Below are 72,089 nucleotides of genomic sequence, written 5' to 3'. Positions count from 1 at the left end.
AATGGACACAGAGAGCAGACCATGGAGTAGGGGGAGAAATAAATAATTTGTCCATTTCCCTGTAGGCTGGATCTGGGGTTGCCTAGTTTAAATGTTTATACAAATCAACACCTGTTCTCTTCAGTCCTAGAGCCACCTGGAGCCTCAAAGGTGTTTCCATTTCCTCTGCATTCCCTGCAATTTTGTTCCTTAAGTTGGAGGTTTGGGCTGTCATCTGTAGGATCCCCGCAGTCAGATTACTTGGACAGGAGAGGAGACCACAGCCTGTCCTCTTTAGACATGGAGCCGGCTGAACCCACTGCTGCCCACAGGTGCCACCTGCCCTTCCCATTTTCCGTGTCAGTCTTACAGATGTTTTAGAAATAAAATTGGTTTTTTTTTCTTTTACATAATATATCTCTGCTCTGTAAATCAAGTATAGAGAAGCCATTGACTTATAGAATTGGAGACAGATGAAGCCGGGCTTAACTCTTTAAAGTTTCTGATGTCCCAGCTAATGGGGTAGCAGCAAAATAAATGAAACCTAAGTATGAAGCCTGACACATAAATATTAAAAATGTGTTTAGACTTTAAGGGATGGGAGCTCAAGATACAGTGGATCCAGGGAAAGGACTGATGGGGTGCCCAGGGTAAAAGTGGCCTGGGGAAGGAAATGGTAGATGGGGAGCCAACGGTGAAGAGGGCACTGGTGAGGGGAAGACATAGGTGGAGGCCCAAGACAGTGGGCCCAGGGAAGGGGACTCTGACTGTGGAATGGGCTGGACCATCACTAGTACACACAATAAAACACAAGTGGTATATGTACTGTTTTGAAGCTGGTGCCTTTTTTGCTTTTAAATAAGGTTTAGACAAATTACAGCTCACCTAGAGTGTGGGCTTGCATCAAGGCCCTAGGACCAGAGTGAACAAGAGAAGAAACCTCACCTCTGCTCTGTAAACAGTGAAATGCATATGTCTAAGATACAAAATATTCCTGGACAACTTGTCTTTTAAAAAGCACAGGATTGGACAACCAGCAAGATGGCAGCAGAGTAAGGAGCTCCGAGAGTCAGCTCCTGCTACAGTGCAGTTAGTAAACATCCAGAGCTCTCTGGAGCAGCTGTAGCACCTGCTTGGGGGCCCCAGGAGGCCAGAAGAGCATCTTGCAATGTCCTTAAAGGAATGGAAGGAGGAGATGCCCATCTGCAGAGAAGATTCGTAAGTAGAGCATTCCACACCATGGAGGCTGGTGCCCATCCTCCACTGGAGGAACAAGCCACCTCAGGAGCTATTCTGTGGCTGGAATTGAAAGCTCCACCTCCCAAAAATGGGGGAGGAAGAGACGGTTGGGCACCAACTTTAGGTACTGATGAGTAAATTCGGCAAGCTAAATATAATCCTAAGAACTGCTAAAGTTTGAGCCTGTCCAAGTCAGAAAGAGGCCGGAAGCCACCATCTTAACTCCACTCCTGGCATGAGGGGAAGCGGGGCAGACTGAGAATTCCAGTGTTGGTGGGGACTGGCTTCTTTCCATCCAGATCAGACTGCAGCTCTAGCCTAGGTCCCAGTGCCACCTCTGGAAGGGAAGAAGCTTGGGGGACCTGCGTCAGCCTCTCCAGAAAATAGTGGCCAAGCTGCAGAAGCTGGTGAATATCCTACTATGGCAGCACAAGCTGCCCCAAGAACTATTCTGTGGCTGGAATTGGAAGCTCCATTTTCCCAAAAACAGGAGGAAGAGATGGTTGGCCCCTGATGTTTGCTACTGATTAGCAAATTCAGCTTGCTAAAGTCTAACCCTAAGAACAGCTCAAGTATGAACCTGTCCAAATCAGAAAGAGGCTGGTAGCTGCCATTTTGACTTTGCCCCCAGCAGGAGGGGAAGCTGGGCTGACCAAAAATCACAGTGTCCATAGGGACCAGTTTCACTCAGATCACCTACAGCTCTATCCTAGGCTTCATCCCCACCTCTCGCAGGGAGGAAACTGGTGGGCCCTGCACAAGCCTGTCTAGGTAACTGCAGGTACCTTTGGCTGACACAGACTGAATAACAGAAGTCTATCAGGACAGCTGTGGCCATCTTGGACCTGCACTGCATAAACTGCTGCCCACACCTGCAGCTCCATCCCTGCCTCAGGCAGGGGAGAAAGGCATGTGAAATATCATCAGTATCTCTAGGTCTCCATGACTTGAATTACTGTACACAGCTGTGATTCTGTCCCTACCTCTAGCAAAGGAGAAAGTTGGGAGAAGCTTCATTGGTCCCTGGGGCAATGAGGGCAGCTTGAGCCTCCAAGCTTATAGCGCCAACTACATCCTTGACTCCTACTGCACAACCAGCAAGAGAGAAAGGGCAGGAAGCCCTAAACTAAAGAGAAAACCTGCAACCAGAATAAATACTCTAGTAAGCCAGATTCCAAGGCACAAAGGAAAAATTACAATCCATAACCAAGAAACAGGAAGATATGGCTCAGTTAAAGGATCAAGATAAGCCTCCAGATGACACAAAGGAGTTGAGACAACTAATCATAGAATTTCAAACAAATTTCCTTAACAAATTCAATGAAATGGATAAAGAGATTAGGGATAGTAAGAAGACACTGGATAAGCACAAAGAAGAATTTGAAAGCATACACAGAAAAATAGCAGATCTTATGGGAATGAAAGGTGCAATAAATGAAGTTAAAAAAAAACACTGGAATCATATAATAGCAGATTTGAGGAAGCAGAAGAAAGGATTGGTGAGTCTGAAGAAATGGCCTCTGAAAGTGAACATACAATAGAACAGATGAGGAAAAGAATGGAAAAAATTGAACAAGGAATTAGGGAACTAAATGACAGCAAATATTGCAAACATACATGTCATGGATGTCCCAGAAGGAGAAGAAAAGGGAAAAGGGGCAGAAGGAATATTTGAAGAAATAATGGTAGAAAATTTACCAACCCTATTGAAGGATATAGATATCTATGCCCAAGAAGCACAATGTACCCCCATCTGAACAAATCTGAACAGACCAACTCAGAGACACACACTAATCAGAATGTCAGATGTCAAAGACAAAGAGAATTCTGAGAGCAGCAAGAGAAAAGCAATGCATAATATAAGGGACATCCAATAAGATTAAGTGCTGATTTATCACCAGAAACCATGGAGGCAAGAAGACAGTGGTCTTATATATTTAAGATACTACAAGAGAAAATCTTCCAGCCAAGAATCTTATATCCAGCAAGACTGCCTTTCAAAAATGAGATTAGAATATTCACAGGTAAACAGAAACTAAAAGAATTTCTAAGCAAGAGACCAGATTTTCAGGAAATACTAAAGGGTGTGTTAGAGCCTGAAAAGAAAAGACAGGAGAGAGGGCCTGGAAGAAAGTCTAAAAAAGAAGATTATATCAATAAAAGTAACTAAAAGTATCAAAAGAGTGGTGGAAATAAAATATGACAGATGAAACTCAAATAGTCAGGAATAAACTTAACCAATGATGTAAAGCACTTGTATTAAAAAAAAACTGCAACTCAATGTTAAAAAATATCAAAAAAAGGCCTAAATAACTGAAAGAATATTCCATGCTCAGGTACTGGAAGACTAAATATCATTAAGATGTCAACTCTACTCAGATTGATATACAGATTCAATGCAATCCTGATAAAAATCCACCAGTATTTCTTTTAAAAATTGAAAACACAATTATCAAATTTATTTGGAAGGATAAGGGGTCCTGAATAGCCAGAAACATCTTAAAAAGGTAAAGCAAACACTCATTTCCAGACTTTAAATTATTTTACCTAGTTATAGTGGTAAAAAAAAAAAAAAAAAGCATGGTACTGGCATAAAGACAGACATGTAGACCAATGGAATAAATTTGATGGTTCAGAAACAGACCTTTGCATGTATGGTCAAGAAATAATTTTGACTAGCCTGACAAACCCACACAGCTGAAGCAGAACAGTCCATTCAATAAATGGTGTTGAAAGAACTGGATATCCATAGCCAAAAAATGGAAAGAGGACCCCTATCTCACAGCTTATCTAAAAATTAACTCAAAATGAATCAAAAAAACTTAAAAATAAAAGCAAGAACCCTAACATTTCTACAAGAAATTGTAGGAAAATATATTCAGGTCTTGGTGGTAGGTGGTGGATTCTTAAAGGAGATAAGAGGAGGACTGAGATGGACTGATGATGGTTAATGTATGTAGAAGTTTTAATTAGCTTTGCTGTAAAAGTATGGAAATGTATAGAGTGGATGGTAACACATAGTGAGTAAAAGCTAGTTTATAAATGGCAATGTGGCTGAAAATGGTAATCTAGATATGAAATGCCAATTGACAGAATGCTTGTGAATAATCTAGGAACTGAACAGCACAGTAAACAAGGAGGTGTATGAGAATTGTGTTTGATGGTACAGATGCAAGAGTGTCCTTTGTGAGCTAGAGCAAATGCATATTACTACTGCAAGGTGTTGGGAATGTGGAGAAGCCCCGAAAAAATACAACTGGAGTGACCTATAGACTGTGGTTAGCAGTAATAATATATTATTGCATCTATGCCAAAGATGTACTGTGTTGATAATGGGGCAGTATGGAAAATGTGTGCCAAATGTACACTATGGACATGGTAACAATCAGATACTATCCTGTCTATAACAAATGTTCAGATAGAGGGGTGTTGTTTGGGAATTCTGCACTCATGCATGATTGTTTTATAAGTTTACAATTTCTGCGATAAAAATATACTTAAAAAATAATAGGGAATGTAAGATAAGACTATAAGATTTTGACAATAATCTTTCATAATTGTAACAAACGTCTCATGAAAATGTAAAGTGTTGGTGGAAGGTTGATGGATGGGATCCCTGTATGACGTTACACATATTTGCTTTGTAAGTTCACAATTGAACGTTCATATATAAATGATAAAAAATAATAATAGGGTGGGTTGGGGGAAAAATACCTTGGTTAGCAGTAGCATTTTGACAATACTCTTTAATCATTAGTTTGAAACGCTTAACAACAGTTCAAGGTATTAGTGGAAGGGTGAGGTACAAGAGTCCTGTATGATACTATATATGTTTGCTTTGTAAATTCACAACTATTATTATATACTTACTGTTTATGTATGTTTATGTATGAGTGACATACTTCAATAAATTTTTAAAAAAAATTTTTTTAAAAACATGGGACCCACTGAGTCCATCACTCTCCTTTCTGAGGAATCCAGATGGAAGGAGGCTATTTGGGGAGTCAGGCAAGCTAAAATTATAGACTGAGAGAATGGATAATAAACACATGAGCCATCCATATGCTGCTTATAAGAGACCTACCTTAGACTCAGGGATACAAACCAGCTGAAAGTAAAAGGTTGGAAAAAGATACTCCATGCAAATAGTTAACCAAAAAAGAGCAGGGATAACTATACTATATTGGACAAAACAGACTTTAAGTGAAAAAAAGCTATGAGACAGAGAAGGCCATTATATAATAATAAAAAGGACAATCCACTAGGAAGATATATTTATGCACCTAACCAGGGTACCCCATAATACAAAAGACAAACTGGCAAAATTGAAGGGAGAAACAGACATCTGTACAATAATCACCGGAGTCTCTTAACACACCACTCACATCATGAAATAGAACAACTAGACAAAAGATCAACAAAGAAACAGAGAACTTAAAAAATAATAAATGAGTTGGACCTAACAGACACACAGAATGCTGCATCCAAATGCAGTCGGTTATACATTCTTCTCATGGGCCCATGGATCCTTCACCAGCATACACCACGTTCAGGGCATGATGTAGTGCATCAATAAATATAAAATGATTGAAATTATACAAAGCGCCTTCTTAGGTCATAATGGAATGAAACTGAACATCAATAATGGACAGGAAAAAGGTAAATTTGCGGTGGGTCGAAGAAGAAATTGCAAGTGAAATCAGTGAATGTATTGAGACAAATGAAAACGAGAATACAAATTACCAAAATTTATGGAAATGCCTATATTAAAAAAGAAAGAGCTAAACTCAAAGACTTAACTGAACACCTAGAGAAATAGAAAAAGGACAGCAAACCAATCCTCAAAGCAAGCAGAAGGAAAGAAATAATAAAGATTATAGCAGAAATAAATGAAATTGAGATCAACAACAAAAAAATAAGAGAAAATCAAAACCAAAAGTGGTTCTTTGAGAAGATGAGTAAAATTGACAAAACACTAGCAAGATTAACAATGGAGAAAAAAAGAAGCAAATAAACACAATCAGAAATGAAATGAAGGAACTAATGACTAACCCCACAGAAATTAAAAGAATCAAAAGAGGATATTATGAGGAACAATCTAGACAACCTAGAAATGGGCAAATTCCTAGAAATGCACAACCTACACTGAAATACAAGAACTACAAGAAATACAAGAACTTAAGAAACCAATCGCATTTAAAAAGACTGACTCCATCATCAAAAATCTCCCGAAAAGAAAAACTCAGGACCAGATGATTTCAGAGATGAATTCTACCAAGCATTTTGAAAAGAATTAACACCAATCCTGTTTAAACTCTTACAAAAGGATGAAGAGGGAAAATTACCCAACACTTTCTATGAAGCCAACATCACCCTAATACCAAAGCCAGATAAAGACACTACAAGGAAAGAAACCTATAGAACAATCTCTCTAATCAACATAGAGATGCAAAAATAGTCAACAAAATATTGGTAAATTGAATCCAGCAGCATTATCAAAGACTTATACACCAACATCACAACCAAGTGGGATTTATTCCTGGTATGCAAAGGTAGCTCAACATAAGAAAATCAATCAATGTAATACACCTCATTAACAAGTTGAAGGGGAAAAAACACACATTCATCACAATCAACACAGAAAAGGCATTTGACAAAATCCAGCATTCTTTCTTGATTTAAAAAAACCACTTCAAAAGATAAGAAAGAAGGAAAATTCTATAGTATGATAAAAGGCGTACATGAAAAACCCATACTGTACTCAGTGGGGAAATGTTGAAAGCTTTCCATCTAAGATCAGGAATAAGACAAGGATGCCTGCTATCACCATTGTTATTCAACATTGTACTAGAAGTTCTAGCTAGAGCAATTAGGGAGGGAAAAAAAAATTGAAGGCATCCAGATAGGAAAAGAGGAAGTAAAACTTACACTATTTGCAGATGACATGATCCTGTATTTAGAAATTTCTAAAAAGTCTAAAACAAAGCTACTTGAGCTAATAAATGAGTTCAGCAAAGCACAGAATACAAGATCAACATGCAGAAATCAGTGTTTTTGTACACTAGTACTGCGTAATCTGAGGAAAAATCAGGGGGAAAATTCTATTTACAATAGCAACAACATCAAATATGTAGGTATCAGTTTAAGCAAAGAAGTACAGGGCCTATATGGGGAAAAACTACAAACCAGTGGTAAAAGAAATTTAAAATGACCTAAACAAATGAAATAATTTTCCGTGTTCACATCCTGAAAGACTAAATATCGTGAAGATGTCAACCCAGCCTAAACTGATTTACAGACTCAATGGAACACCAGTCAAAATTCCAACAGCCTACTTTACAGAAATAGAAAAGGCAATTACCGAATTCATTTGGAAGGGAATGTGCACCTGAATAGCCAAAAGCATTCTAAAAAAGAAGAGCAAGATGGGAGGGATTTCATTGCCAGACCCTGAAACATATTACAAAACCACAGTGGTCAAAACAGCATGGCACTGGCATAAAGAGAGACTCATCGATCAGTGGAATAGAAGTTAGAGTCCAGAAATAAACCCTCACCTCTACAGCCAACTAGTTTTTGACACACCTAGCAAGTCCATGTTAACAGGAAAAAAGTCTCTTCAATAAATGGTGCTGGAAGAACTGGATATCTACAACCAAAAGAATGAAACAGGACCCCTATCTCACATACAATACAAGAATCAACTCAAAATGGATCAGAGACCTAAATATAAAAGTAAGGACCATAAAAACTACTTGAAGAAAATGTAAGGAAACATCTTAAACACCTTGTGCAACATGGTGGTTTCTTGGATCTTATACCCAAAGCACACAAAACAAAAGAAAAAATAAATGGGATCTGCTCAAAATTAAACACTTGTGCACCTCACAGGACTTTGTCAAAAGGGTGAAAAGGCAGCTGCCTCAGCAGAAGGAAATACTTGGAAATCATATGTCCTGTAAGGGTTTAATATCCATGACATATAAAAAGATGTTACAACTCAATAATAAAAAAGCAAATGACTCAATTTAAAAATGGGCAAGATATGAATATACATTTGTCCAAAGAAGAAACACAAATGGCAAGAAAACACATGAAAAAATTTTCAACATGAGTAATGATTAGAGAAATGCAAATCATAAGTATAATGAGATATCATTTCACACCTACCAGAATGGCCACTATTAAAAAGTCAGAGACCTACAAATGTTGGAGAGGATGTGGACAGACAGGAACACTTATTCACTCTTGATGGGAATATAGAATGGTGCGGCCACTGTGGAGGACTGCTGGGCAGTTCCTAAGGAAGTTGAATATAGATTTGCCAGTGACCCAACAATATCACTATTAGGCATACATACAGAAGAGCTGAAAGCAGTGGTACAAATAGACACCTGCACAACTATGTTCACAAGTGGTGCTACTTACAATTGTCAAAAGCTGGAAACAACCCAGGTGTCCATTAACTGATGAATGGATAAAGTGTGATACATTCCCATGATGGAATATTATGCAGCTGTAAGAAGAAATGAAGTCGTAAAACATTTGACAACAAGGATGAACCTGGACGACATTATGTTGAGTGAAGCAAGCCAGACACAAAAGGACAAATACTGTAAGACTGCTTCACTATGAACTAAATATATTGTATAACATACTGTATGATTCCACTTATATAAAATGTAAATACAAATCAATTTATAGAAGGGAAAAAAAAGTATTTGTGCAATAGCCAAAAATGGGAGCTATGAACTATCAGGGAAAACACAGAGGAGAGGTAATGGATTTTTATTATTACAATAATAAAAATGCTTTAACAATGATTAAGGTGATGAATGCACAACTATGTGCTGAATAACAATGATTGTTAAAAAAAACAACAATGATTGTGTACTCTGGATGAAAAGTAGGCTTTGTTGATATGTATCAATAAAATTGATTTCTTAAAAAAAAAATGACAAACAGCACTTAAAAACGGGAAAATATGTAAATACACTTTCACCAAAGAAGCAACATTCAATTCTCTACATCACTAGGAAAACACAAATTAAAATCGGCTATGAGTTATCATATACACATACTAAAATGGCTAAAATCAAAAAAGATAATACCAACTGTTAAAGAAGATGAGGAAAACCTGGAGCCCTCATACATTTCTGGTGAGAATGCCAAATGGTGCTGCCACTTTGGGAAACATTGTGTCGTTTCTTAAAAATATAAACCTACCATAATTGTTCCTAATTCCACTCCGAGAAATCTATCCAAGACAAATCAAATCAGCCAAAACTGGAAAAAAACACAAATGCCTATCAACTGGTGCTTGGGTAAGAAAAGGTTAGGGTACATCCAAAGTAGGTTTGCTGCTTTAACTATGTAATTTCATTACATTAATTTTCACAGAATAAACAAGTTATCCGTGCCTGGAAAAATGCCAAAGACTGAACCATGCCCTGAGGGCCCGCCACCCACGGGCCGCCCCCAAGGGCAGCCCTGCACCCCGCCTTGGCCCCAAACCGGGTAGGGGGGCGCAGGACGGGCGGCGGCGCCACGCACAGCACTGCGGAACCCCGGGCGCCCCCGCGCCCCGCAAGGAGCAGGAGCTCCCCCGGCGGCGCGTGCGGGGGCTCCTCGGGCAGCGCGGGGAGGGCCGCTCGCCCCTTTTCCGCGCCCCGCCCGCGCCCCCAGGGCCACCCGCGCTGCCCGCCTGCCCCTCCCGCCGCCAGGCTGGGTTCGCAGACGCCCTGGGCCGCGGAGCCGGGCGCAGGCGGGCGCAGGCGGGCGTCCGAGGTGCGGGACTGCGCGCGTGCTCCCCTCAGGGGCCTGGTCTCGACGTTCGCCGCCCACCCGCCTGCGCCGCGAGCCAGATAACACGCCCCTCCCCGCACGCGTGGGGCCGCGCGGCGTCTCCGCCGGGAACCAGCACCAGGTGAGCGCGGTCGGCGCCGGACACCAGAGCTCCGAGAGGGGGCGCCACCGCGCCGCGAGCGGGGCGGGGCCTGAGCGGCCGGGGGCGGGGCCGAGCGGCAGGGGCGGGGCGGGGCTCGGTCACGCCCCTGCCAGAAGCCCCGCCCCCGCCGCCGCTCCAAGGGGACCCGCTGTCACTCCCGCCCCTCCACGCTCCGGTCCAACGCGGGATCCAGCGGGGCCCCTACCTGCCCCCTCCAGGGGCCAAGCGTCCCCCCACCCTCAGACCTGGCCCGCGCCTGGCGGCCACGCGGATCCCCTTGGTAAGGACTGGGGACGCCTCCCAGGAAGGGCTGCTGGCTCCTCCGGTGTTTCTTTTTTTTAATTTTTAAAATGGTCTCTATTTTTTTTTTTAATGTTACATTTAAAAAAAACATTAGGTCCCCTTATACCCCCACCCCCCTTACCCCACTCCTCCCACCTCAACAACCTCTTTCATCATCATAGCACATTCATTGCATTTGGTGAATACGTTTTGGAGCACTGCTGCACCACATGTACAATGGTTTACGTTGTAATTTACACTCTCCCCCAGTCCACCCAGTGGGCCATGTCCAGCATCTGTCCCTGCAGCACCACCCAGGACAACTCCAAGTACTGAAAATGCCCCCACGTCATATCTCTTCTTCCCTCTCCCTCCCTCAGCAGCTACCATGGCCACTTTCTCCACATCGGTGCTACAATTTCTTCCATTACTAATCACAATAGATGCACAGTAGAATATCAGTAAGTCCACTCAATCCATCCTCTATTTCTCCATCCTGTGGACCCTGGGATGGTTATGTCCACTCCACCTCTTTGAGATAAATATTCTTCTATGTAATAGACTGAAGCTAAGATTGCAGAATGGCAAAGTGTAGTAGAAGGTGCTCTGGGTGGGGCAGAGTGGGGAGTCTCATTGTAAGCAGATGGTTACTGATTCCTTTTCAACTAACAGGTCATGATTCTAGGACCCAATATGATAAAAATAGTGAAATTGGATAGAATTATTGTAGTTTCTCGAAGTACACAGGAATTTTAAAGTGGAAATCTTAAAGGGAAATTAAGGCCTATGAAATGCTACGTTTATAAGTGGATTGACACTTGGAATATTTTAGTGCAATACTTGGAACAAACTGTCTGTAATTCATCTTTTAGGACTTGCGTAATCACTCCAAACAGATTATTCCTGTAGTGTCAGAAGCCTATCATAATTATAATTCTCTTTGGTGCTTGAAAGGAACAGGTTCTTTCTACTATATCTTTCATCTACAAAATTCTGAGATGTCACCTTCTGATGGTAGAGTTCCATGCCATCCAAAAGGAGAAGGTGTGCCTACAAAAGAATAAGCCACAAAAATCCTGACTGGTTCCTGTCCAAGAAATAGGTTTCTCTATTTCTAAATATGGCTAAAAGCTAGGGTATTAAGTTAAACAAGCATTTTCAACACAGACTTACTACAGTATGGTAGTCTTCATTACTAGAACCAGTGAAATCATTTTTCTTTTCTGCTCTAGTACAGAACCTACTCGGAGGGTTTTTCTCCTAGCTCACTTAAGCCTCCCCTCTTCTACTAGTGCCTTTGCAGGGTCCTCTCTGACCACATGAACCTTCCCTGCCATTCTTTATGTCCCATTTCTCCCCTCCTCCCTGCTCTAGGTGAACCACTACCACAGAATTTGCTCCACTCTGAACTGCTTCGGCCAACTGGTTGGCCTGCACTTGATCACCTCCAGCAGCAGGGAGCTCACTACCCCTCAGGTGGCCTTCTCCGTCTCTATCCAGGTCAGTGTATTTGGAATGCTTCTTTCACAATGAGCTGAAATCTCTTCTCTGTTTTATAACTCCCCAGCACTTGTCCCGCTTCTGCCTTGGGACTACCTAGAACTCGCCTAACTCCTCTTCCACATGAGCGGCCTTAAACTACCTGAGGACATGCTTGTGAATCTCCCCCGCTGCAGGCTGCGCACCCTCCAGGTGCGGTCACCCCTCGGGCTGAAGTGTGGTTTGCTGGCCTGGCAAGGGGCGGCGGCCGCGGTAGGCCTATTCCAAACCGCTGCCCCCATAATAGGGTGGTTGGTCGGGCCCACCACCACCCCTGAAGGAAGCTCAGCATGGGCACAGAGTGCCCTCGGGTCTCCCCTTCCCGGCAGCCATGCTTCCGCGGCCGCCCCTCCTCCCGGATGGCGCCAAACGATGCCTGTGGGGCAGCACCCTTCTTCTTCTTTCTCCCTGCACAGGCGTGGGCGGAAAAATCCAGTCTGCCCTTTTCCCTCCCCCCGACAGCAGCAACAGCCAGGCGTGGGCGGGAAACTCAAGTCTGCCCTCCACCCCAGCAACAGCAGCCACCAATCACTAAACCCTGCCCCTTCCCCCAGCAACAGCGACAGCCAATCCCTAACCACCACCCCTCCCCCGTCCAGCACCTCCCACTGACCTTTCGCTGGCAACCAATCAGAACAGGGCGTGGCTTCGACCAATCAGCCTTCCCCAGCCCCTATAAAACTGTTGCCTCTCCCTCAATAAAGTGGACTTGCGTGTTTACCTTGTCTCCGCGGTAGTTCTTCTGCCGTGCGCCCTCCAGTCCTGAGAGCCCCCGACAAGGGCCTGGCCTCCCTTGTCCCCAGTTCGTCGCCTGCTTCTCCAGGTGACCCCTTCGTCGCTGGCTTCGCCGGGCGACCCCGTCAGCCGAACCGCGCAACCCCTGTGAGACCGACCCCTCGTCTGCTGCCGGACCGACCCCTCGTCCCAAGCGGGACTGATCCCTCGTCCCGAGCAGGACCGACCCCTCGTCCTGAGCTGGACCGACCCTTCATCCGCAGCCAGACCCCACCTCTACCGACCGAGCAAGCCGCCGCATCCAGGGACCCAGAAGTCGGAGTTGGGTGGTGGTGTGGCCTCCTGCCTTGGGTCAGGGCTGCTGTGTGAAAAGTGCCACGGTCCTGTCACCCCAGCTCAGCGTCAGAGGCCCAGGCCCAGAGGCACCCGACATCCCCTATGTGGGGTGCTCTCAGTCACACCACTGCTTTGACCTCAGCTTTGTCTCCTGTCAAAAGGGGTAAAGACAGGTGGGAAGATGCTTTGGAAAGGTGAAAACACTGCACCAAAGAGCATGGGGGAACCAGCACCAGTGTCAGTAGATGAAGGAGTGGGCAAAGACGATGTGGTATGTCTAGACATACAATGGAATAGTAGCCTGCCACGAAAAGGAATGCAGTTCTGATGCACGGAACAAGATGAAGAACCTGGAAGACATTATGCTGAGTGAAATAGGCCAGACACAAAAGGACAAATATAGTGTGACATCACTTATAAGAAATAAGCAAATTCTTAGAAACAGAAAGCCTATCAGGGGTTACCAGGGACTGGGAAGGGGGAAATGGGGAGTGATTGTTGAATGGGCACAGAGATTCTGCTTGGGGAGATGGGAAAGTGCTGGTGACGGATGCTGGGGATGAGAACACAATATCGAGATGGTAATTAATGCCACTGAATTTTACACAGGAAAGTGGTTAAAATGGGAAATTTAGTGATGTACATATGTCAATGCAATAAAAATATATATTAAAAAAAAACAACAACAGTAGAAGGGATTGACCTCATCATGCCCACATTCGCCCTTCCCTCAGATCTGCTTTGTCACCAAGGGTTTCCACACTGAAGTAATTCTGCACATATCCTCATTGCCACCTATGACACATTGACTTTCTCCTAATTTGCCAGGAAGAGAAAGAGAGAGCAGCAAGCCCGATGCCCACTTTACAGGGGAGCAAACAGAGGCTCCGAGCCCACAGTTAAATCATCACAAGGCCAGAAGCTGAACCCAGATGATCTGGCTCCAAATTCAGGATGCATAGGGAAACGGACTTTGGCCCAGTGGTTAGGGCGTCCGTCTACCACATGGGAGGTCCGCGGTTCAAGCCCCGGGCCTCCTTGACCCGTGTGGAGCTGGTGTGGAGCTGGCCCATGCGCAGTGCTGATGCGCACAAGGAGTGCCCTGCCACACAGGGGTGTCCACCACATAGGGGAGCCACACGCGCAAGGAGTGCACCCATTAGGAGAGCCGCCCAGCACGAAGGAGGGAGCAGCCTGCGGAGGAATGGCGCTGCCCACACTTCCTGTGCTGCTGACGACAGCAGAAGTGGACAAAGAAACAAGACACAGCAAATAGACACAGAGAACAGACAACCAGGGGAGGGGAATTAAATAAATAAAAATAAATCTTTAAAAAAAAAAACAATTCAGGATGCGTAAATGCCAGGGCCCCAGCAACCCAGGGAGGTAGCAGCGGGAAGGGCGAGGAAAGCAGCTGTGCTGGGAAGTCCGAGGGTCGCGGGGGGCCCGAGGCCTGTAGCTCAGCTGACTTGAAGCTGACTGGTGGGTGGGCCGAGGGCACGTGGAGCAGGGTGACGGGGCCCATGCCCGGGCACCTGCTTCTCTCACCTGCCTGCTCTTTTGATTGGGGGCTGGTGGGTGCAAAGCTGGTGGGGTGTCCCCTCTCGATGCCTCTTTTCTCTTCTTCCTTGGAATCTGACCAGGGAAAGTCACCTGGGTTTCTGTTTCAATTTCTCTCAGGCACTGATGTTTCCTGGGGTGGTGGGATGTGGCCCGTGGGTACCTAGCGTCTGCGAGGCCTCGTTCCTGCAGTGGGCACCCCGGTACTTGCTCCCTGTTGCTTGTTTGTCCTCATCGCTCAATATCAGCCTCATTTTAGTGGCTGAGTCAGAGACTTGCCGCCTCTGAGGTGGAAGGCTTTTGCGTTTGCTGTTGAAACCAAGGCCCACATTGGGGAACAGAGGAGGGGTAGTGCCAGACCGGAAGGGGTCAGACCCCCCATCACTCAAACGTTCCCTCTCAGCCTCTCCCCAGCTCCCACCCAGCACTCAGCCCCTCAGCCCCTCAGCACATTCCCTGAGTGTTCCTTTGCCCCCTCTGTGACATCTTTTTCCTCCCCTCGCTTTTCTGCCTGATTCATTCTTCAACACTTGGCCCAGTGTCACCTGCTCCAGGAAGCCTTCCAGGATTGCCTCCCCATTCGGCCCCACTCCCTAAGCTGAGAGATGCTCCCCTCTTCTAAATTACTAGATGAGTGTGGCCTCTGGTGGAAAACTTGTTACTTTCACACCAGGACTCAGGCACTTGTCCTCGGCCAGCCCTAATCCCCCAGGCCGCCTCTCGCCCCCGCCAATGCTTCCTGGTGCTGCGGCCCTCATCACTCTGCTGGGGCATATCTGCTTCTTGGCCCTCCCTGACTTGTGAGCTCCTTAAAGGCTAAGCTGTTTTTAAAATTTTTATTTTATTTTTTAATTATCTTTTTTAAAAGTTAATAGACCACACAAAATGTTACATTAAAAAACCCAAGAGGTTCCCAGATACCCCACACCCCACCCCCACCCCATCATTTTTCTAATTGTATTTTTTGAGGATACATAGATCACAAAAAATGTTACATTAAAATGTAAGAGGTTCCCATCTACCACCCCCCACTCATCCCACATCAACAACCTCTTTCATCATTGTGGCACTTTCATTTAATTTGGTGAACACAATTTGGAGCACTGCTGCACCACATGGATCATAGTTTACATTGTAGTTTACACTCGCCCCCAGTCCATTCAGAGGCTTGTGGCAGGAAATATAATGTCCAGCATCTGTCCCTGCAATATCATTTAGGACAATTCCAGGTCCCAAAAATGCCCACACATCACATCTCTTCCTCCCTCTCTCTGCCCTCAGCAACTACCATGGCCACTTTTTCCACATCAATGCTACAATTTCTTCCATTACTAATCACAATAGTTCTATGGTAGAATATCAGTGAGTCCACTCTAATGAGGAATGTTTTAATGAGGAATATTTTATTCCTCCATCCTGTGGGCCCTGGGATGGTGATGGTCACTCCACCTCCATATTGAGAGGGGGCTTAGATTCCACATGGATGGTAGATGCAATTCTCCTGCTTGCAGTTGTAGGCACTCTCGGTTCCCTGGTGTGGTGTTGACCATTTTCACCTCCATTTTAGCTGACCTTGACAAGTCCAACAAACCAGAGAGTAGGAGTTGCAACTCTGCTGAGGCTCAGGGCCCAGCTGTCACATGGCCAGTCCAGAGATTCAGGTCTCCTGAGTATACACCAACCCTAGCACCAACCACACGTTCAGTAAAAGTAACAGAAGAGGCATGTGTAGAAAGTTCACATCTGAGTCCAACTCCATAACATTCAGGAACACAAATTCCAAAGCAGGGCCCACTGATACGGCACTGAACTCCAGAGCCATCTGCCACGACCATAGAACCTGTGGGTCTCCATAGTCCTTGGTGAACCAGTACCTGGGGTTGTGTCCACTTTGGCTGTCTCTGGTGTCCTGCTGAGGCACGCGTAAGCGCCATCCCTCTGATGACCTCCTGACTCTTTTTTGAAGACTCGTTGAATCTTAAACCTTTTCATTTTTTAACAGCCTTATTGAGCTATAATTCACCTACCATACAATTCTCCCATTTAAAGTGTACAATTTAACAGTTTTCATATATTTATCACAGCTTCAGAACATTTTCATCACCTCAGAAAGAAACTCTGTACCCATTAGCTATCACCCCCTGACTCTCCCAACTTCCCTTAGTCCCTGGCAGCCACAAATCTACTTTTTGTGTCTATAGATTTCCCTATTCTGGATTTTCATAACAATGGAATCATACGATATTTGTCCTTTTGTGTCTGGTTTCTTTCACCTGATGTAATATTTTCCACCCATGTCATGGCATGTATCAATTCTTCCTTCCTTTTTATGGACAAATAATATTCCATCATATGCCTATATCACATTTTGTTTATCCATCATCAGTTGATATACATTTGTGCTGTTTCTACCTCTTGACTATTGTGACTGAGGCTACTAGGAGCATTTGTTTTGTGTGGACACATAGTCTCATTTCTCTTGGGTAGATATGGAGGAGTGAATTGCTGGAGTGTATGGTAACTCTGTGTTGAATTGTTTGAGGAACCACCAAACTGTCTTCCAAAGCAGCTGCAGCATTTCACATTCCCACCAGCAGTGTATCAGGCTTCCAAGTTCTCCCCTTCCTTGCCAATACTCATCACCAGTCTTCTCTATTGTAGTCATCCTAGTGGGTGGCATGTGGCGAGCCTTAAACTTTCCATTTACTGGAAAGTGAAACCTGGTGGGGGAAGCTCGAGCCCCAAGGCAGACACAGGGCTGAAAGCCAAGTTCTTCCAGCCCTGCTCGGGGGACTTGGGGCAAGGTTTTATCACACTGCTCAGCCCTATCGTTCTCTTCAGTAGCATGCAGTAAGGGTAGGTGGTTTAAGAAAAACAAAAACAATAATAAAAACAAGAAAGAGTAGGTGGTTGACAAGTGCCCAACTGATGAATAGATAAACAAAATGTGGTATATACATACAATGGAATACTATGCTGCTGTAAGAAGAAATGAAATTGGGACACATGTGATAACATGGGTGAACCTTGAAGACATTATGCTGAGTGAAATAAGCCAGACACAAAAGGACAAATATTGTGTGGTCTTGCTAATATGAACTAAATATGAAGAACAAATGCATGGAGTTAAAACCTAGAGTATAGGTTATTAGGAGATATAAGGAGGGCTGAGAAGGTGTACTGATCCTTAATATATGTAGAAGTTTTAATTAACTTGACTGTAAAAGTGTGGAAATGGATAGAGTTGACGGTAACACATTACAGTGAGTAGAACTAATAACACAGCTGGTTTATAAATGGGCTTGTGGCTGAAAAGGGTAAGCTGGGGATGTAAATGTCAATTGAAAGAAAGCTAGAGAATAATCTGGGGACTGAATAATATACTGAACACAGAGGTGGATAATAGTGGTTAATAGTACAAATATAAGAATGTCCTTCTATGAACCAGAACAAATGTACACCACTATTGCAAGATGTGGAGAAGCAGTGGGAAAATACAATTAACGTAACCTATGGACTATAGTTAACAGCAATTCTGTAATATTCTTGCATCAATGTCAAAGATGTACTGTGCTACTAATAGGGGGGTATGGAAAAATATGCCAAATGTATGCCATAGACCATAGTTGGAGGTAATAGTCTGATATTATCTCATAATCTGTAACAAATATTCCACAACAATGCAGTGTGTTGGTGGAGGGGTGTTGTATGGGAATTCCACACATGTGCATGATTGCTTTGTAAGTGCACAACTTCTCTAATGAAACTATAGTTTTTAAAGAAAGAGTAGGTGGTTGAAATAATGGAGGAGAAAAGGCCCTAAAGGACATATGAAAATATTGGAATATAGACTGGAAGTTTTATATTGACGCTAAAGTTCTTGAACTTGATAAATCTGTACTTAAAGTGGTTACATAATCCTCCCTCTTAGGAACCATACATGGGAGTGTTATGTGTTCAGGAAACATGATGTAACAACCTCTCAAATATTTAGAAAATAAACAGATAGTTGGACTGATGATAGATAGCTAAATAGACCAATAAAGCGAATGAAACAAAATGTTAAAATTTGGCTCTGGATATGGGGTGGGGGGAAGGGGCAAATTGGAGTTCTCTGGATTGATTTTGTATTATTTTTGCAACTGTCTTCTTAGTTTGAAATTATGTCAAAATAAAAAGTTTAAGGGAGAACAAAAAAGAGTGAGTGGTTTTTGAGAGGTGGTGAACATGCAGTTCTTAGGACAGACGCTGGCATTCAGAGGGTGCTCATAAGCGCAGCTAACACCAGAGCTCCCACGATGACCGCAGCTCCACAGCCCGCGCAGGGCCATGGATCGAGGGGGTGGGGGTGCTGTGCCCCATGGGGGATGCGCCGGGGTCTGCGCTCAGGAGGCGGGGAGGGGGCCCCTGGCCAGAGCCCCTTCTAGAGGGATCTTGTCTCCTTTTTGAGACTCAGCATATGTGCGCCTCCTCTTGCTGGTTTGAATTAGAAGGCAGCTGGTGCCTTCTGGAACACCCAGGGAGAAAGGTCATTGTTGAAGGTCAGACTTCTTGCTGGCAGAGCCCCTGCCCTGGCCTGGCAATCCAGAGCACAACAGCCTGGCTGGCACAGTGGGAGCCTTCGCCTTGGGGTGTGCCCTCCGCCCGCCTCCTCCCCCTCCCCCTGTTGTCCCCTGGGCCTGGTGCACCCTGGATGGGAGCTGAGACAAGGAGCCTCTGGCTGTCTGAGCTCAGCGCGCAGCGGTGCATTGGTGGACCCAGGTCTGACGCAACTCCCAGCTGGCAGAGGCCCGGGTGCCTGGTGCAGTGCAGAGGGGGTACCCTCTGGAGAAGGGGGTGGGGAGGCACCGGGAAGGAAGGGGCCAGCAGGAAGGCGGCAACAAGTGGTGGGACACTGAACTTGGGCAAGAAGGGTGGGGTTACTGCTTTTTTTTTTTTTTTTTTGAGGTACCAGGAATTGATCTCAGACCTCGAACGTGGGAAGCCGACATTCAACCACTGAGCTATACCAGCTCCCCTGAGTTGGTTTTGTTTTTGTTTTTAGGAGGTACCTGGGATTGAACTCGGGACCTCGTACATGGGAGGCAGGCGCCCAACCACCCCAGCCACATCCGCTCGCCTGCTTTCATTTCACAGATGAGAAGCCCAGGTTGGCACCACCAGGAATGGGTGGCCTGAGGGCAGGAAGCCCAGGTTGGCTTGCTTCTCACGCTGCGGACGGGAGCGACAGTGCTTCAGGAGCTGACATTCAGGGCACCCACGGGAGAGGTTTAAATACCATTGTCGTCGCTGGTTTCCTCGCCAGGCCTTGCCCTTCCCCCCCTCCCTAACCCGAGCAGCCAGGGGAGGGCTTGGGCTGGGCCACCAGCAGTCAGGGCCTGGTGACTGACTCGAGGCCGGCAGGCGCGCGCCCGAGGCCCCCTCAGAGGGGCGGCGGCGGCTGTCAGGCCTGGGGTGCTGGGGCGCCCTAAGGCCTGTGCAGCTCCCAGCCCGCCCGAGGCGCTTCCTCTTCACTTTCCCTGACTGTGCGCGGCTTCTCAGCGCCTTCTGCCCCGCGAGGACCCCCCGGGTGGGCGCTGGGCGCAGCCGGCACCCACCCCACAACCAGCTGGCGTTTCCCGGGACCCACCGGGTGGGAGCCTCAGCCCCGTCACAGCAGTGCAGGGTGGGGGGGCTCGGGGACCGTCCTAAATGAGGCCACTCCTTGTTCGCCCCGAGGATTGTTGGGGAGATGAAGCGGGGCCGTGGTGGCGGGAGCAGGGCTGGCCCGAGGGGTGCGCTCGGAACCCCATTTTATTAGCTCCTTTCCCAGCTTGGCCGTGGCCCCCCTGGGCCGGAATCCCTTCTCTGTTCCTGTGGTCTTTCCAACCCCTGCCCCTCCTGTTAAAAAGAAAGCCGCACCTGTAACAAAACTAAAGTGACCCGAGTGTGGAGGAGAAAAGACTTTTATTAACCATCTTGCAAGAACGCGCGCAGACCTGGATAAAATGACCCACGCCCAAACAGCAAGAATGCTGAGGCTTATACCCCCCACCTAGCACCAGGGCCCTCCCTGCTCCCCACTGCCTGGGCCCTTCAGGGGTCCCGCCTCTCCGCGTGGTCTAACTAAGCTCCGCGTCCCGCCTCAGTCCCTGCTCCCGCCTCTCCACACCCGCGGGCTGGGCGCTCGGCGCCGCCTCCACTGCTGGCGGCTTTTCCAATTTGGCGCCGTCTTCACTACTGGCCCCGCCCCCTCGTCACCATTGGCCCTTCTCACCACTGGCCCCGCCCCCTCATCACCATTGGCCCTTCTCACCATTGGCCCCGCCCCCGACACTCACCATTGGCCCTTCTCGCCACTGGCCCCGCCCCTGACACTCACCATTGGTCCCCCTCATTTTGGCGCCACTTTTCAAATTCCCTGCGCGCTGAAGCCACCGGAAGCCCTTTCCCTCCCCCCTCAGCGCAGAGCGGCCCGGCTTCCGCTTTGAGGAGATTAAACGCCACCCTTTCCCACACTCCCCGAGGTCCATCCTGAACCCCACCTTCTCTCCAGAAGCCTGCCTGGACCTCCCCAGCCCCGGGAAGGCCCTGTGCAGTCATCTCTTAGGCACTTGGAATTTTTTTTGCCCCTTCGGAGGGTGAATTTTTTTCTTTTCTTTTAAAGACTGGAAGAAGAGACTCCCGCAGGATGACGAGGCTGCCTGGGGTGGTGAGTTACAGATGATGGGGGCTTTCATTTCCCACCGTGCGTGTGTACCCACCTTTCCTGCACGGTGCGTCATTAAAGTTAGCTGGAAGGGAATTCCAGGTAAATGCTGCTGTAAAGAGGAGGCTGCTGCGGCAAAGGCGGGAAAATGCTAAAAGCAGGTGGTGGGCCTGGGTGGGGGTATGTTGGAGTCCTGTGTGTGTGTGTGTGTGGGGGGGGGGGGTTGTATTGTTTTTGCCACAGTACGTAAGTTTGAAATTATTAAAAACAAAATGTTTAAGAAATTATATGCATCCAGTACATTAAAAAAAAAAGGTGCTAGAATGGAAACAATCTGCAGAGCCTGCTCCCCGCGCTGGCCGCGTTCCTCACGCTGGGCCGCCTGGGCCCCCCTGGCCTCATCCCGGGCTCCCCGGCTCCTCCTGCCCCGCGCCCACCACGTCCCTCCGCAGAGCTCCTCACCCCGACCCCGGGCTCACCGCTGCCTGTCGCCGGGGTCCAGCTGCTGTCCAGGCGCAGCCCTGTCCCCGCTCCCGGGGCCCCTGCCCGCAGGACGCCCCTTCTCCGCGGGGCTGCAGGGTCTCAGGGGAGGGAGGACTCAGAAACCCCGTTCTTGCTCCTCGGGAAGGCGCTTCGTCGTCGTCACGATGGCAGCCCCTGCCTTGAGCTCCCACCTGCTCAGCCCTTTACCTGGATGTGTCACGTGACACCCCAGCCCCCCAGAGCCAAGGCGCTGGGAAGTGCATCTTGCACGGGGGTGGGGGAGGCCGCCCGGACGAGGAGAGGCACGCCACCCCCCGCCTCAGTTTGCCCCTCTGTACAGGGGCTGGACACCTGCTCCCTCCAGGTAGTTGTAAGGATTAAACAAGACCATTGGGCATTTTGTCAAGTGCAAACAGCTGCTGGAATGGTGGGGCAGAATCACTGCTTGATGGAGGAGGGATCCAAGGCCATCTGGGGGCGGGACAGGGTCATGGGAATTTTAATAATTCCCTTTTGCACTTGCTCTCCAAGGATAAGAGGGAAGGAAAGAAGAGCGCGGTAGCCGCAGGTCCTACCCAGGCCGTGTCCTCTCCTTGGGGTGCTCTCTCACTCTGCCCGCCTCACTCCCACCCACTCTTCAGGCTTCTGCTGCAAGGTCAGCCCTGCAGGGCAGGCTCCCCGGCTCCCAGCCCAGGCTGGTGCCTGAGAGGCTGGCGGAGCCTTTGACCCTGCACATCGCACCCATGAAACAACTAACCCTGTAATTAGGGAGCTCCTGCCTGCCTCTCCTGCTGGGCCTCATCTTGCTCGGGCTGTCACCTCAGGGCCAGAGCTGGCAGGTGGGTCTCCTTGAAGGCTCCCTGACTGACCTCCACATTTCAGGTAGCCCTGATCCCTCACCCAAACTCACCCCACCTGTGCTGGCAGCCTCTCTGGGTCCAGCTGGGGATGCTAATTGTCCTGAAGTTTTAGTAGCATCTGGGGCTGGGCTTTAAGCCTGATGGAGTCCATGTCCCAGCAGTGCTGCCTTTTGGCTTGTGATGTTGGGAAAGTTACTTAACTGCTCTGTGCCTTGCTGTGAAAACAGATAATAATAGCTCCTTCCTCACTGGTGCCACTGGTGTGAGGACGACATGAATTAGAGATGATGAGGAGGATGATTGTAATTATTATTGCTGCAGGAATGACTGAAAGGGTTCTTCCTCCTAATTAACATCTTTGTCCTTCCAGCAGTGGCCAAGGTCTCACCTGGGTTGGAAAGGCCAGGCCAGGGAGCCAGGGACTCCATCTCCCCTGCTAAGCAGATGACTAACACTGGCAACAGTCATATTTCCTAATTTACTGCCTGACAGTGGTGTGGGAGAAGATCAAATCAAGGAATGAAGGCACAGCATTCACCCCACAAGTATTTATTGTGCACCTACCATATTCTGGGCCTCTAGGTGAGTCAAGCAAGAAGTAGGACCCATGTCGTGCAGGAATGCACAGCAAAGTCACAAAGTGTGCAAGTGTCTTGTAAACAAGCATTCTCCTCCGGGAGGTGAGTGTGTGGTGGCTGAGGCATTTCTGTGAGTCGAGCCTCTGTTGACATACTCCCTGGCCCACCTGCTCTGGAGAGGAGATTGGGTGCCTTCCTTCCCCTTGAAAGCATCCGAGTCTTGGTTTCTGAAATGGGATTTTAGCAGGGATTGAAGTATACCTTTTTTGCTTTTATCCCCCTCCTTCCACCCCCACCCCCATTTTTTGCTTGTGCTTGTTGTCTGCTCTCTGTTCATCGTCTTTTTAGGAGGCAGTGGGAACTGAACCCAGACATCCCAAGTGGGAGGGAGGCACCCAATCACTTGAGCCACCTGCTGTCCCTGCTTATGTCTTTCATTGTGTCTCTCATTTTGTTTCCTTTATCTCTTCATTGCATCAACTCCCTGCATCATCTTGTTGCATGAGCTTACCACACCTGCCCCTCACATCACATGCATACCTCACTCATCGTCTTCAGGAGGCATCAGGAATTGAACCCAGGACCTCCCATGTTGTAGGTGGGTACCTAGCTGCTTAAGCCACATCCACTTCTGACACCTTGTTAGGGCTGCTGCAAAGGTGTTTTGCGAAGAGAATCATTGAGGGTGGTAGCTGAATGTGAGCTCACTGCAGGAGGCAATAAAAAGTATTGAAATAGATTCAAGCAGAAATTTTTAAAAGGGCGCTGTAGCAGTTTGATATGGTTATGAATTCCAAAACTAGATATTGGATTATGTTTGTCATCTGGTCTGTACCTGGGCACGATTACGTTATGATTAGGGCTTTGACTGGGCTACATCATTAGGGCATTGGTGGGTGGGGACTCACAGATAAAAGGCATAGCAAAGGACAGAGTCGAAGGCTTCTTTATGTTGGAGTTTTGATGTTGGAATTTGATGCTGAAGCATTAAGCTGGAGCCCCATAAAGAGGAAAGAGAAGCCAGCCTCAGGAAGAAAGGAACCCTGAGTCCAGGAGGAAGCAAGCCCTGGGAAGAAAGGGAACTTGAACTCAGAGAAGCTAGACCCTGGAAGAAAGGTACCAGGAAGCTGAACACTCACAGCTGTCGGCAGCCGTCTTGCTCCAACATGTGAAAATAGACTTTGGTGAGGGAAGTAAACTTATGCTTTATGGCGTGGTATCTGTAATCTCCTACCCCAAATAAATACCTTTATAAAAGTCAACCAACTTCTGGTATTTTATGTCAGCACCCCTTTGGCTGACTAACACAGGCTCACAGTTTCCTCTTGTTCTGCTTGTGTGCTCCACACCTTCTGGTTGAGCCACCTAACTAGGTACACTTCCTGTCTATCCTCCTGGCAACCCTGGCACCCTAGCACCTACAATAACGTTTATCATGCACTAAGGTCTCAGATTCCAGTTGGGTCACACCTGACTTCCACCCAGACCCAAATTTAAATCCCCAACTTGACTCATTCAAAATAAGTGATGCAGTTCCACAGCAATGCACGGTGTTGCTGAAGGGGTGCTGTATGGGAAGTCTGCATGTTTTGTATGATTGTTTTGTAAGCTCGCAACTTCTCTAACGAAATGTATATTAAAAGTAAGTGGTGCAACAGGGAGGGTGTGTTGGTCACAGCCATTGGATATGTGGCATAGTGCCTCTTGATTGCTCTTAGCTTACTAACCAGTGCTCTCAGAAAACTAATACTATCTGGGAGGTTCCATGGCTTGGTGACTTAACATGTGTTCTGCTTTGTGCGGATGCTTGTTGTTTATGTTGGGTTTTGCCAAAACTCCCTAAATTGTGGCTTTTGCAAATCTGGGTTGTCCATGGGTTTTATAGACTGCTAGCCCTTGTATGTCAAGAGGGAAAACCTTGGTTTCCAGTTTTCCCCAGAATGGGCATGATTAGTCTGAGTCAAATGGGCTAATTTTATCCAAAAGTCATTGACCTAATGGAATTGGTATAGGGACAGGAGATGGGCAATCCCTGCCCTGGTGCTAGGGCTGCTGGGGCAGGTAGTGTATGGGAATTATGAGGCTTTGCCTGACAGTAACTGGGAGACTATCTGGGGACAAACACTGTGTCTGTGTACTGTGTCCCAGAGGCCAAATGCAGGGGTTCCACTGTGCAATAGGGGCACCCCCTTCACAGGGAGTATAACGTGGCAGCCCACAGGCAGTGGTGTTCCTGGGGCCTGTGGTTCCTTTGTGGCTATTGCTCTCTGCTCCTGTCACTCTCTGAACGCTGACTCCATGGATTACTGTGGATCCAATCCCTGGCAAGGTGGCTAAAGGGTTATGGGCAAGACAAAGGTCCAAGCCAGGGTGCCAGCTTCTTCCTACAACTACAGAGGTTGTCTCAAAATTAGAAAAAAAGGTAAAATGCCCATACCATGTACTGAGGCCCTATTAAGCCCTGATGCCTATCATGGGGCAACACCCTATTAGTCAACTGTGCAGGCCAGGGGTTCTTCTGAATGATCCTGCCACCATCCTGCTAGTGGAAACCTACCCCAACATGGATGGGAGACCCTAGAGAAAGAGGCAGTTAGTTGCCTATGAGCCTGGTATGCACAGGGTTCCAAAGAGGACCCCAAATTAAAACCAAAGTTCCAAATTTTAGTTGATTGGAGAGTCACACCATACTTGAAGATTTTGTTCAGGGTGATAAGGAGAAAGGGGCCAATTGACAACTGAGCGTCTTTTGAAGGCTCCATGCCCCTCTCCTATCAACTTAGGTATTTATGACAGTAAGAAAAGGTCCATTTGTCTATGGTAGGTATTACTGCCTAGGCAGATGTCCACTGGCAAACAGCCGATGAAGTCCAATTTTACTTAGAAAGATTGCGATGATGCGATGGACATAGCATTTTTGAGCATGCAGACAAGAGACAGACTCAGAATCCATCTCCAGCCTGAGGAGGCCTCCTTTGACACTGAATCATGGAAACTTTTCTTACGTGGAGACCCCTGTACTCCAAAGTACTGGGCAGCTTTATTCAACCTTTTATGGCACGGCCCATCCCATTTACAAGGCCGTGGATGGGGATGCGCGACGGGCAGGACACGAGGGGGCCTCGTTTCAGAATTACAGATCCTGGCTTAACAGGCCCAGGCAGCCACCTTCAGGGGACCACATGGCCCTTCCCTGGAGGGACTCTGTCTCCTCCTTCTGTACACCAGGGGTCCAGTCCCCAACCCCAGGGGTGTTGTGACTATTGGAACAATTCTTATTAAACAGCTGCCTCCAGAAGGAGCCCCTTTTGTTCTTACTTTCCTCCCTACATGCATCTTTTTCATAGACTGTGTAGCAATTTGATATTGTTTATGTGTTCCAAAAATAGATATTGGCTTATGGTTGTAACCTGGTCTGTTCCTCCAGGCATGTTAGATTGTATTGGATTGAGAGGTTTCAGTTTTACTTGATCAAATAATGATTAAGGCTTTGATTGGGTCATGTCAGTAGGACATTGCATCCCTGCACATACAGAGACTTACAGAGAAAAGACATGGCAAAGGACAGAGCTGGGAGTTTTTGAGCTGGAGCCTGGGAAGTAAGCACACAGAGAAGCAGATACAGCAGAGGCCCTGGGAAGAGAGATGTGCCATTTGCCTTGTAATCTACAGCTGGCCTTGTGGAGAAAAAAAAGCAGCTGAACCTGCAGAGAAGCAAGCCTCAGGAAGAGAGGAGCCCAGGAAGCCTGACCCCTTGCTGGCATCGGCAGCCATCTTGCTCCAGCATGTGGCAATAGACTTTGGTGAGGGAGGTAGCTTGCCCTTTTTGGCCTGGTAGCTGTAAGCTTCTACCCCAAATAAATACCCTTTATAAAAAACAACCAGTTTCTTCTATTTAGCATCAGCTCTTCCTTTACTAATAGAGTATATCTATGCATTTTAACCTAATACAGCATATTTGTAGCTATATACAGTCGCCTTTATAATTTGTTTTGTTCATTCAATGTTATATTACAAGTATTTTCCTCTACTGTTTTACAGTCTTGATAATGACTATTTCGAAGGGTTAAATGGTACTTTATCTTATTTATTTATTATTTCTGTTTTGTTTTGTTTGGGGTACGGGGCCAGGGATCGAACCTGGGAACTTGTAAATGGGAAGCTGGCGCTTAACCACTGAACCACAGTGGCTCCCTGAGTTAATTTGTTTTGTTGATTTGCTTGTTATTTCCTTTTTTTTTTTTCATTTTCAGGAGGCACCAGTGATCAAACCTAGGACCTTCCCCGTGGAAAGCAGTTGCTCAACTGCTTGAGCCACATCAGCTCCCGGTACTTCATCTTATTAAAGAATCAAGATTTACTAATTCACTTCCCAGTTGTTTAGCATTGAAGTAATTTATATTCTTTAGTGTATAGCACTGTAATACATATCTTTATGTATGTAGTGTTTTCCTTCTTTTGAATTTTTTTTAAGGTGTCATGCTTTTTGTTTAAATGACAGGTGAGAAAACTGAATCCACTGGTATCTGTAAAGAAGTCTGATTTAGCCCCAATTATGAGAACTCCACTGTTGCATCAGAAATATCAAGTAAGTGATTTTGATCCTATGATACTTTTAGTATCCTGGCCTGTTGTTCAGATGCACTGGTTGGAATCCTGAATATTTTACTTGAACAATTTATAGAAAACAAACGATGACCTCAACCATTATTATTATTCTGTTGATATTCTAACTGATGCACAAATTCAAGACAGCCTTAAATTGAGGACAGAATAAGCTGCTGTGCGCTCCTTTCAACATTGGTGGAGCTTTGCCATTTTACAAGCAGGGGGCAGTGTGGGTCTACCTGTGGTTCCTGAGCTTGGCTCAGGAGGGCCATTTCCTTAAAGGGGACTTGCCTGGGGGACTAGGCCCTATGCTCATTGTTAGGGACTCAGCAGCTGTGTCCCCTCTAGCCTGGCACAGACCCTGAACAAGTATCTTTGTGTCATTTCAGCAGCTGCTTCTTCCCAGGGGTAAAGAAACCTTCAACCCCTGGCTTAGTGGAAACTGACCTCATTTTTCCTAGTGTGTATCCTTTGAGACATAGGCAACAACAGGTTATTATTATAAACTAACGAAACCAATGGAAAACTTGAATGTTCCCTTGTACATCTGGCCGTATCTAGTCATTGCTGGCCACTGCAGGAGTCCAGAACTGCAACATAGTCTCCATCCTCTATCCAGCAATTGCCAGCTGCTCTAGGAGTCCAAAAAGTGCAACATATTCTCCATCCACTCTCCAGCAATTGCCAGCTGCTGCAGGAGTCTGATCCTACAACCTACTGAGGGATCTCTTAATTTTCATATACTTACTAAATATTTCAATGCAATGCATATCACATCAAACACACTTACCTTGCTTCTTACTTCTACAACCCCACTGTGATATTGGTGATTACCAGGTATTTTACTTCAGCAGCACAAAAAAACTACTTTCTTATTTTATGATCATCCATTTTAATATGCTGATTAAGGTGGCCTCTGCATCTTTACAAATCACATTCCTTTAGTATCCTAGCCTAATGTTCAGATGCACTAGTTGGAATCCTGAATATTTTACTTGGACAATTTATAGAAAACAAATGAGTACTTCTACCATTATTATTATTTTGTTGATATGATTCTGCAGAAGAGAGGTGAAATGTGAACTGAAAGTGTTTCTGTTTAATTTATTCTTATTTAGTCATAAATTATTGGAGGAGGGAAGAAAGAGAAGACAATTTAAGCTGTAATCTGTAAGTGCAGTCAGATGAGATTTTTGCATTACATAATATGAATGTCAGAGCTATAAATACCAAGTTGTGATTTTCTATGGCCAGGTAAAAGCTGAGAGTCTGCAGCCGGTGAGTGGTGGCAAGCTAGCTTTAGACTAGTGGACTTGCTGGGGGGACACGCTGGCAGGCAGACTGTGTTAGCTTATGATATGTGACGAAATACCATGGCTTGGAATCTGATTCTAACCAGTGCTTTAAAGATAAACTGTCAGAAGGTAAATGCCCTCCAGAAGTTCAGATCAGGTAGCCTTTGACATTTGACACTACCTGTCATTTCATCACTTTCCATGTAGTAATTTGTTTTGAATATGAGAGGTACCACATATACCTGAAGATTTAAATGTTCAGGATTCTTTTCATGAATTTGGTCCACCAGAGTCAGAGAAGCAAAGTGTAAAACCCAGTGGACTTTGAAATCAGATAGAGAGCATCTCCTCTTTATAGAAATGCCATGGAGACTGAGACAGGTTTAGTGATTTATCAATGTGTGAGAGAATTGGGACTTGATGCTGTAGCATCTGTATCATCTTATTTCATATCTCCTGTTTATTATATTATACACCACTGCCATTTTAAAAGAAATGAAGAGAGGAAACACTTTTCACTGGAGTTCATATTCTGCTAGGTGAGACAGGACAAACACATAAAGAAACTCAAGGAAAACAATTATAACCCAATTTAAGAACAAATATAGAAAAACTATAATAAAAATTGCATGCATAACTAATAAGGAAGGAGGAAGCAAATGAAATAGTTGTCATGGAAAACACAAAGGTCTTAGAGAGTTTTTGAGCTAAGTTTCAAGTGTCAGGACATCAAGAATTGTTTTCACAGATTAATTCTAATTCATTGTTTTTTCCTTCATAATTTTCTTGAGTAAGCTACCTGGAAACAAAAAGGACCCATATCTATACTTCTAGTGATGATAAAATTTCTCCCTCTTAGTAACATAATAAAACCTGCATTTGAAACTAATTTTTTTATTAATACACTTTCATTCTAAATATTTTCATTCCTGGAAAAATAATGTAACTTTAGAGACTTTTTTTTAGAGACTTTTTAAAAATTCACCTATCAATACAATCCATCTATATATTTTTTTACTGTTTGGGTTACAGGGAACAGAGACTCACTCAGTCTGACCCAAATAAGTGGTTTTGTTGATGGGATACTTAGACCAGTAAAGGAAATACACTATGTGAATCCCAAGGATCGGAGTCATTGTTTATCTGGAAGAGAGGAAGGCACTGTAACCAGAGAACATTTTGGTTCAGGAAACCTCAGGGGCCCCAGGTGTGACCTGGATCATGAGGATGACTGTAATAGTAATAACATTTATTAGGTGCTTTCCATGTGCCAGGCACTATTGCCTGTATTAAAGCATTTAGTCCTCACAGCCACCCAATAATGTAGCTCAACACAAGAACCTGTTAGAGTAGGAGACTGTGCAGGACTGCGCATCAACATGGGGGCCAATAAAGGGATATGTGGCCTAGATGTAGGATAGGTATTACAACATGCCCTGGTTGGAAACACTTCAGAGGGGAAAGGCGGGTTGCCCTCATGGTATCAGCTGCACCAATTGTAGGGAGACAGTCTGGGTGGAATGATTGTGAACACAGACTGTGTGGCAGGCAGACCCTTGTTAACCTTGGACAAGTGACTTCATCTCTGTGAGCCTCAGTTTTCTCATCTGTAAAAGAGTCCCTTCTTAATAGGATGCTTGTAAAGGTTAAATGAAATAACATATAACTAGGTACTTTGCAACAGTTCTTAATACATAGGGCTGAAAATCAAGGTGTTTATCATTATAATTTGAAATCATTTTATTTTCAAATGTTTTTATTAAAGTTAATAGATCACATAGAACGTTTACATTGAAAAAAATAAGAGGTTCCCATATAACCCACTCCCCCCCCATCATTTTTATAAATTGTGTTTTTTTGAAGATACGTCACAGAAAAGTTTATGTTATGAAAAACATAAGAGGCTCCCGTATACCCCCCGCTCCCCCACCCCACTCCTCCCACACCAGAATATTCTTGCCTTTCAACCAAATTGTTTCCTTCATAAAACCTTAAACCAGATCTTCAATTCTGCAGTCACTTATTGCAATAATGCAACCAAAACCTGAAATTCCTTTTCATATGATTTAACTGAATTTCTCTGTGTGAAGCATGGCCTACCTCTCCCTTTGCAAAGAGATAGAGCTATCTCCCCATCATTCCCAAACAATACAGCTCTTTAATTCTTTCCATACTCATCAAGTGAGAGGGGTGCCTAAGGCATCTAAGCACTTTCATCTGTCTTCTGCTATGTGGAAAAGTGCATTGCTTAATTGATTTTAAGCTATTTATAAAATATAAACTGGAATTCTTAATTGCTCTCTATTTTTTTTTCATTTTAGCAGTTTTTAATGGAAGTTGTACATAAGATTCTTTTATCCCTGCATCTTCTCAATTGTTTCTTCCTTATATTTGCCCTTTTCCTTTCCTACTTGGCGAGATTTGGCTTTACATTCGGGGGTCTTTTTGTGGTCTTTATCCAGTTTTAGCCTAGTGATGACTACCTTGCTGGGATGAATGCCCACATGGACAGTGGTGCCATTAGCCTTCTCCCGCTGCCCCCATTTGATGTAGATGACATATTCCTTCCTGTTAACCTGGACTACTTTGCCAATTTGCTGACCTTTGTAGTGTCCTCTCACAACCTGAACATCATCTTTTCGGATAGGCATGGATCAAACATTATATTTCTGTCTCAGCTCCTTGGAAAGAGGGGAAGACATAAACTTCCTCCAAATGTGGGAAGGTGCATTGAAATGCCTTTTATGGTTCTTGCTCTGATCAGAGGTCACAAAGGGATTGAACTTCATTTTGGCTGCTGCCGCTCAGCGATGGCTGCAAAAGGAAAAAGCTGCTTTCTATTTTTGATGCTGATTTTAACTGTATTTAACACTGGAAACTACTTCAATTCATTATCACATTATTAAAGGGCAAGAGTACTCAAAAGTACACTTCTCGCACCTGTATGCTTCCGTGTACATATGTATGTTTTCTGGTTTGTGATTTTGATCTAGTTATTGTTTTTTTTTAATTTTCCCTTAATCATCCATTTCTTTAGTGTGTATTAATCCTCATTGTGAGCAGTGATGAAATTAGTGTGTTTTCTCTTCCTTCTCTTTCCCCACCCTCTCCTCTAGTACCTGATTTTAGGTGATTATATCATTTTGCTTAAGAGTTTGCCTTTATTCTGTAAATATGCTTCTACTGATGACTATCTTGGGATACTGATGATGTCACCTTCATTGTCCCCTCCTCTAGCCAAGTGGTGAGTTGCGTGGGACCAAATGTCAGACAAGGAAAGGGGGTGGGTCTTTCACGCCGAAGATAATCCTTGATGAGTGATAGGCAGGTGACATCACCTATCACTGCCCCTCTACCCTAGTATATACCACCTGATTGCTTGGCTCAACTCCCTTGCTCACATAATATCTCTAATATATTCTCTTTCTCCTCAGAAAAGCCAAGAATTTGATATCCTTGTCTTAGGTTCTGTGTTTCCTAGAGGCAATCAAGGCCTTCTGCCATCATTTGGAAAGCAAGTGTAGAACAAGAACTTAGCTTAGTTTTCTTAGTTTTTGTTAGTTCATGAATTGATTTAGATGAATGGTTTTTTTTTTTTTTTTTTTTACCCATGATCTCTGTTTAGTCCAGAGATTTGAAGATTCTCTCACATTCAGCCATGGAAGCAAGGTAGAGCTGGGATAGAATCTCATTTCTTGCCCTGTATTCCTCTGCCATGTCAAACTCTATGTAATTCATAAGTTCAGCCAAACTTTACTGGAAGATACTGGAACAAGTCACTTGTACAGAGCAGGGGAGGTCAAGTGCAAGAAGGAGGCTTAAATGATGTAGCTCTTGTCATTTGTTTAAGAGATACACCACAAGAATGTGATATAGATGTAGCTATGATCAGGGCTCAATGGTTTCCACAGATGACTGTCTACTCAGTGAGCAGCACAATGTCCCCATATACAGGAAGCCTGGGAGTGCATTTGTGAAATCTCAGTGTGAGCCCATTTGTAGGAGTCCGACATTTTTATGGTTTCAGTTCACATGCTGGCAAGATGCTGGGTAATAAGATCATGGCATAATGTGGCTGACAGGTTTTTATGTGTATAGGCATTTTAAAAATCAGCAAGCCAAATTAAAGGAATTTTTTTCTACAGGTTATTTCTAAAATAGTGCTTTTAAATGTAGGATGGCCAAGTATTAGTGAGTATTTGACAAATTTGAGGAAAAAAATGTCAGAAGTTGAAGACAGGCATACAAAGTATGATCTATGAATAACTGGAGGGCCTGAATGAGAAAACCAAAGCAAAGACATGAACAAAATATTAAAAATTATAATTCCATATTTTTCTGGAAAGAGCTTCTTTGAAGCTGCGTTATGAAACCTTAAACTGAGTATTGACTCAGAATGACTAATAGCAAGACATATTCTAGCTAAAATTACTAGGGTGTAAAAGAAGAATGAAGTCTTTTGTGCATTAGAGTAAAGCAAGTGCATTATGAAAAGAACATTAGCATCTAATCATCAGTTTTGATACTACTTTGTGCCAGAAGAAAATGCGGTAATATATTTGTGGAAAGAAATGTGAATCATGGTGCTATCAACAGCAAAACTGACATGAAAGTGTAAACAGCATTGAAATCCAACTTCACTGGCTTGAAGTTGGGTAATATGTTCCCATGATCCCTTTCAGGTGAGGGAACAGATTTCAGGAAGACATTGGTAGGAGGACAGATGTTAAGTCTTACATTTACAGTTATTTGTCCATTCATTCACTCTAACTTTGTTTAGGGTGCATATCTATCTATGTATTTATTTTATTGATATGGATGAAGAAAAACCAGTAGTTGGAGAGATATTGTTTAATGTATTAACATCTAAAATTAAATGTCAAACCTATTTTTAAAATTCAGTGTAAGTCTTTGAAAATGAAAAATAAATTTTCCCTCAATTGGCTGATTAGGGAATTGGGTAAAAGGGGCTGAGCACTGAGGCATCTCCATTTCTTTGGTATTATATCCCCTTTCAGGCTCCAAACATCATATCATCTCCAGATCCTCTGAGACTCAGGCTGAGGCCTCCAGCTCAAGGTCTTTGTGCTGTCAGTAGTGGGGATCACTGGGAAGGCATAGAGATGGAGGGAGGAGTTTTTCTGGAGTGGGTAACAGGAGCCAGAAGACACCTCGGATCATTAATTGTCTGCATTTACTTTGACCAGCCAGTTCATGTTTCCACCTCCGTGTTCACACAGAATGCTGGAAACCTCAGTTTCTCCTCAGTTTTGCTGATTTTCCTAAAGTGCCAAAAGAAGGTTAGGAAAGCAATGGAAAGCACGTGGACTTGTTTCCCTTCCTCTCTTTATCCTATCCACTCCACACTCACATTTCCTCTTCCTCTTCTTCCTGTCTTTTCATTCATTTCTTCAGTGTCTTCAGTGTATTCCAGGAAAAGAGGATTTATGAAAAGACACTTTTCTTCTTTGAACAGTGTAGACAGCTGCAAGGAAAGGAACCCACTTGATGACCATGTGCACATGTGCAGGAACACCCTGCAAGGGGAGAGCCCACCCCAGAACTAACTTCACAGGTGCTCCTTCCACTGGGTGTGGCCCAAGGCTTTTTACAACCAGCCCAGTTCCCTGCCTGGACCATTCAGGCTTGTGCAAGCTGATTCAGTGATGCACGTATGTTAAAACCAGGGCAATGCTAAGAAAATAGGTAAAGAGGATGGGAGAAATTTATAGACATTGTTGTTCCCATGACCTCAACTTCCTGGATGAGACCACTTCCTTCCGGATAAGAATCATAAAATAAGGAACAGATAGAATGGAGAAAAGCTATAAAGAGGAGCTTATGAATAAGAAAGGGAGAGATTACAAAAAAGACAGAAAGAGGAAGGAAATTACATGCAAATTGTTGTTCTCTGTATCTGATACTTCAGAAGCTGTGAAGCCAGCCTCCTGGTAAACGGGGCAGTAATGGTGATCTATCAACCTTGTGAAAGGAAATGGGAAAGTTAGGGTTGAGGGCAGAACTCAAGCTCCTGTTGGTTATGTCAGGGTCTGGTCTTATCCCAGGAAACAATTCTGTCCTCACCACCACACTCCTCTCCTAGGGCCTCAGTCACTTCACCTTGGCTGTGAAGGAGTGGGTCTAAGATTCCAGAGTCCCTTTCCCAGCTCTCAAATACTATACCTGTGGCCAGTGAGGAATGCCTGTACCTTCTAGTTCCTCTAAGAAGGCAGATACTCTCCATGTCTTTCTATACATGATGTTGTCTTTCTTCTCCTTTTTACCACCTTCACTACCTCCCTGCCTCTTTTCTCTCTCTGTATTACTGCCCATTTGCTTTCTCCTTGTCAGCTTCCACCAATCATATTGTTCTATGATACAGGAACACTGGAGAACAATCCCTGTGCACATATTATTCCCATATTATGCTGCCACCCTCTCCAAAATATCAATTAGTCAATTAACCAATCCTCTCTAACCAGGGAGCAACTATCAGAAGTATGGAGTTGAATCAGGTCTTGTGTTCTAGCCAGTCAACTCTGCCCTGTTCCCCACTCGACAGTCATGCCCCTTCATGTACCTTTCCTCAGTCTTGTCCAGGCACCCATCAGTGCTAGTACTTCAGTGGTTTGACGAATTCCCAAAAGATTCCACTTATTTAAGTTGCCTTTCAATCCCCTATTATATCACTTTCAGACTAACTGAATACAGACAAGTTACTTTACCTCTAATCTTACAGTCAACCCCTCCAATCAGTTCAGAAACTTATAGGGATGCTGTGAGGACAAAGTGTCTTCCATGAGCCTAAGGTCATACCAGTCTCAGGACAATCACTTGATTTATAGGATTAATGGTCACTGTCACCCACAGGACATGATTCAACTCCATGCGTCTGAGAGTTGCTCCCTGGTTTAAAATGGATTGGTTAATTGATCAATTGATTTACTTAAGAGGGTGGCAGTGTAATATGGGAATAATCTGAGAGGAGCAGGGAACCCTTGGTCCTGCTTCCAAGAGACTCTCCAAGACAGCAAGAGCCAGTATGTGAAGCAAGCCTGGCAGGCCATTCACACAAGGCCTCCAGAAACCCAGCCAGGCTTTGGAATGTGTTGGAGAAAGAGTTGTACATGAACCTCTCAAATGGAAGCAATTTCAGGTTTTAATCTAATCCCAGGATTTTGGATTTGTGTGAGCAGTAGAGAATAGAAGGATGTTCAAGGATATGTTTCCTTCGATACCTTTCCAGCACCCAGGTGCATGTGTAGTCAGCTCAGAGCACATGTTCTTTATGTCAGAAAGGATAAAACATTAATGAAGTGCTACCAGACCGGTAAGTTCAGAGGGAGAAGCCCTAATTCCCAACCACCACCTGGCACCCAGTAGAAGAACTTTGTCCCAAGTCTAGCTGATAGTCTGGGAGAGCTTGTGTCCTGCCAGATCCCCTCCATTGTAGGTCAACACCAAAACCTCATCTACACTCTCTTGTGCTTTATTCCCAAGAGCTGCTAACCAAGGAAAAACAAAGGCTTTGAGGATTGGTCTTATGGGAAAGTGAATCTTAAATAGCATAGCAAGGAAAGATGATTGCAAACACAGTACACTCAAAGAACATGATGATAATACTTCTTACTATTGTTATTAAATATGGAAAGAATAAAGCAGAACTCCATGTATATTTCCATTACTTTCTGATTTCACAGTCCCTTCTTCAGTTGCTAAAGTAGCAGTGTTACTAGACTGTTCCTGATAACCCACTCACATTGGATCCTATCTTGAGTGATATTACCTACCTGGAGTGTCATTTTCATTACTGCTGGTGGAGTCATACCTCTGATCCACAAGCCAAACTTTAGGAACACATACATCTGCAAGAAAGTTTTTGGAGAATGTGGCACACCCATCCCTTCCTTCTCCACTTGCTGGCTTGCTGGCTACCCAAGATCACCAGGTTCTTAGACCATCTCTGGACTCTGTGGAGTCAGAGGCCTTCAATAAGACATTATAAATGGTTTGCAAATGAGTGATGTGGAGAAAGAATCCCCTTTTAACTATTTACTTTCCCCATTTTGATGGATCATTAAAGCTCTTATGTCCAAACTTATCACCCTGAAATTCTGACTGTTCTGGAAATACTATATTAGATGAGTTCAATGAAAAGACCAATGGCAGGCTCAGAGCTGCTGCCCGGGAAAGTGTATTGTGAGGATGGAAATGTTCTTTCTGCATCGTCCATGCCATAGCTACTAGCACAAATGGCTGTTGCGCTTTTGAAAAATGGATAATACTACATTGTGCTGCAGATGCCCTGAAGGTGTGGTGCTCAGTAATAAGAATTGAAATCATGAATGTTCCAAACTTATAGACAATTTGAGATCCCGCCAGGCCGAAGAGATGTGAACAAAGTGTATAGAATTTGGAGTCAAAGCACTTAATATCTCCAGAATATGGTTTCCTATTCTCTAGGTGTGAAACTCGAAAATTCATTGACCTCTCAATCCTTACATATCTCATATGTTTTGAAAAAGTCAGATATGGCTGCTTTTTATCATGACCAATCAAAATGCCATGATCAGACTTTAAAGACTTACTAAGAGGTAAAATTTATTACTAAATGAAGACTTATTATGAAATCTTAGTAAGAGGTGTTCTCTAATACAATTTTTTTTAATGTTTTTTTTTTTTTTAAAGATTTATTTATTTAATTCCCCCCCTTGCCCGGTGTCTATTTGCTGCATTTTGTTTCTTTGTCCGCTTCTGTTGTCATCAGTGGCACGGGAAGTGTGGGCGGAGCCATTCCTGGGCAGGCTGCACTTTTCTTTTGTGCTGGGCGGCTCTCCTTATGGGTGCACTCCTTGCGTGTGGGGCTCCCCTGCCTGGCGCTGCACTCCTTGCATGCATCAGCACTGCGCATGGGCCAGCTCCACACGGGTCAAGGAGGCCTGGGGTTTGAACCACAGACCTCCCATGTGGTAGACGGATGCCCTAACCACTGGGCCAAGTCCGTTTCCCACAATTTTATCCATTTACAGTCCTGTGAACATTTTCCTGAAGGGTAATGGGGTATTTTCCTGGTTTACTGAGGTATACTTGACATACAATAAACTAAACATATTTAAAGGATATAACTTGATACAATTTTGACATATACCCATGAACAAATGAAGCTGGCATTTTTTAAACAGAAAGCTGACATTAGCAACTTTTTAGTGTTAGAGAAGTCTAGGAAAACACACAAATGGACACACGTTCTCACACATGCACCTTGAGAATCATACACACACACATCAGAAAGCTTCTTTCTGTGGAGAGGTTCTCTAGACAATGCCAACAAGGAATATTCATTGATCATCATCTAGATTTTTCCTCAGCAATTGTGTGATGAGAGAATACATACTATTGTTGCTTGCTCTTGGAGCCACCTGCTGTTGCAGAAAACACTATAATGATCACAATTTGCTATGTTGTGTTTGTAGAAGGCTTTAGAAAACCAGATGGGAGAGAGCGTCAAGTCAAGGAAACCAAAAAGCAAGTGAGGGGACACCTGAGGAGAAGGCATGAGCTTTTCCTGTATGATGTATCTCTCCATTTTGGTTGGCATTTAAAAAAATTCTTAATCCAAGAAGAAAATATGGCTGCTAAGGAAAAACTTCCTTTTATAATCTAATGCTTCCATTCGTGATTGTCCTTTTGAAACAGAGATCGGCAGGTCAAAACAGATGCCAAGTGAACACAGTCCCCACCAAGGAAATTGTACATATCATCTATAAAGTAATGGTCAGCTTTAATTGAGTGGAAAAAGAAAAATACAGAAAGTAATGGTTCTAAAGGGAAACTTACTTTGGAATTAGGTGGGGCTTCCTCTACTGCCCTGGCTCCCAGGTATTTCAGCAGGCCCTCTGGGGGAGCTAGGAGGATAAAGAGTAATAGTCAGTACATTGGAGGTGTTGCCCTTGGAGTACTCTGAAGTTTTGCTTGACATGGACAAAGGGTTAGTGTAATATGGAGCAGGTATTTAACAAGGATAGTGTGAGCTGCTGATGAGTGGAAAAAGGATAGCAAAATGGAGGTGGAGGAATAAAATGGGATGCAGTCCTTGACTTTGTAGCTAATGACATTCCAAAGCAATGTGAAATAATCCAAAAAAGTTACCAAGTACATGCCATTGTTCAATGATGGATTATCATTCCTCCTGCCATTTTGAAGTCCAACTAAAATGCTACTATCACCTTGTCCTGTTACAAAATCATCAGTATCCATGGTTCCACATATGTCATCTCTCTCTCTTTTCTTTTAAAGAGGTACCAGGGATTTAACTCTGAACCTCATTCATGGGAGGCAGGCACTCAACAACTGAGCTATACCTGCTTCCCATTTTTCATCTTTTGTATAGGATTTTTTTCTCTATTTTTAAAAAAATGTTACATTCAAAAAATATAAGAGATCCCCATTTACCCCCCACCCCCCTCACCCCACTCCTCCCACATCAACAACCTCTTTCATCATCCTGGGACATTCATTTCATTTGGTGAATACATTTTGGAGCACTGCTGCACCACATGGATAATGGTTTACATTGTAGTTTACACTCTCCCCCAGTCCACTCAGTGGGCCATGGCAGGACATACAATGTCCAGCACCTGTTTCTGCAGGATTTTGCTGTTATTTGTACATGAGCATTTTATTAGCTTTCTAAAGTTTAATAATAGGGTAATTGTTTTAAAGACATTTTATTTATAAATGTCTTTTTATTGTGCGACTGGATTCAAGTCTAAGCAAAACATTCCGTTTAATTTTTTTTAATCCTTTATCATAAAGATACTCAGTTATAGAAGATTTGAAGATTTTTAAATACTGCCACTTAAAAATTGACCACTATAAATCATGTAGTATTTTTCCTTCCAGTCTTTTCTATACCTTGAATGCTTATTCATTGAATGTGATGGATGTCCATCTTTGTACTATCCAGGCACCAATTTAATAGTTAATTATTAAGGGGAGACATGAGTTGAGTGCTAAGGCTCTAATGCAGTTATAAAAGTTGCAGCAAGGATAATATACACCAGATCAGTAGCCAAATGGTAACTTGAATTCTTATTGGTCACTGTCCCTAAGGCATGCAGCAAACAGTGCCGAGCATTTCTAGGACTCAAGATGCTGATGTTATGAAATACGCTAACATCTCCCAGTTCCTATCTTTTTGGGCTGTAGTGTGGAGGACTGACTTAGGTAAACCAGATTGTGCTTGCAATCATTCAGAATCTGAGCTGAAAAGGCATGTGGACTTTCTATGTGCATTTCACCCTATGTCAATTCACAGTCTGCAGTCATTTCCCTTGCTGGCATGGTGTAGAATCATCGCATGGCCAAGTGATGGGGCTAGATTATGGCTATAGTATCAGGATCAGGGACACTCCTGTTTGAAATTGTAGGCTAATTGTCTCTGCACCTCAGTTCTTCATCAGAAGAGTGGGAATAAACAGTCATAGTATGGTTGTGTTGAAGGTTGAATGAGTAAATATATGTAAGGGGTGTAGTAGTGGTTTTTCTTGAGAAGTTGACACTGGCAATTTTGCTATATAGATGGGAAATAGCTTGTCCACCCTCACCTTCACAATCTCATCTCAAAGACACTAACATAGATATCTCCAGCCCCAGTACACAAACCCTCACCACCTAAAGGGAACACAGCTGCCTACAAGGACTGTAGAACATGGCCATCACTTAACTAGAAAATAATCACATCCCCACTCCTCATTCTCACCTGGAAGCTGGAATCAGGGTGGTTCTTCAGAGTAAAGCAAGCACACAATCCCTGGGAATTGAACCCAGAACCTCATACATGGAAAGCAGGTGTTCAACCACTGGGCTACATCAGCTCCACCCTGGTTTTTTAATTATCTAGATTTTTTCTGAAGTTCAAAAATGCATACCATTTTCTCTTGTACCTGAGGCCACCTGTAATTATATTAAAGAAAACTCAGGATCAGATCATGCTGTGTAGTGTTGACACAGATCTTTTGCACTTTTGGTACAGATGGGAAACAGTGGTTGAGTGAAAGGTCCCATAAGTAATTGTAGCAGACACACATGGAAAGATACAAACTTTTCCTAGCTAATGCATCTCTCATGTCTATTTTGGTTGGCACAAAAAATTCTTACTCTTAGAAGGAAAAACTGCTGCCAATTAAAAAGCCCATATACTTGATTCCCTGCTCTTGCTATTTGTAAATAACTTGATACAGTAATAGAATACTCCTTAAGTAAGGAAATTGTATATGTCATCTATAATGTACACGGTCAGAATTTTCATATCTGAACTCAATTGAAAATGAAAGGAATAAGTAAAGTGACAATTTTCTCAGACAAAGAAAGGCAACCTTACCTTGGAATTAGATGGGGTCTCCTCATCTGCCCTGTCACTAGGTGGTTCCTCCATCAGGCCAAGGCCTCTCTTTAAAAGGTGGTACACATTCTAATAGTGTTTAAGTGCCCATCCTGTGCTGACCAAAAATAATTTGCTTGCTCACAAAAGCCAAATTGATTGTTAGGGAGGCATCCCCCACTTAAAAGAGCTCATTATCAAAGTTGAATTTTAAAAGTCCCATTCAAGTAATTGCCAAACAAATAAGTTCTCCCTATATATATATATATTAAAAAAAAAAAAAAAAAAAAAGGCCAACAGAAAGGCCTTCTATCACCAGGCCAAACCAGAAGAAAAATGTTCAAGTAAACAAACAGGACTGCTGTTAGCAGCTTAAGCCATAAGAACCAAAGTTCAAAATGCCAAAGTTCAAAAGTCACCCCTAAAAGGTCTAGAACCTCAACCAAAAAGACGCATGTTCCGAACCAAGAGGACTCACAGACAGGAACTCGGCTTTTGGGGAGATGGCAGAGCTGAAGGGGCTTTTGCCTTTACCATGCTCAAATCCAACAGTAGCTCCAGAGTCAGGTTGGTAGGTACTTAGAATCCTGTTTCTAACACTATGTAATGTCAACTGAGAAATAAACTAAGCTGCAAGGCAAAAAAGGCACTTATTTAGGGTCTTAGAGTTGCAATTAGGGGAACACAGATTCAGGTAGCAATCCAAATCATGTCCCATCTTTGTATTTCCAGGCAAGGGGCTTTAAAGAAGACTTGAGAAGTTGTTTGTAGTTGTAGTGTATTTGGGGTATTCAGTATTCTGTATTGTCCTTCAGATTAGATAGTTAACTGACTTCTTTATCTTGTGTGTGTGTGTGTGTGTGTGTGTGTGTGTGTATGTTTTAATGGTCAAAGACCAGAGAAGAAATACTTTCAAATATTAGCATTGGAGTATGGATGTGGCTTAAGCAGTTGAACACCTGCTTCCCACATGGGAGGTCCTAGATTTGGTTCCCGGTGCCTCTGGAAAAAAACAAAAAACAAACAAACAAAAAAACCAACCAACCAACGATCAAACAAAAGAAACCAACTCAGGGGAACCGATGTGGTTTAGTGGTTAAGTACTGGCTTTCCACAAAAATGAGGTCTCAGGTTTAATCCCCAACCCCAGTACGTTAAAAAAAAAAAAAAAAAAATTAGCATTGGTATTTTTTCAGTGGTGAGCTTGTGATTTTGATTCTCTTTGCTATGCCATCTGAAGTTTCTTAAATAGTATGTTTAAGTTGCATAGAGAAATAACTATTTTGAGTGCTAATGACACCTGTAAAAGTTAAAAGGTCGAATGCTCTTCTGAACACTTGCCTTGAATTGCTTTTCTAATGCCTTACCCAGCATGTTTTTGACAGCAGCTGTTATGTTCAAGGCCAGAAGATGAATGTGATTGGGAACATGGACATTGGAATTACATGTTCAGGGCTGATTCCTGACTCTGCTTCATGTCAGCTGGGAAATTTACTCAATTGTCTGTGTCTCATTTCCAGATCTGAAATACTGAGCTAGTACCATTGGCCTCATCGGCTGCCCTCAGAATTAAGTAATGGTCCTGGCTCAAATTAGAGACACAATCCATATTAATTTATTGATATATCTAGTGTTCTTTTTCTTATTATTCACCTGTTTGCTCAGTTACTTTTCTTCATATGGTAATTCATAACTGTAATGTATAAGTGTTGTGAGACAAAAGTCATCCTAAATTCCAAGAGCAATACCCACAGTGGAGTTATGACCTTTTTCTACCCTCCCAGACAGATATTTATGGACACCAAAGGCAGACTGGATAAACTGGGGGGCACAATAATAGTGCAGTTGGCACACTGTTCTTATGTTGTGCTAAAAACTTCTGCCAAAGGACTAGGCCCAAACTGAGTGTGAAATACTAAAATATCTGTCTGGAAGACCAGAGCGTGGAATATTGGAAACTACTTCACAACAGTTGTGAATTAAAGGCAGCCAAGGTGTCTTTTGTTGTTGTTGTTGTTACTGTTTTCAGGAAAGTTTATTACCAACCCCTTAGGAGGGCACTACAAATAATGGGGTTAGAAACCCAAACCAAACCCTGAAACACTTGAAAACAGGCCTGCTAGAGAGCCAGATGGCCCCAACTCGTCAGGGAAAGGAAGTAAAGGAGAGGCATTCTAGACGGTGACCTACCCTGGAGCCTGAGTCTGTATATTAGTGTGACTATTCTGGGGAAAGGGGGGGGGCAAGAAACCCTCACCTCCATAACCCCAGTGTTGCCCTGGATCGTGGGGAGGAAAGACAGAAGCAAGCACTGAGGGCACAGACCTTACTGAGTCTAATCTTGGCATCACTGCCTCCAAAACTGTGAGACAATAAACTCCTTTAAGCCAACAAATATGTGTTATGTGACATGTCAACCATGGTGTACTGAAACAGTTCCTTTGAAAAATCCTCTTGCCCCAAAGTTCCTGAAGGGAAGAATTGATGCCCTGGAGGAGGTGGCTCACCCACAAGAAGAGTACCTATCCTGACCCAGCCTCCTGTCTCTACATTTCCATCCTTGATGCAAAATATGAGGTAGTTTCCCCCACCTAAAGGCCTTCTGAAGTATCAAGGATGTCCAAATTTTTGGCCAACTTCCCCCAGCATCTTCACAATACCTTCTGCCTCATGTGAGTCTTCCTGGGGGTTGGACTACCATCCCAAGTGACCAGTGGTCTGCTTGGCTCCTCTACTGGCTCAGAACCTAAGACATTCCAGACCAACTGCCAGATAACAGCTATGCAAAGAATTAGCTTCACCTTTAACTGAACTACCCTGGAAGAACAGTTAATGCTCATCAACTGGCAAAGTCACCCACCTGACTGAGGTTTGGTGAGTTAATGAATGAAGTCTCCCTGTTCCCAATTATCTCCCTGACTAAATATTTGAACAACTCTCTTAGTGTGGAGTCCGTACCTTCCCTGCTGAAGTCTTTCTCATCCTAAGAGTACCCTTTCTGGAAGATATGGGCATGAGACTTTGTGGTTCTGATATGTATTTTACTGATCACTAGTGATGTTGAATGCATTTTCATACTCCTGCTCATTCTGAACTCACTGCAGAAATTATGATTTATGATTTACAGAGAGGGGACATGGTGAATCATTTGTACTCTGAGATGTCCACATCCTTAGAGAACCCAATCATGCTGAGAGTAATCTCAAATCCCCAAGGGAGACAAACACAGAAATGCTTCGTGTTCCTGCATCAAGAGTCCCCACTAGACTTGGAGAAGAAAGATGGCCCTCCATGAACAGGGGGTTTTCACCCCCATACTCCATGAAGGCCAGTATCCCTCAGAGGACCCCCAGAAATTCTTACATATCTAGGTCAGGCAGATCTCAAGCAAAACTCTCTTCATGTTGTATCAATTAACCCAACCCAGTCTCACAAGAGAGAATGATGTTCCCACCATGAGTTTTCACAAGGCTTTATCTCTTTTTAGGAGCAATGACAACAGCAGATATGTAGACAATGAGGACAATAGTGAGCTTTCAGAAAGGAACACATCAAGAGCCCACGACATAAAATGCAAAAGATGACCAGTTCTATTGAGTAAACTCACCACAGCCTTGGGATTCAACTGACCATCCAGTCCTTTTTTGTATCTCAACCCATCTACCTTCTGAGTATTCAAAAGATAGAGTTACAGATGTGAAAATGCAAGATTTGCAGTGAACCCTCTTGAAGTGGGCTGGCGGACAAAGTGGATATTTTGGTGTGAATTCATGATGTTGACTCCATAAATAGATACAGGATTAACTACAAGGCAGTTAGACTGGAAGTTTGCATGGTGTTGCCTGTCTAAGCTGGACTCAGTCTTCCTCCACCCCCAATGCATTGTTGACTGTGAAGTGCTGCTTTCTTTTCCAAGTCTAGAATCAGAATAGTGACTTCATTGCCTGAGGGTGAAACATCAGAGGGTTCCCTTGCTTCTGTGGCAGCCGAGGAATGTCGCCTTTATGGTGACTGGATTTGATTAAGCAATTCCTTGAATTCCTTGAATCTATTTTACCCCAGAGATCACATCGAAACCCCTTTCTCTCTGGATCTTCCTCTGGGGTACCACAAAAGCTGACAAACTAGACCAATGGCCATTCTGACTTACCTTCCTTGTGGACCTCTGGGGCAGCCTGGAGGGGGCTGGGGCTGAACACCACTCCCTCTGCAGCAGTGGGAAACAGGTGTATGAGCTTGTGAAGGTGCTTGCTTTGGTGCATGAGGTCACAGGAGTGGTCTGGAAGTTCTGGAGGGAGGTGCTTTCTGAGCTTTGAGAATGGAGGTTTCTCATCAGAACCCAGGCCTGGGGAGGAAGGAAGAGAACCATCCACTGACCCCCAGAATATATGCACTCCCAGTGCCATAGGAACCTGTCTCCGACTTCTGACTGCTCCTTAGCTGCTCCTTAGCCAAATATGTGCAGGATGCAGGCACATCAAAAGCTGTGGCTCAGCCCCCTGGCTCCTCTGGCAAGTCTGGACTTTCTGATGCTGGAAGATGGAGTTTGTCACAAGGGAGACAGGACCCATTGGGAGACACAGCCACCATCCTCTACTCTGGCATCAGCAAAGTTGGCATCCACATGGGACAGGGTGCCCTCGAGCTGACAGCAGAAACAGGTGAACCATTGGGCTCAGATGCTTTGGAGCCTGTTGAAGGTGGCATCTTTGGGGTTAGGGCCTGTGAATCCCCCACTTTATCCCCTGGGGGACTGGGGAGAGCCACTCAGATCTAAAGAGCAGAAGCCACCAGTTCTGTTGTGGTGGAGGTGACTATGGTGGGGGGAAGGACAGGCTAGGAGAAATGGAGTTACCATTGGACCCAGCAATCCTGTTTGTAGGTATTTGTCCAAGAGAGTTATTTTTTACTTAATAACTTGTATACTGATGTTTTAGCTACTTTATTCCTATCTCTTAGAAAAAGGACCATTTGGGTTATACAATTTTTCTGGAATTCCTTTGGAATTCTTTTTTAGTGGTTGCTCTGAGAATAATACAGGTATCACAGTCTAAAAGAATTAATGTTTTACCCACCCAACTAAAATGTGGACACCTTACAGCCATAGGAATCATTTAAACCCCTCTTTGCTGAAGTGGTCTTCTGAGTTCCCAGTCTAGGGTATAACTTCTGCAAACATTTTGTATTTTTATAATTTTTCAAAATTCATTCATATATTTAACAATTTAACAGTTGGAAAAAAGTTATTCTTTCTCCCCAGATACTCACCATTCCTGATCCACATCTTTTATTCCTGAAGTTGAAAGCTTCCTCCTTGAATTATTTCCATTTAGCCTGAAGTTCCTTTCCCATCTTTGTAGAGCAAGTCATCAGGTGATGAATTCACTTGTTTTTCCATCCTCTCCTTCTGTCTTTATTTTGCCTTTAAACCTTAAGCAACTTTTGATGATTGCAGTATTCCTGGTTGAGGGTTTTTTCACTCTCTTGTGGCCTCTATATTTTCTGAAGAGAAATCAAAGGCCTTCAAATTGTTATTCTTCTACAAATAAATTGTCAAATTTTCTGACTCCTTTCAAGATGTTTTTCTTCATCTTTAGTTTTCAGCAGTTTGATTATGATGTATCAGGGTGAGATTTTGAGCCCCTTGGATCTCTCTTTCATAGAGTAGTGTTCAGTCATTTCTTCCCTTACCTTTTTATTGGCACCAGCCTCTTTCTGCTCAACCCAGTCTTTCAAATGAATATTAAAACTTTTAGTATTGTCCCACAGATCATGAGGCTCAAGTTTTGGATCAATTCTCTCTTTCTCACTCGCTCTCTTTTCTCAGATTATATAATTTCTACTCATCTAAATTCCATCTCACCAATTCATTCATCCCTTACTTGTCTTCTCTAATTGGGATTGCTCAATGAATTTTTTAAAATTTTCTATAACTTTATGTTTAGATCAAAAGTTGTCATTTACATCTTTTCTTTGTTTCTTTTTCTCTGCTGAGAACTCCTATCTTTCCACTCAATGAGAGAGAATGCCCTTTGATGGAGTTGGATGGAGATGTGACCTCTCTACACACGCCTTTTCTGTCAATTTCACTGAACCTGTGGTTGGGGCTGGGGTTGTTGTGTGCTCAGGAGGCTTGGGTCTCTGGACCATGTGCCAGCTGGGCCCTGAGCCTCAGCAGAGTAGCAATAGCTACTTTCCTGTTCATTGGACTTACCCAGGTCAGCTAAAAGGGAGGTGAAGCTAGCCAACCACCACACCAGGGTACCAAGAGAGTCTACAACTGCAAATGGGATAATACAGTCCATCAGCCATGTGGGCTGTAAGCCCCCTCTCAGTTTATACTTGGAGTGGACATTTGCCATCCCGGGGCCCACAAGATGGAGGAAGAGAGTATGGAATGGAGTGGATTTGCTGGTATTCTACTTTAGAACTATTGTGATTCTAGCATTGGAAGAAATTGTATCCTTTATGTCAATACAGTGGCAACAGGGGTTGCTGAGGGCAGGGAGATGGAAGAAGAGTTGTGATATGCAGATATTGGGACAGATGGAGGACATTGTATGTCCTGCCATGGCCCACTGGATGGACTGGGGGAGAGTGTAGGCTGTACAGTGTAAACTGCAGCCCTTGTGGCCTAGCAGTGCTCCAAAATGTTTACAGCAAATGCAGTGAATGTTCCATGCTGATGAAAGAGGTTGTTGATGTGGGAGGAGTAGGGGTGATGGGGAATAGTGTATTTGGGAGCCTCTTACATTTTTTAATGTAACACTTTGTCTGATCTATGCATCTTTAAAAACAAAAAGGACAAAATAATTAAAGAGAATGTACCTTAATCTCATTGAGCATAGACAGAACAACCATTTTGTCTGATAAACCCTTCTGTGGTTAATTTAGAACAGTGTCTACTGATTGAGTTTTCGCTTAAGAATAGATGAGGTTTTCCTAGTTTTTTGTATATTACATAGGGTAAATTTGAGTGATATTTTGATAAGCGTGTTTACATTGTGAAACTATTTCAAGACTGTCTTGGCTAGCTTAGCCACTTAATGATTCCATGGGAATTTGAGGACCAGCTTTTCCATTTCTGTAAAAAAAAAGTCTACTCAATTTTGATTTTGAATTTAATCTGTAGTTTCCTTTGCGTAGTATTGACATCAGAACAATAGTTAGTGGATGAACAATGGACATCTTGCTATTTGATTAGGTTTTCAGTGTCACTCAGCAGTGTTTTCTAATTTCAGTATATAAATGCTTCACCTTTTGTTAAATTTTTAGATATTTTATTCGTTAGAGGCTATTTGATTGGAAGTTTTAAAAAGTTCCATTTAAGATTGTTCTATGCTGGATTATAGAAACAAAAATGACTTTGCATTGTGTATCTTGTATCTTTCAATTTTGCTGAATGCCTTTATTAGTGCCATTACTATTCTTGTGGATTCTTTGGGATTTTGTTTGTAAAAGATTAGGCCATCTGTGTTTATAGAAATAGCTTTACTTCTTCCTTTCCTTTTGGATGCCTTTCATTTCTTTTTCTTGCCTGATTGCTCTATCAAGCTTCAGTACAATGATGATTAGCAGTGATGAAAGTTCACTACCTTATCTTGTTCCTGATCTCAGGGAAAGACAGGTTGCTACAATTTATGTAGATGGCATGCAGCTGCTAATGGAGTTAAATGACTTCCACCAATGACCATCCACTCACTGAGCAGTAGAACACCCCCAGGGTACAGGAAGTCTGGGAGTGCATTTCTGAAGTCCTGGAATTTTAGCTAATTTTAGGAGGCCAACATTCTAATCATTTAAATGGCATCTCTCTTGTTAATGTGTATGTATTCAGGTGTTCATAATGAGATCATGATATGATATAGCTGAAACATTTTTATGTGGTCCTAAATTTTAATATTCTGTAAACCATTTTAAATGATGTTTTTTATTTGTAGAGGTTATTTCTAAAATAGTGCTTTTAATGTAGCAAGGACAGGTATTAAGGACAATCCTTGGGGACCATGGAAAATATATAGATTGCTTTGGGGGTTGTTGGTGTATGTGCCTGAGGATAGTAATAAAGCTACTTGGTGCTATATATGTAGTCCAGATATACATACCATTTTTCTTATGTGATTAGGAATCAAAACAATAGAAATTAAAATGTTATTTAAAAATGAATCACCATTGCTAAAGCCAAATACGTTTGAAAATAAATTAATTTAAAACTAAATAAAAATAATACTGAAATTTATGACTCAACTATAATGTATACAGAACAAAGAAAATTCAATATAAAATAAGTATAAGAAACCAAAATCTAATAATTGTGGAAATAAAGTGCATATAAATATATATGAACAAAGTGATTCAGAAATGAAATACATTTCAAGACATACAATAAAAAATACCCTTAAAGATAGTTGGTTCTGGAAATATATAGACCTTTATCTTTCAGGGAATGACTAGATTTTGGCAAAGTGGTTTTGGCTGTTCCACATCAAGACAAGAGCATACATTCAAAGGAGGTATTCACTAGTCAGATGCAGAAACAAATAGACAATAACAGGTACAATAGAGGTAATGATAGTGAAGACCCATATTTAAGAGTGGTAGAAGTACAGAACCCAGAAATATCGGGAAGAAAGCTGTTATATATATTTGTAATTTCAAAGAAAATTTGGACAGAGACAGATCTGTGTTGTTGGGAAAGCTATTTTGAATCTTGTTTCTATCTACAAATTTTTAAAAAATCATATGAAATACCAACAGAAAAAATATTGATATTATTTCCAGTACAGGTATAAGTGCAAAGTAAGGCTCTTCTTTTTGATGTACATTATGTAGTGAAATGTACTATCTCAAAAAGAAGGTAAAAGCATTGATGAAAGGAAACAGTATATGAGAGAACATCATCAATGAGATAGGGAAAAAAAACCCTCAAAAATGAGGGGACAGAAATCAGGGAAGAATAAGAAAAAAATGGGGAAAAAATCATTTCATGATTTACATATAAACTAGAAGAAACAGTGAAAAGGTAATACCTAAATAGAAAGAGAAGTTAAAAAGAAGAAATTGCTTAAAAGAAATTTAATATAATGTAAAAGATTTGAGAAAAAAATGTCAAAAGTTTAAGATCAGCATAGAAAGGCCAATATATGAATACTGCAGTGTTTGAATGAGAGACTAAAAGCAAATACTTGCAGCAATTATTAAAAATTATGACTCCATTTTTTCTAGAAAGACTTCTTTGAAGCTCCATAATAAAATTACACACTGAGCATTGATACAGAAGGTCTAAAGATAAGACAAATTTTAGTGAAATTACTGTGGTTTAAAGAAAACAAAACCATTTATTAGAGGAAAGCATGCGGCATTATGGAAAGAATATTAGAATCTCTTCAACATTTTTGAGAACAATATTTTGTGTTATGTGAAAATGGGGTAATGTCTTTGTGGAAGAAAATGTGACTCATGGTTTTATCCCCAGAAGACTGAAAAGAAAGTAAAAACGACAGTGAATTCGAAGGTATCCTGCTAGGCCAAGGGTGATGTTATTGCCATAATCCCTTCCAGGTGAGTAAACAGATTTCAGCAAATGAAACATCTGGAAGACATTGTCCTGAGGACAGAAGTTAAGCACTAAATTTTCAGTTACTTGTTCAACTATCAAACATTGAGGATTCTATGAGAGAGTAGTGACCTTGGTGGGAGCCAGGAGGGAGACCAAATTTTATAATTAATTTGGCTCTAACTTTGTTTAACATGCTGATCTAAATACATGTTTATTTTTTTTTGATAAATTAAGAAACACAAGTAGTAGGAGAAAATATTGATTAATATAGTAATATCTAACATTAAATGTAAAATGTTTCTCTAAAACTCAATCTAAATTTATCTAACTAAATTCTACCAAAATTTATTTGGGTATGGGTAGAAGAGAATAAGCACAGAGGCATCTCTAAACACCATATGATCTACAGCTCTTCTAAGCTCAGGCTGGGGCCTCCAGCTTAAGGCCTTTGTAGCTGTCAATGGTGGAATCTGCAATAAAAGCACAGGATATAGACTCACCGGGTACACAGAGACAGATGGAGGAGGGGTTTTGCTGGTGAATGTTGCAGGACTCAGAAGGTACAATAGACCCTGGAGAAGCAAAGTTGGCCACCGATACCTAGGAACCAGATCCAAATGGCACTGAAATCCTATTGCTGCTCTCGGCTTAAGGTATCGTCTGTGGCACAGTGTCTGTAAATGTCCAACTGAAGGGATTTACTCTGTTTGCTTTGATGGGTGCCCTTGAAGTGACTCTTCCCTGAAGAGTAAGTTTGAGTGTAGGGCTCCAGGAAGAAAAGGCAGAGTCTTATATATCTGACCAGGTGAGAAGCAGGACATCGGAAGGATAGGTATGGAAGTGATAACCCTGCTTCCCCAACCCCTGTCCCCTACACAGTCCAAGTCATGACTGCATCTTCACATTACTATTGGACAGGTTCCTTTTTCTCTCTAAAAACTAGTTTCATTTTAAAACACACCAAAACTTACGTGTGCTTTTTGGTTAAAAAACAGTTAGGCTCTAGTACTAAAATCGTAAGTTTTCTTACATTAGTATATTCCAACATGAAAACATTACAGAAGACACTCCTTTTAACAAGATGCTATAAGTATTATGTTTATCTTTAATTAATTATGAAAGTAAAAAATAAATAAAAGGAACATAAGTAACTTGCAATTCTACCCATTTCATTCATCCCAAGTGAGCTCTTCATTGACCATTCTTTCAGGTTTGTATGAATTATACATACCTAAAAAACTTCTCAAGAACCACAGCTTGAGGAAAGGTGGCATGAGCTGACCCAGGGATCTGAACAGGACCCAGCAGAGGCTGAGAACCCTCAGGGCTTGGGCAACTGCCAGTCAGGACTTAAATTTCCCCCTAAGATGGAAACTGGCCCAGAATACCTACCCTACCTGCCTGCAAGGGACCCCAGAGTGCCATTGTCCTTATTATGGATTGAATCAGGTCTGCCCATAAAGTCATGTTTTTGTCCTAACCTCCGCTCTTACAAATGTGAACTCATTTCTAAGAGCATACTAATGAATGTTAGTCCAACTTTAATCAGGGGGCCTTAATCTAATATGACTGGAGACCTTATCAGAAGAAAATTAGGCACATTCAGGCACAGGAGATAGGAGTCAGAGGGCCAAGAAATGGAGGCATAGGTTCAGTTATGGATTGCTGGCAAGCTGCCACCACCTTCAGAGAAAGCACAGTGCAGCCTAAACCATGATTTTGGACTTCTAATCTCCCAAACTGTGAGACAATCAATTCCTCTGTTTGAGCCAGCTGGTTACCAGTATTGATTAAAGCAGCCCTGGCAAACTAAGACAGCCTAATATACCCTTTTGCCAGAGACCTGAGTTAGTGGCATTTAGGTTCACTCCACCCTGTTCACCACACTCATTAATAAACAGGAGAGGCTTTTGTTGACTGTAAGTGGATTATGAGTGCAAACTTCACTTCAGCAGGGCTGAGGTGTTGAACTAATCCAGGGTCGATCTTCACAAAGAATGCAGTGTGAGTGCACATAAGGCTTAAAAGGGGCTAGTGCCCTCTCCTGCAAATTAAGAGCCTTTGGAGGCTGTGGCTTGTATAGAATGAGGTTTTGTTCCCTGAGAAGAGGTTGTGAGGATATACTCTACTTGCCTGTGCTTATTTTTGACCAGCCAGTTCTTGTCTCCACCTGCATGTTCACCCTCATTTGTGGCAACGCCAATGTTCTCCTTAGTTTTACTGATTTTCCTGAAGTGCCAAAGAGAAAGTTAGGAAAGAGATGTAATGTGTGTAACTTAATTCCCTTCCCCTTTTCATCCTATTCACTCCACATTCACATTTCCTTTTCCTCTTCATTTCTTCGGTGGCTTCTGGGTATTCCAGGAAAAGAGAAATTATGAAAAGAGACTCCTCCTTCACCTCAAACAGTGTACTAAGCTTGTAAGGAACAGAAAAAACTTGTTTGTCCAGAGATACCATTTGCAGGAACATACCTGTGAGGGGAGAGTCCAGCCCAGAACCAAGTTCACAAGTGCCCTCCAAAAGAGTGGCCCAAGGCACCTGACTCCCAGCCCAGCTCCCGCCCTGTTACATTCTGGTTTACTTGAGATTGTGCATGCTGCATAGTAGGTTTGGAAATGATGGAAATGCTAAAAAAGCAGTTGAGAAGGATGTAGAAAGTTGTTATAAACCTTCTCGAACCCATGGCCTCAACTTCCTAGATGAGATCAAATCCTTCAAGATGAGTATCATAAAAAGAGGAGAAGATGGGGGAGGTACAAAGAGAAGTTTATGAACAGGAATAGATGAAAAAAGACAGAAGACATGAATTACATGCAGATCGTCATCCCCGTGTCTGAATCATCTGACTTGATGAAGAATGCTTCTGAATGTACCATGGCAGAAAGCATGATGGGGCATCCTTGTAAAAGAAAAGGAAAATGTTAGGGTTGAGGGGAGAGCTTGAACCATTGTTGTTCTCACCTGGTTATGACCTTATCCCAGCACATAATTTTGTCCTTATGACAACATTGCATTCCTTGGGCCTCGATTGCTTCACCTTTACCATCTAAGTTTGTTCTAAGATCTCCACAATCCGTTTTCCAGTCCTCACATACTCTAAATGTAGGGAAGACTGTCCACCTTTTCCCTCTAAGAAGGCAATCGCTTTGTCCATGTCTTCCTGACCACGACATTATAGTATCTCTTACTATGATCTTACTGAAATATGAAAAGAACAAAGCAGATCTCTAAATATTTCCTTTACTTTCTGATTTCACACCCCTCTCCTCCATCTCCAATGCAGAAGGGGTAATGCAACTGCTCCCAGGAACTCTCTCCCATTGGGTACTTCCTTGAACATTGTTACCGACTTGGACTGTTACCGTCATCACTGCTGGTAGAGCCATACCTCCAATCCACAAGCCAATTGGAGGTATTGTTTAGGAACACAGATATCACCAAGAAATTTAATTGAGAGAATGGCACACTAGACCCTTCCTTTTCCAGTTGAGACCAGGCTGGCCACCCAAGATCACCTCAACTCTTTACCCTGGGTTCTCAGACCTTCCCTGAGCTCTGTGGAGTCAAGAGACCTTCAACAGGACATTGGAAACAGTATGCAAATGAAAGAGAAGTGGGGATGGAATTCTTTCTCAGCCTCTCACTCTCCCATTTTGCTGGACTGTTACTGCACAAGCCTCCAAGTTTATCACCCTGAAAGTTGGACTACTGTGGATGTGGTCTATGTTAGAAGAGTCCAGTGGGTTAGATGAGTTCAGCGGCAGACTCTGAGCAGCCTCCCAGGAGATGTTTTGTGAGGATGAGCATGTTCACTCTGCATTGTCTATATCATAGTTACTAACACACATGGCAATTGGGCTTTGGACAAATGGATGACATGTACTTGTGCTGCAGATGCCCTGGTGGTGTGGTGCTCAGTAACAAGAATTAAATATGACAAATGTTGCCAGATTCATCGTAGAAGATTAGAGATTGCCAGGCAGAAGAGGCATGATGAGATTGTGCTTTGGTATCAAACCACCTAATACCTCAGTGCCTAGTTTCCTGTTTGGTACTTTGCATTTCTGCAAAATTAATTCAGCTTCTAAGCCTCTCTTTTCTCCTATGTTAAAAACAACAGATATGGCTGCTTTTCTTTTATCATCGTCAATGAAAGTGCCATTAGGGGCAAGGAGAGTGCTCTACACAGGCTATACTATTCACTATTAAATGAATTCTTCCCATTAAATCCTAATGACAGGGATTTTGTAACACAGTATTTTCACTTGGAGTCCTTTGAACATTTTCCTGGGTTGTTATGGGATATTTTCCAGGTTTATTGAGGCATACTTGACTTACAATGAACTATATTATTTGAAGTATATAATTTGAAAATATGGACATACGTATATGTCCTTGAGGAAATTATTATGGAATTGCACAGGTAATTGTGCTGGTTATAGGAGAGAAATCTAGGAAGGCACACAGCAGACATAGGATCTCACACATGCACATTGGCAATCACATTCATTACACTGAGAATCACAGCACATACACACACAACACTCACATGAACACAAACCCATGCCATCTAAACAGAATCCAACTATTCAAGAAACATCACGCTAGTTCTTACCTGAAATATCCATTTGCTTCCCCATACCCAAATCCTTGTTCCTACCTGGGAGTTTTAGTCAGGGGGCTCTTGACTGAAGCCAGCAAGAAAGACCCACATTTCTTGTCATGTAGATTTTTTTCCTCAGCCCACCTACCATTGACACTTTCTTTTCAGGCCAGCTGCAATTACAGAAAAGAAAACACTGTAAGAATTATAAATTATTATGTAATGCTAACAGAAGGATTTTGTCCTCTTGGTGACTTTAGAATACCAGAGAGGAAAGAATGGTCAAACAAAGGAAAGCCAAAACCGGTGAGGGGACACCTGTGGAAAAGAAATGAGTTTTTCCTCATTGATGCAACTCTCAAATCCAATTTGGTTGCCAGTTAGAAAATTCTTAATCCAAGGTAAAAAATATTGCTCCTTAGGGTGGGCCTAATACCATATAGTTTATAAGTTGATGCTGCCTTTGTGATTTTACTCTTGAGACAGGAATCAGCTAGTAATAGACTCCCATTGAAGACATTGCCCAATAGTTTTGTGCATATCACCTATAACGTACATGGTCAGATTATCCCAACTGGATTAAAAAAGAAGGAAACCAAGAAAGCAACAGTTTGATCTCAGACAAAGAAAGGTGACCTCACCTTGGAATCAGATGGAGCTTACTCTACTGCTCTGGCATTCAGAAGCTCCTCCAACAGGCCCTCAGGGAACTAGGAGGACAGAGAATAACAGTCAGTAGCTTGGGGCTGTTTCTCCTGGATTACTAATGGTGCTTTGTTTATCTTGGGCAAGGGATTAGAGTATTGTGGAGGCAGTTTTCAACTAGTATAGAGTGAGCTGTTCAGGAGTGGAAAAAGCAAAATGGAGGAGCAGGAGAATAAAAGGAAGCAGTCCTTGGCTTTGTCATTAAAGACATTCCAAAGCAACATGAAATAGTCAATTTACAAAGGGTAGGAAAATACATGCTATTGTTCACTGATGAATTCTTATCACTTCTGCCTTTTAAAAAATAAGTCAAACTTTTATTTATGGATTTGTAGGGTAAAACCGCAGCTCATACCTCATGCATGCAAATATTTCATTTTAAAAATATTTCTCTTTCTATTTTGAGCCCCCATTTGGTGGCATATGGGAAACACAGTCTCAGGCTACTGCAGGTCTCCTTCTGTGTTTCCCCGGGGGCCAGGAGTTCCAGGAGACTTACAGGATATCAAAGCATCAGGCTGGAGCATCTACCTGTTTCCCTTGATCTTTACTTTTCAGTCTGTGTAGGCCAGTTCTGCATACTTGTCCCCAGTGTAAAGATTCATCAGGTCTGTCAGATGTCTCTCAACCCCTTCACTCCCCTCATTGCCGGGTAGAGGAAATCATCATAATATTTTAGTCTCCTATTATATGCTGGGTACTCAGAATTGTTTCAGGCCCCTTTGCATAGACAGGATCATATACGTAATTTGTGGGGCCTGGTTCAATATGAAAATGTGAGGCCCCTTGTTTAAAATGTATTAAGAATCTCAAGACGGCTACAAGCATTAAACCATGCACAGGGTCCTGTGTGACTGCAGAAGTCACATGTTTCCTGATGCTCAAACACCATGCTGGATGCCAAGAAAAGCATGATTCTTCCTCCTAAGACAAGCATAGGGCTCTGAGTTTTCAGTAACTGGATATTCTCACTCTCCTACCAGCCCTTATCCTGAGATGCAAGTGGCTGGTCCATAGGACATATTGCCCAAATTGTCTTCTTTCTCTCTTTCTCCCTCCACATAAACAAACATGGGTACTCCATCAAGTCTGGGAGTGTGCCAGCCTGCCTCTTTTCTATTCTCTATATCTTCTTCAAAGGGAAGAAAATTCTTTAAGCCCTGAGACCTTTAGAGCTTGTACTTTTAAACAAAGCAAAACAAAAAATGAGCAGCCTATGTTAACTCAAACCCCTTTTCTTTCAATACTATTCTGTCATTTGCTTTAAAAACCTCTTTTGAAATTCAAAAGCACTGTTTTGGTCTTTTTTCTCTCTTTTTGCCCATGGCATCCCTTTCTGGAGTGAGTAAGCCTATAAAGGCCAGATGCTAAAACAACTGCAAAAGAGCCAATGGGTAAGATAAAGGGGCAATAACATTGGGTCTTAATTTACTGATGAGAGGGTTAAGTATGTTGCCCAAGGTCATGCAACTAATTAAGTGGCAGAGGTGGGATTTCAGTTTATGTGGTTTAGTTCCAGAGTATGGAATCTTAATCAAAATGCTCTACTGCCTCTTTTAGTAAGCTCTGAGAAATGACAGCTTCATTATTGATTATAATGTAAAGTAGCAATAACAAAAAAGCTTCATTATTTACTGTGATGATAAAGTAGCAGAAACAAAAGGATATCCAGATCATTAAAACAAATATATTTAAGGTACAAGGAAGAAAAATTGGTTTAGCTTGACATTTATTAGCTCATCACCATCTTTAACAAATGATTAATACTAAAACAATAATAGAAAGTAGTTAATAATAATTGATAATATAGTTTCTCTCATTTGTATTTTTTGAAAGAAGTTGGGAGTTTACAAGAGAATCATGTGTAACATACAGAATCCCCATACAACACCTGGGGCGGTTTGATATTATTTATAAATTCCAGAAAGGGATATTGATTACATTTGTAAACTGACCTGTTCCTCTGGGCATGATACCCTTTGACTGACTTAAATTCAAAGACTTTGCATTTACTTGATTAAATCAAGATTAGGGCTTTGATTTGACTACATCATTAGGGTGTGCAGCGTTGAGTTCCCCACTGCCTTGGTGGGCTGATAGAACAGACTCTTAGACAAAGGGAGGCACACAGAGAATATATACAGAGGGAGAGAGACAGCTCCATAGACATGGCAGGGGCCCTGGGAAGAGAGAAGAGCTGTTCCCCTGATAGTAAACAGCTGACCTTGTGAAGAGACTAGAACTGAGCCTGGAAAGAAATGAGCCCTGAAGAGAGATGAGCCTTATGGCAGCCTACGCTAAGATCAGAAGAAGCTAGACCCATGGAGCCTTAAGAGGAAAGAGGAAGGCTGAACCCTGAAGAGGTCAGCAGCCATCTTGTTCAACATGTAGTAACAGACATTTGGTGAGAAAATACCACTTAGGGTACCTTGAGTTGGACTCTTTAGGGCCTTGTAACTATAAGCTTCTACCCCAAATAAATACCCTTTAAAAAACCAGAATATTTCTGGGGCTTTGCATCAGCACCCCTTTGGATAATACTACCCTACCACAAACATCCTGCATCGTTGTGGAATGCTTGTTATAAATGATAAAATAACATCCAAATATTACTACTAAGTATGGTCTAAAGCTTGCATTAGGTAGAGTTGATGGAGAAAAATGTCCCCATAAAACACCCTATTATCAGCACCATGTATTTGTATTAAACATTTGCTGTAATTCACATTAAGAATGTTCGCATGTTCGTACTGTTAACAAAAATCTGTCATCCACCACAGGGTTCACTATTAAGCTGCCCCATGTCTTGTGCAATCCATTACTCCTCCTGCCGTTTTGAAGCCAAACTCAAATGCCACTACCTTGACATGTTCAAAAACCATTTTAGCCTCCATAGTTCCACCTATACTACACTGCGTTTATTAGCTGTTGTATAGGATTTCGCACTTGATTGAATGCCAACAATGTATTTTCTTCCCAAAATGTAACAATAGAATAATTGTTTTAAAGACATTTTTATTCATAACCTTTTGTTGTGGGACTGGATTCAATTCTAGAGAGAACATTCTATTGTAGTTATTCACTAATCATTTGTCACAAATATAATCAATTAAACAAGGTTGGAAACTACTAAAATACTACCATTTAAAATTGACAGTTGTATATCATGTAATATTTTTTCTTCCAGTCTTCCTTTTCTATACCCCGTGTGTGTGTTCATTGGCTGTGTTTGTTGTCCATGTTTACACTCCCCATGGCTAAGGGCAAGTGTGGGGGTTAGCATTTAGACTCTAACTCCGCTGTAAGACTTGAAATAAGGACTATGTGTGTTGCAGAATTTGAGAGAAGTTCAATTATTTGAGTATAGAGAGGCCAGGACTCAGGAATGAGTTTGAGAAGGAAAAATGGTTTATTGAGGGCCAGCCGGACTCGGGAACTTTCTGTTTCAATCCGAGCCCTGAACAAGATTTTTAGTCCCTTTTATACAGAGAGGAAAGGCCAAATGGTCCTTTTGTTTCAGTTCTCAATAGGCTTGAATTAGCATATATTTCCACATCTTAGGTAAGCTTTTAGCATGGACCTCAGGCATTCCATAACTTTTAGCATATTTGGTTTGCATTTCCCCTGAATACTTAAGTTTATAGACCTTGCATTGTTAAACTGTTTCCTGCTCACCCAGGGCAGGACTGCAGCCTTTTATCATCCCACACCCACAAGTCACAGATAGTTTAGGTTATCTCTGAAGAGACAAAGAGCCTTCCACCCATAGCCCACATCATGTGCACCAGGCTGGTCATGAAGTGGTAACTTGAGTTCTTATTGTCACTGTCCCTTGGTTGTGGAGCTACAGGATTTGAACATTTCTAAAGCTCATGTTGATGATGTTATCAAATACACTAAAACATAACCCTGATACTTATCTGGTTGGGGCCAGGTTGGAGGATTTACTACAGTAAATGCCTCTCAGAATCTCTGAACTGACCACAAGAATGGGGGCTTTCTCTGTGTGGTATTGTGTCGAGGCCGTAGTGGGTAAAGGCATCTGTCACCTCTTTGGTCTCATGACACCACTGAGACTACTTACAATGAGGAGTAAGGATTGGGGTCTCTGCAGGTTGGATACTTCCAGGAATACAAATGGAGGTTCAGCCTCCCTTGCATGGTGTACACTGACGCCATGACTGAGCAGTGAATGAAGATAGTGGCTTGGGGCATCACCAGCATTGGGGCTGCATGCCTGATTTCACAAAGAGGCTCCTATACGTAGGAGCTTGAAATCCTAGGCTATTCATCTCTGCACCACAGTTTTTCCACCCAAGGTGTGGGGAAATATTAAACAAAGCCGTGGTACTGTCGTTCTGTGGATTGATTGAATCAGTATATGTAAAGTGTGCAGTCATGAAGGGATACATTTGAGAAAGTTGACAATAATTGTCCTGCATAGTTGGGAAATACCTCACAGGGAAACACACTCACCCTCACCTAACCTTCACAATCACAACCTATTCTTAAGTGCAATTCCCACTCAACTGCCACATGCAAACCCACACCACCTAAAGGGAACACAGCTGTTTACAAGGACTGTAGAACATGCCCATTTTTCTTTACCCAGAACATAAACAGTCCCCATAACTCATTCCCATCCGGAAAGTGATTTCAGGGTTCCCACACCACAGGAACCACAAAAGCCTGGGTTTTATTTAACCTTAGCTTCATTCTCAATAAGTGAGCGATTCCACAATACATACCATTTTTTCTTGTTCCTGAGGCCACCTACAATTAGGCAAAAAACAAGCAAAAACCCACAGTACTCTGAGGGCTCGACCATGCTGTATAGTGTTTGCACCGGCTTTTGTTCTCTGCGTACCTTTAGAAAAGCAAATGAGAATCGGGTCAAGTGAGTCTCCATAAATAATTGCAACAGATGTGTGCAATGGCACAAGCTTTTCCTGAACGATGCTTCTCTCAAGTATATTTAGGTCGAGAATTTAGGTTGGGTGATAAAATATTTTTAATCCTAGGAGGAAAATCTGCCAGTGAGGAAAAGTCACTGTACTGTGTACCTGGTTGCTGCCACCCTCTTGAATCCAGGGTCAGTTAATTATAGGTTCCCATTGAAGCCTCCCCCAAACAAAGGAATCATACATCATCTATAATTACATGGTCAGATTTTCATATCTGAACTCATTTGAAAAATAATAAAGTGACAATTTTAGCTCAGACAAAGAAAGGCAACCTTACCTTGGAATTAGATGGGACCTCCTCCTCTGACCTATCCCTAGGAATCTCCTCCACCAGGTCCTCAGGGGGAGCTAGAAGGATAGAGTCACTGTCAGTACATTGGGATGCTCCTCATTGGTTATTAAGAGAGCTGCACCTGATGTGGTAACAGCCAAGAGAGCAAGGGGATAGATGGACAATAAGCCTGGAATGATCAGTTGCTGGACCAACCTCCTGGGTGGAAGGACTGTAAAGAGCAGGAGCAGAAAACAAATGAGAAATAAGTTTCTTTGGTTGTGTATGTAACGGCATCCCAATGTAACGTGAAATAATCTATAAATGGCACTAAAACAGACACTATGATTCATTGACAGAGTTCCATCATTCCTCCTGACCGTTTTGAAGCTTGACTAATTGTCACTGTCCTGTTGAACTTTCCGAGATCATTTCAAATTCCACACATTCAATGTGCTCCTGCTAGAATTCTCATCTCTTATGAAGTATTTTTCTCTTTATAATAAGCGAACTTTTATTGGTGGACTGGATTTAATTCTAGGCAAAGTATTCTATTGTATTGAATCATTAGTCCTTTCTTATAAAGATAATTACAGTGGTTTTGATAATACTGATACGCTACCATTTCAAAATAAGCGATTGTGACTACATAATATTTTCCCTCCATCTTCCTTTTCTTTATCACTTATGCACATTTGTTGAGTGATGTGACTCTCTATGCTCACACTAACCAGCCACAGTGGGCCAGTTCACGAGGAGGGAGGCACAGGTTGAGCACTGAGGCTCTATACCAACGTTACAAGAGAATTGCAAGAAGGGCGATGGAAAGTAGGCTAATGACTAAGTGGGACTTTACAATCTTATTGGTTATTGTGTAGCTTAGATTTGATCATTTGAAGGGCTCAAGGTGATAAAGTTATCAAATAGATGAAAACAAGTCCCTGATTATTATCTGGTTGGGCCAGGTACTTAGCAGTGACCCAGCACTGGCAAAGATTGTCAGGCTTGTCCTACCGATGCCTCACAATCTGACAATCTGTGAGCTTGGCAGAAACATGAGGACTTCTGTTGCTTTTGACACAAACAGCTATGTCTAAGTATCTCGTAAAGTGCCCCTAATGGTAGCCTGGGTTATGTGACCCTCAGGCTTCCTAATATATAAGATCAGTGTTTAGGAGCCCTCTGGGCAAATGTCTATACATGGATGATGGAAATCCTTTGCGTGGCCACTAATGAACCATGTCTGTGAGCCAAGTGAGAGTGAGTTATTCAGAGTATCAGCATATGGGCCTCATGCCTGTGTTCACATTTTGACTCTACCTCTTAGGAACTCGAGATCTTAGGTTATTAATCTGTGCCTCTCAGTCTGCATGTAAGAAGTGGGGAGAGTAAACATAACCAGAATTTTGTGGTGAAGATTTTACGAGTGAATATATGCTACATGTGCAATATTAATGGTTTGGTTTTTGAGAAAGTTTGCAGTGGCCATTGTACAGGGTGAGTTGGACACATCTCTTGGGAAAGCAAACACTAACATCCCCACAGTCACACATTCACAATCACACCACATAGGCTCACTCATAGGCACTCACTAACCCCTTTACGCACAAATCCGTGCCACCTAGAGGCAACACAGCTGCTTTCAGGACTTTAGAGCATGCCCCATAATGCTTCCCTTTGAAAATCATTTTTTTTTTAGCCACACCTCCAATCCTCATTCCTTGCAATAACTGGAGCCACTATCCCTGCAGACCAACATTCTAACAATACCCTGGTTATCTTATCTTCCATGTGTTCCCAGATGTCAGTAATTTTAGATACGTACCATTTCACTTATTCCTACAGCCACCTGCAATTAGAGAAAAACCTATGAGTATTACATCATGCTATACCCTGTTTGAACGGGACTTTTGTTTGCTTGATACCATTAGAAAAGCAGATAGGAAACAGTGGTGAAGGCAAAGCCCCATAAGAAAGTACAGCAGGACATATCTATTAAGGCACAAGCTTTTCCTAGAATATCTCTCAGGTCCATTTTGGCATGTGATTACAAATTCTTATTCCACGCAATAAAAATTGGAGCTGAGGAAAAGGACTTTTAACATAGTTTATAATCTACTCCTGCCATTTCTGGATACCCTGTTGTATCATGGATCAGTTGGAACATACTCCCATGAAACACTCTGCATTCCTAAAAAACTGTATATACCATCTATAACGCATACTATCAGGCATCCTTACCTGAAATCAGTTGCAAAAGATAGAATACAAAAAGCAACACCTCTCCCTTAGACAAAGGATAGCATCCTCACCTTGGCATTGGGTGAGGCTTCCTCCTCCTCTCGGTCCTTGGAAGCACCACCTTCAGTTGTTCCTGGGGAGCTAGGAGGATACAGAGTAATTCTCAGTATATTGGTGTGTTACATGTAAATTTCTCAGGCAGGGTTCTAGTCTTGGACAAGACACTAAAGGGTGTAGAGTTTGTAGTGTAACAAGCCACTATGACCAGCTGTAGGGGCTATCTTCTGTACTGAAAGCTGGTTGGCCAGGAGTGTAGCAGGGAAGAAGCAGGAATCAAAATCCTTATTGGCAATCTATAACAACTGACCGTAGTCTATAAATAATACTAAAATATCTTATTATCATTGATAGTCCCAAAATGCCTCCTGATTATTCCATATTTAGCCTAAGTTGACAGTATCATGGGACATCTCCAGACAAATTCAACCTCCATGGATATACATATACTGACAAAGAATTTACTATATGTTCTTAGGAATTTCCACTTGATTAGGAGCTACCTTTCAGTGGACTACATTGAATCCTGGGCAAGTCATTCTATTGCATCTATTCACTAGTGCTTTGTTGTAAAGGTAATTGTAGATTTGAATATCCTGAGATCATTTAATAATCATTACTTATCAATCATAGAATTTTCCTTCCAGTCTTCCTTTTCTATGCCACGTGTGTGTATTCATTGCATTAGAGCCTCTCCATCATTGCCCTTTCAACACTGTGACAGTCATTATGGAGGGACACATGGATTTAGTGTTGACTACCTCTAAGCCAGATCTCCAAGAGCATTTCAGCAAGGGTGTTGAACACCAGGTTCAGAATGTTTTGAATGCCAAGTGTCTTTGGGTTCTATTTTACCAAGGACTCATAGAACTTGAGCATCTATAGGGTCCATTATGGTGATGATATCAAATGCAGTAAATTGTCTTCCAATGTCTATCTGCTTTGAGCGAGCTGCTGAGCTGACACCTCAACCCTGGCAGGGTTGACCAAGTCATTATCACAACAGAGAATTTTGGGGCGATCAGAAGCATGTGGGCTTTCTGTGTGTTTTTGACACTAATAGCTATACCAAAGTCTGTGATAATCTGCACAACCTGCTGCCCTAGGCTGTGTGACTACTGAGGCTATCTTAAAATGGTGGGCAGTTAGGTTTCTCTGTAGACTCAGGTAATTCCAAGACATAGGGAGATGCTAGAACTCCATTGTCTGATGTCTAATGATCCAATGGCTAAATCATGCAATGTATTTGAGAAAGTTGACACTGGCAGTTCTCTGCGTAAGTGGGACATAACACCTCAGGGAATTGCACATGATAATCCTACAGTTACCTAAAGGGAACACAGCTTCTACTGGGGACTTTAGAAACAAGGACAGAATACCATAACAAAAAACCTTTCATCATACCCCCAATCCTGTGAAACTCCCATGGCTGAGTATAAAGGGCAGGTCTGTAGCTCAGAGCATCAGAATTGGGGCCAAAATTGAGGTTCACATTTAGGCCCTTCCCCTTAGGAGCAGACAGCTCAGGCTGTTGTTCATTTTTGCAACTCAGTTTCTCCACCTGTGTTGTGGGGATAAAAAGCACACCCTAGGTGCAGCTGGATGAAGTAAATGTACATAATATGTTCAGTGGTGATAGGGTTTATTTGAGAAAGTTGAGAAAGTTGGCCCTAGCAATTTTCCTTTGTAAATGGTACATATCACCTGGTTAAATGCACGCAGACTCAAAATCAGACCCCAGAGACTCACACGTGAACTCCCATTAGCCCCTGTGCACTAAAACATCTACCACCTAAAGAGAACACAGCTGCTACTTGGAACTGTAGAAACAAGGACAGAACACCCTAATGGAAGCCTTTCATCACACCCCAACCCTCATTTCCCAGTGAAACTAGGATCAGGCTGGGTCCACAGCCTAAAGCTTGGAGGAAACCCCCTATTTTATTTTGACTTTTCCCACAACAGTTGCATGAACCAGAATAACTACCATTTTTTGTTGTTTCTTGAGTTCACCTGCAATTGCAGAAAGTGAGTAATGAGAATCATACTATGCTGTGTTGTTTTTTCTCAGATCTTTGTGATTTTATAAAAATGAATGGGACACAGTGATAAAATCAAAGACCCCATGAATACATATGGTGGGCTCCTGTGGGAAAGGCTCACACTTTAACTGGGGGCTTTCTCTCTCAAATCCATTTTGGCAGGAATTACAAAAGTCTTGATCCAAGCAAGAAAAGTGGTGCTGAGACAAAAGGCTCCAGCTATATGGGTTATGACCTGGTGTTGCCATTTTTAATGCCCTCTTTTATCAATGGTCTATTAGTAGAAATCCCTCTGCAAATATTCCTTCCCCCAAACAGCACCCATTATCTGTAATGTACATCATCATATATTAAGATCTATGCTTAGTTGAAAAAGAATAAATCTGAGAAAGGAACATTTCTATCTTAAAGGAAAACGTGACTACCTCGGCATTAGATGGGGCTTCCTCATCCGCCCTGTCACATAGGAGCCTCCTTCACCATGTCTTCCAGGAGCTCTAGTGGGATGTAGAATAACAATTAATACACTGGGGGAGCAGCTCATGCATTATTCAGGGACATTTGCTTTATTAGGACAACAGGCTCCAATGTATGGAGCTGACTGGTTAGTGAGCGTAGACTTGCACTATTTGGCCTTCCTTGGCAGAAGAAAGACTAAGGTGAGGAATAGGAAAGCAAACAAAAACAGAGTCCTTGGCTTTGTAGCTAAAGGCAATCTAAATTAATGTGAAATAGTTCATCTATAAATGATAGAAATTTATAGCCTATGATTCAACACTTCTGCCCATTTTGAAGCCCATGCTATTTTCTGTTTTTAATTAGCAACCGTTTTAGTGGATGTGAAAAGGTATCATTGTGGTTTCCTTTTTTTTTTTAAGGTTTATTTTTTATTTATTCCTCTCCACATCCCCTCCCCCCTCCCCACTGTCTACTCTCTGTGTCCATTCACTTTGTGTTCTCCTGTGTCCGCTCGCATTCTTGTCAACAGCACTGGGATCTGTGTCTTTTTGTTGCATCATCTTGCTGTGTCAGCTCTCTGTGTGTGTGGTTCCACTCCTGGGCAGGCTGTGCTTTTTTCGCATGGTGCAGCTCTCCTCTTGGGGTGCACACCTTGTGCTTGGGGTTCCCCTATGTGGGGGACAACCCTGCGTGGCGCAGCACTCCTTGAGCGTGTCGGCACTCTGTGTGGGCCAACTCACCACACAGGTCAGGAGGCCCTGAGTTTGAACCCTGAACATCCTATATAGTAGGCAGAAGCTCTATCAGTTGAGCCAAATCCTCTTTCCTCATTGTGGTTTCAATTTGCATTTTCCTAAAGGCTAAGAGTGTTCAGCATCTTTTCAAGGTCCTTCTGGCCCTATGTATATCTTCTTTGGAGAGTCATCTTTTCAAGTCTCTCTCTGATTGTTTGGAGGTTTTTGATGTTGATTTCATCTCTACATTTAACTGCTCTGTTGACATAGGTTGCTTGTGAGTTTCTAGGAATGTTTCTAGTTTATCTAGGTGTCTACATTGTTGGCATACAGTTGTTCGTAGTTGTTAAGATATGTAACAGTTTAAAGTTTTTTGTGAATCCCAGAAGATCAAGTACTTAAACTAATACATGCCTGTGAGTGTGTGATCCTTTGATTGGACTTTATCAGTGAGGGGTGACACAGACTGGGCCTCCACCCTCTTGCTGGTGTCTATTATACTATATACTGAGGAGTGAATCAAAACACACAGACAGGTGTCATTTTTAAGCTGCCATGTGAGACAGACCTGAGGATCTCTAGCTGCCTTAGCTGAAGAAATGTGATACCCAACAGGCTAAGCACAGAATGTAGCTCCAAGATGAAGAGACTAGCCCTGCCATATGCTTCATTGCCCATAGCTAGCTCAAGGGGAATGCAGCCTGGAGGAGACAGCACACACAGGCCACCAGTTTGCCTTGCCATGTGGCAGGGCTACAGGTTCTGCTAGCAGCCAATCTTTGATGAGAGAGCATCTCTGATGGTGCCTCAGTCTGGACATTTTTGCAGCCTCAGAACTATAAGCCTTTACCCTAAAAAATTCCCTTTATAAAAAGCCGATGCATTTTTGGTATACTGCCTTGGCTACCTTTGACAAAGAAGAACAAGATCTTTTTTACTCCTGTGGGATCAGTAGTAATGTTCCCTGCTCATTTCTGAAGTTATTTGTTTGCATCCTCTCCCTTTCTTCCTTTGTCTGTCTAGCTAAAGGTTTGTCAACTTTATTGATCTTTCCAAAGAACCAACATCTGGTTTTCTCAATACTTCTCTATTGTTTTTGCTTTTTATACTCTTATCTCATTATTTGTTATCTCATGTTTGTAATTTCTTTCTGCTAGTTTTGGATTTAGTCTGCTGTTCTTCTGCTAGTTCCTCCCGGTGTGCAGTTAGGTCTTTGATTTTTCCTCTTTCTTCTTTTGTAATATAATCATTTAGGGGTATAAATTTCCCTCTCAGTACTGCCTTTGCTGCATCCCAAAAGTTTGGTTGTAGTATATTTGTTTTCATTCATCTCAAAATATTTCCTAATTGCTTTTCTGCAAATTTTTTGACTTGTTGGTTTGCCAGATGAGCCGTGGCATATTAGGACCCTCCCTTTAAAAAACGTTCCTGCCACAAAGTTACTGGGGGTGAGAATCAAAGCCCCCGAGGATATTCCTGAGCCACAAGAGGGCCCAAATGCTGACCCAATCTCCTGATACTACATTACAAACCCTGACCTAAATGACAGTGTTATTTCCCTTACATGAAGTCCACTGATGGTCTAGATAAACTCCAAACTTGTGGCCTTCCTTCCCTGCATCATCAGTGTTTCTCTTTCCTGCTGTGAGACTTTCTGGGAGTCAAGTGACTATCTTGAATGACTAGTGGTCTGTGTGGCTCACAAGCTGTCTCTAAACTGCAGGCATTCCAGACCAACTACCATGTAACAGATCATCAAAGGATTAGATTCACCTTCTATTGACCAACCCTAGATGACCAGTTGATGACCATCCACTGCAAAAGTCACCTGCTGCATTGGGGATTGTTGGTTTTAGGTATAAAGTCTGCAGGCCCCAATTATCTCCCTGACTACCATCTGCACACCTTCCTGAGGAGTCTAGACTGAGAGTGGGTAGTGAGTACACAAGCACTGAGTATGTATCTTCCCTGCTTGGACCCTTTCTCACCAAATCGAGTTGATTCAGGCAGCTATTGCTCTGAAATCTGGCAGTTCAAATCAATTTTACTGATCACAAGAGATATTAAATGCCTTTCCACACCCTTTTTCAGTTCAGGAACTCACTACAGATCCTATGATTTATTGTACACTGAATAAAGAGACTCTATGGATTATTTGTTCTTTCACAGTCCTCCTCATCCTGTTGATAATTCCAGCCTGCTTGCAGCCTGATCCCTAAACCCCAAGGGAGACAGCCAGTCCTTTTCCTAGATAGATTTTGTCCTTCCCTGAGAGTCCCAACAAGACATATGGGGGAATTTTGCCCTTCTGTGAAGTGGGAGAATTACATGCCCATACTCAGTGAACACATATTTCCCTCAAGGAATCCCTCCAATAATTACATACCTAGGTCAGCCAGATCGCAACCAAAGACCACACTATGTGATACATTTTAAACCATCACAGTCTCACAAAAGAGAAAGGCTTCACCCATTATTAGCAGGGTGGACAGAAGCAGAGAACGGACAGTGAGTGCAATCCTGAATAGAAGGAAACAGACCAAGGACTCATGCAATAAATTGTCTACGGAAGGGCCAGTTCCATTCACGAATCACACAATAATGAAAAGGACATTGAACTCCCATTCTGGGCAGTTCTGCTACATTCTCTAATAGAACAGCAAGAATCCCAGAGTGCTACAAGCCAGACCCTTGATATCAATGACTGTACTTATGAGCCTTTCCTTGTGAAATTGAAACTTATCCTAGTATGATATATTGCCTGTGTTACCTCCTGAAAGTCTCCTTATTGCTTAAATGTGACTTCTCCCTAAGCCAAACTCAGGATATAAATACAAACTCAGGATATAAATACTCCCCCTCTCCATGGGACATGACTCACAGGGATGAGCCTCCCTGGCACCAGGGGATTGTTACCAAGCACCAACTAGCAATGCGTCTAGAAAAACAGCTTGACCAAAAGGGGGAAATATTAAATACAAATGAGTTTTTATACCAAGAAATTTCAAAGTGAGTTGGGAGGCCATTCCTGAGGTTATGTTTTTGCAAGTATTACCAGGATCTCTTTGACAGCCACAGTAAACAGTGCCTCAAATAGTGGGGCTTCTGGGGGCTCTGGAGACATCTAGATACTATAAGGAGGGCAGACAGCTCAGGAATTCCATTCCCTGCCTTATTTTGGTATATATGCTCCCCAATGTAACATAGTTATACTCATTCATTGGGTTGTCTACACATGGCTATCCTGCCCCTTTTATTTGATCCTCTAATTAGCACTATACTTGTTAAATATATGTCCCAGAGACTTAAATCATTGGTCCATCCATGGGCCATTTCAGCTCTGAATTTCAGCAGAGTTCCTACACCTACACTCCAGTTCCTTGGATGAGCCCAGGACAACTAACAGGGAGATGATGATTGAGAACACCCATTACAAGTAGCAGAGAGTGCCTGCAATTGCAAGCAAGATAGTTCCATCCATCTGCCCTATGGGATCTAAGCGACCTCTCAGTTAGAAGTAGGGTGGGCATTGCCATTCCCAAATCCTCAATATTGGGGCATGAACAATGGACTAATGTAGACATTATTATTAGTTTTTCAATTTTTATTTTTTTAATTATCTTTTTTAAAGTTAATAGATCACATAAAATGTTACCCTAAAAAACATAAGAGGTTCCCATATGCCCCACTCCCCATCCCTCAGCCCCATCAATTTTTTAATAGTGTTTTTTTTTTGTTGTTGTTTTTAAAATTTGTATATTTTGGGGGCATCACCATCCCCAAATCCTCAAGATTGGGGCATGAACAGTGGACTAAAGTAGACATTATTAAAGTAGACATAATAGACTTAATATTACTCTAGTACTGGAAGAACTCTTAGCATTGATATAAAGACAGTGACCACAAGAGGTTCTGAGGGATGAGAGAGGAATGAATAGGAGTAATGTGAGGGCATTTTCAGGACATTGGAGTTGTCTTGCATGACATTGCAATGACAGATACAGGCCATTGGATATTTTGTCATGATCTACAAAATTGTGCAGGACAGAATATAGACTATATCGTAAAATGTAGTCCATGGTCAATAGCTGTGCTTCAACATGGGTTTGTCAATTTTAACAAATGTAACACAGTAATGAAGGATGTTGATAATGTGTGAAAGTGTCGGAGGGGTAGGGAGTGAGGCATATGAGAATCCCTTGGATGTACCATCTTTGTATTCTAAAGCTTCTTTAAAAAAAATATATGTATATATATATTTTTTTTTAAAAGAAATATATATATATTTCCAAAATGTATATATGGAAAAACAAAAAATAGCCATAGAGGCACTCTCACCATTCCTGCCATCCCCATACTAGTTCAAGATGTGTGGCAAGCAAAGGCAATTTGAGAATAACTGTGGGAGAAAAGGAAGAAGGAAGATGGTAAACAGTCATTAGGATGTTACAAAGCTTCTGCTTAAAGAATAACCCCAAGCAGAGTGAAATAATAAAATATGTATCTGGAATTTCAGATCATAGCTTATCGGGGAAGTATTTCACACTATGTACAAATTTTAAGGGTTGGTTAGTTATAAAGGAACAGAATGTCGACAGCAAAAATAGTGGATTTGGGGAGTCCCGGAGTCAAGCCATCCACAAAAGCAACAAAGAAAATGACAAAAATAGCAGAATAAAATTGTTATGAATTCTGGAATCTAACCAAAATCATACAGCAAGAAGGGGAACTTTGAATCAGGTAAGGGAAAGAGAAAAAATAAATAAAGCAGGTGAAACTTGTCAGAGAGGTTTGGGTTATTTTCCTTTACTCTGGTCCCATTCTGCTCACCACCTTGGTATGGCTTTGCAGACAACAGCCTCAATTTCTGTTACAATAACCTATACCAGAGGGAGCAGAAAGGACCTTTTTCAGAGAGGCTTCTGGTTGACTGTTTTACT

At 42.7% G+C, this 72,089-nt stretch overlaps 3 long non-coding RNA genes across 4 annotated transcripts; 1 reads left to right on the top strand and 2 right to left on the bottom strand.

Annotated features, from left to right (window-relative positions):
* Window positions 1–33,986: 33,986 nt before the first annotated feature.
* On the bottom strand, window positions 33,987–35,062 carry LOC131273885 (uncharacterized). Its single transcript, XR_009181049.2, has 3 exons — window positions 35,024–35,062; window positions 34,501–34,614; window positions 33,987–34,411 (listed from the first exon to the last, which is right to left on the bottom strand). It is a non-coding gene; the product is annotated as an uncharacterized lncRNA (long non-coding RNA).
* Window positions 35,063–38,909: 3,847 nt separating this feature from the next.
* LOC131273884 (uncharacterized) lies at window positions 38,910–44,334 on the bottom strand. Of its 2 annotated transcripts, none has more exons than XR_009181047.2 (3): window positions 44,172–44,334; window positions 40,891–41,084; window positions 38,910–39,034 (listed from the first exon to the last, which is right to left on the bottom strand). It is a non-coding gene; the product is annotated as an uncharacterized lncRNA (long non-coding RNA). The 2 variants fall into 2 exon arrangements; XR_009181048.2 differs by lacking the exon at window positions 44,172–44,334 and adding an exon at window positions 41,512–41,759.
* On the top strand, window positions 44,161–45,136 carry LOC131273883 (uncharacterized). Its single transcript, XR_009181046.2, has 2 exons — window positions 44,161–44,385; window positions 44,999–45,136. It is a non-coding gene; the product is annotated as an uncharacterized lncRNA (long non-coding RNA).
* The last annotated feature ends 26,953 nt before the right edge of the window (window positions 45,137–72,089 follow it).

Source organism: Dasypus novemcinctus, chromosome 17 (genome assembly GCF_030445035.2).
Source record: "Dasypus novemcinctus isolate mDasNov1 chromosome 17, mDasNov1.1.hap2, whole genome shotgun sequence".
In the NCBI taxonomy this organism is placed as follows: Eukaryota; Metazoa; Chordata; class Mammalia; order Cingulata; family Dasypodidae; genus Dasypus; species Dasypus novemcinctus.
Note: the sequence above shows the minus strand (reverse complement) of the source record. Positions and strands in the feature narration are given on the sequence as shown.